Source organism: Hippoglossus stenolepis, chromosome 17 (assembly GCF_022539355.2).
Source record: "Hippoglossus stenolepis isolate QCI-W04-F060 chromosome 17, HSTE1.2, whole genome shotgun sequence".
NCBI classification, from domain to species: domain Eukaryota; kingdom Metazoa; phylum Chordata; class Actinopteri; order Pleuronectiformes; family Pleuronectidae; genus Hippoglossus; species Hippoglossus stenolepis.
In genome coordinates, this window is record NC_061499.1 from 21,597,271 (window position 1) to 21,664,126 (window position 66,856).

The window sequence follows — 66,856 nt, forward strand, 5'->3', positions numbered from 1 at the left end:
CATATACTTTGTTCACATCCCGATCATCATGAAAGTGTGTTCATATGTGAATTAATTATATTTCCCTGACCTCCTGTCTTTCCAGGCCAGAATTCAGTCTTTGAGCCTCTGTCAGGAGCTTTTGGGGAGGAGGGACCCCAGCCTCATTGTTAATGTGATGGCCAGTGCCCATCCACCAGGTTCTCCAGGCCAGTGGCCCAACCAACCTGATTGGCGCCTCTGCATGGAGTGCAGGGAAATGCAGAAAGTGTTGTGACCAGCCATGACAACAGTGCATTGCCCAGCTACATCATGTGACCTCTACATCCTCAGTAAGGTGTCCTTCGCCTGGCCAGGAGAATCTAGGATGATGTTTGTGGTGGGGAAGACCCTTCAGGGGAAGGCAACAGTTCTGCTATGCTGCTGACCAGTGTGTGGAAGTTTTAAGACTGTTACTCTGATCCCAAACGCCACATGGGCTTTATCCCACGTAGACTTTGACTACCCCCTACAAAAAGCACTTTTTAAAAAATAATTTGCATGCTGCACACAAAAGCATTGAAATAAAGGGTAATAAAAATGTGCTTTACAACTATACATGTGACACTTGTGGTCCTCCATATGGCCTTCCCTTCTTTTGAGATCCAAATAAAAAACAGTCATACATTTAGATAGTTTTTAATGTCACTCCCTACAGGAAGTTGAAACAAATGAGTCACCAAAGAAGATATCAGATTTAGAGCTCTTAAAACAGGGCATATGTATGGAATTTAAATATGAATATAGTCCTGTGCTTGTCCCAGCAGTATATAGCCTTCAAAAAATAATGGATGGATGGATGGATGGATGGACTTCCCAAACTGGGATATTCTTGTGTTAGAGCAAAAAGGTATCTGCCACATATCACACTAAACAAGAATAAAATTAAAACAAAGAAAATATGATTTATAAAAACATTAAAGAAAATACACAATACACTTATATAATATTTAAATAGATAACAATTATCTATAATTATGAATAATATCTATAATTACTATCGCTTCTTTTTAGAAAAGAATAAACACACAATACAATAATTATACATGCCCATGTGCAATAACATTCACACACACTCTAATCAGTTAAAGTTGTTTAAAAATACCTTTGAATGTATCTAGTTTTGTATTGTATTTGACTTTTTTACAGTAAGCTGTTTCTACCTTGCTATTATTTGAATGTAACTATTGCACGGCTGAGCTGACCGGCTTCTTCTTGTCCAGCATCATTGTACAGTTGACCCTGTGTTAATTTGCATATGACAAATAAAACTTGAACGTTAACGGTTGGGCCGTTAATAGTTGGGAGGAGCAACCTTCATAAAGAAAACTACAATCATGGCGTCTAGGAACAATGCCTGAGTATGATCCAAAGTAGGATTAAATTGAATCCACTTGAAATATGTGTATGTATGTGTGTATGTCTGTATGCATGTATCTTCGACCATTTAAGACCGTGCAAGGATATGTTTTGTCTAAATGGTCTTAACTGATCCTATTCACAGAAGGACTTCATTTCCCATCAGCGTCCGTGAGTGTTGCGTAGGCAACAGCGGAACCATGGAAACAGAGCAGTCAGTGCAGAGACAGCTCAGATCTCTCAGTCGTCCGTCGGACTGGATGAACAGTGTCCGCTCAGTCCTTCGCCACTGACATGCTTCACCAATGTATTTCTGCGTGTCGAAATACGTAGTTACGACAGGCAACTCGCTTCCTTCGTTGGATTTCTCTTTGGTCCTCATTATCCGGCTAATTTAGCTCGTTGAACTTTGCTAAGTAACGTTATCATTCTTCAAACAGCGCTGCTAAGGTTGAGCCTCACAGAGGATGCTGGAGTCAATAAAAGTAACAGGTAACGCTTGTTTGTTTGCTTCTCTTGTTCCCCTCTGACTGTAGCTGCTCTGCTTAACGGATTAACGACACATCAGGGGCATTCACGTTAACTACTGAATCATATCAGTGTGGTTAAACGTGTGACGTGAGAATAGACTGTCACATCAGCTACGAGCTGAGTGATCGGTTGCCCATCTGATGTGTTAGGTAACTATTTGGTTGGGTGGCTGAGCACATAGCAAAGAGTCCGAGTTGTACTCGCCCTCAGCTCTTCCACTCATGTCATCGCTGTGCTGCTGTGCTCATTAGTGGATTCTGCCTCAGTGCTCCTGTCCGATGTGAGGCTGCTCTCAGCCTGAGGATGTACCAGGTTTCCTCAGTAGAGCTCTCACGACTCTTGTACTGTCTCTGGAGATATGATGATAGGAATATTCTCTGTGACGGCAGTATACTGACTTGTGATACAGACTAAACACAAGTCCAGGATAAGTCAATTTAGGTCTGTTCGAATAAAATCACATCATTATGCTTGAAGCAAAATGGGGAGAGAGACTGTTTATCATACTCATTATAAGTTCTTGTATCCGTATCTTTATCACCTTGTTTTAGCTTGGCACTGGAATAAATCTAATTTTATCCTGGCTTGATTAGAGGATTAGTCTATCTAGCTATCCATAAAAGGTCTGCACGTGAAGGTGAATCTGAAGTAATCAGTAGACATACACACTGTCCTCACTTAATGGTTTCTCATGTTATTCATTTCAGAAAGACTTCACTGGCCAGAAGTAGAAATGTCCAAAAAGTACATTTTAAACTCTACTGACAAGGCACTGAGTCCAAGCCATGTATGCCTGGAGAAGATGCCATCCAGTGTCCTCAAAGACCTCTTCAGCACTGGCTCCAGCAGCTCATGCATACGGCTGCAGGCGGAGGAGGAAGAGTGGGAGAGCCCAAAACAGTCTCTGTACAAGAAGCCCAAAACATCAGTGAAATGTGCTGCCACACTTGGTAAAAGGAACCATCCAGGCATGGGTTTTAAAAAGGTGCGTGCTCAAGAAGGTTGTGGTAAACCTGCAAAGACAAGTTGTGTCATCTCAGGCACCAACTCTAGTTTTTCTAAACCAACACGGAGTATCGCAGTAGTGGGCAGCACTATGAGCCTCACCCCTCGCACAGTCCCAAAACTCAGGAAGATGTGGGTCCCCAATTCGCCTCGCACCAAACTTCGATCATTGCATAAAGCAGCTTTTGCAGGGGAAGTGGAAAATGCCAAGAAAATCTGCCTCCTTACAGCAATCAAGCCTTCTAATGTGGAGAAAGAGAAGGTCAAGTTTTTTAAGTCTGACTTCAACTACAATCCCCAGTTTGAGTACAGCAACCCCATCTCTCCACTTGTCCTGGCACGGCATAATAATTCCTCAGATTGCTTCCTGACACAGGTAAGGAGTTTCCACCAAATGTTTTTTGGAACAATTACATTTTTCAGTTTGGTTCACTTGTTTGCACACAGTTAAGAGCAAAACCATCTGCAACTAGAATAGCACTCAGCAAAGCTGAACCTCTGAATGTGGTCTGATCATTTGGATCTCCTGATCCAGATCTCCAGAGCTGTCTACCTGTGATTGGCTCACCTGCAACAGATATCAGGTCTGAACAAGGCCTTTGTTGCTTGATTGTACAATAACACGAAAGGGAAAAGTTGCCTGCTTGCATGCTGAAGAAAGGAGAGTACTCTGACCAGAAGCAGTGACAGGTCATTAACCTAATCTACAACAATGCCCATAGTGCATGAGGTTGGTGCTGAGCCAAGTCAAGCTGGGTACAGCCATCACAGAGACCTGCTGCTGGAGCTATTGAATGACAAATTAGAGTTGATGGAAAGTGGCTGGGATGAATTAGTTCAGGAAACAAATGTGAAAGCCTTTGTGTCTCAAATCAACATTTACAACATGACTTCATGTTCAGTGAACAATACTTAAGTTGTAGAAGAAACACAATACTCTCAAAACCATATTTTGTACTTTCAGAATTCAACATTGGGTTCACCCCACTAATGTATAGGTATATATATATTTTTTGTATTGGAAAACAGTCTGGTGGTGTTGAATTGCAGGCTCTCTCAACAATACCACTTTGTGAGCTGAACAGGAAATGTGTGAGTGAGCTGAATAGGAAATGCAGTAAGACAATCCTGTGGAGGATGATCGTGTTCTTCTGTCTGCCCTAGTTTGTGTTTTCTTCCTCTGTGCTGAATTCTGAAAGTGGACTGTCACTTTAATCCCATTTGTCTTATAGTATGATATATATTGTATGTGTAATGATAATAAAAATAATTGTAATGATTGTATTCAATGTGAAGCAAATATATATTTATAAAGAATCACAACTTCCAAAACATCAAAGATTTAATTTGTGTCTTAGACTTGTGAAATTCTAGGCAATCTGATAAACATAATTTGTTTGGCATGGCTTCATAATGGATAAATGTTCCAAATCCCTTTGCCAGGTTTCTATCACAAACAAAAAAGTATTTTTAGATGGAATAATGTCAGCTATGGAGAGAGCACTTACCGGCACCATCCTGAGAGCTGTAAAGACCTTGCTCTTTTCTGAAGGAAACAGGGAGAAGTCTGAGCAGTTTATGGAGAGGAAATTAAGGGCTGGAGACAGGAGAATATGACGTATCCAACCATAGAGGGTGGTCATTCCATGAATCAGCAGGAAAAGCCAAGGCAAGAGTCATTAGAAACGTTTGGGGGACATTTATCAGGCACTATTTTCTCAACAGTTCTCTGAGGCGTCATCTTCACCTGGATTCTAGCCTTTCCTCCTCTCTTCCTCTGGTGTCTGCTGGAACTTTGTTGGTGGAGACCACTGCAGAGAACACCATGGGCAGGCACATATGAAGGAAACAAAGACTGTATAATATCAACTAATGGAAATAGAGCACAATGATCATAGATGAGGTGATATACAGATGAGTCTGGTGATTGTACATGTGAGCAGCAAGTTCATCATTAACATACAATAAAGCAAAGCAACACAGGATACATCAGACAAACCAGAGGATGTCACACCTTTTTAAAGCCCTATGAGACAAATTGTGATTTGTGAATATGGGCTATACAAATAATATTTGATTGATTGATTGATTGAAGAAAGATAGCTTGTAAAGGTGGATTGATATGAGAGCTCCTTCAGCTGGAGAAAGTATTTATCCAACAAGGAGAGAAAGGTTTTAATTCAGACCGAGATACAGACTGATAAATTGGCCATGCTGATGAATTTACTGATATGATGTTAGTAAAGTCATTCTTGTATTGGGGTATTTGTTGGTCATGTTAGAAAAAAAAGTGCAGAAGATTAATGCCAAACAGTGGAAACAGTGTCTCCATTACATAGTTGGACCATCATAGAGCACTGATAATACAGACCAATGATGCAGACTCTCAAAGATATACTGTATATTAATATTAGACTCAAAGATCCAGTGTTGGTCAGGCTCAAATTATTATGCTCCAGGAGAAGGTTAATCAGGGAATCATCATTTTAAGAGTGATAAAAAAAAAACTTGAACTGTTAAGAAGTAGAAGCATAACAATAGAGACACGGATTGGACTGTGACCAACTGTAATACCTTGGGAAACTTCAATGGATGAGCCCTATGACACAGATTGTGATTTGTGAATATGGGCTATACAAATATAATTTGATTGATTGATAAGGATATACCAGTCAGGACCTATCTACATGTCCTAATTGGCCTGTAAAAAATATCACAGTTTAACAATCTGTTTTTTCTTCATAATAAGTTGTTAGACTAACTAGTGGTTTGTTTAATGTCTATGACTAATTATTTCTTCTCTGTTTAACTTTGTTTTAGTGATGTTTTTGCAGTTGTCTTTAATTACCACTTTGGAGCACCACAGTGGAAAATCCTGCATGTTCTAAGCATCAGCAACAGGACATTAGTCATTAGTCATGACAGCTTGTACATAATGAGTTTCTCATCTTTTACAGGCAGTCCACATCATGGAGCTTGCACTGCAGCGATATGGCAGCTATGAGAAGTTTGAGCAGGTCACTGGGGGTAATCTCCTCACCAAGAGTCGCATCTGGCACAATGTCAAGAAATACATGGAGAAGGAAGGCTGTGTGGGGGAGGTGAGAGAATACATGTTTTTGTGGCTTTGATTATTTTCCGTGTGATTAAAAATACAGTAAAAGGTAAAAGAGAAGATGATGTGAAGCCTGGTGTATTACTGTGGCCTCTGCAGTCTGTGTCATGGTGGATTTGTACATCATCATGACACGGCAGCAGACAAGAGGGCATCAAAATGAATGTGCTTCAGGGAAAAGTGAGACATGGCAAAAGCCGCCACACACTCAGGTCATCAAAACCAGTTTGCTTTTGTGTTTATGTAACTAACAACCAACGTTACATCACCCAGTTAATAGGGTTTTACTGGACATATCACATTATAGGTTCACACACGTCTGGGGATACTTGGCAAATTCCTTTTATGTTCAAACAGACCAGACAGCAGAAAGAAAATTCAAGTGAGTGAAAGGAATAAAAAACAAAAAACGTAGGTGTATGTGACAAAAACAGATATATTTCAATGCATTCAAATCAAAAAAATGTACAGAGTTATTTTGTATTTAAAACTTTTGGATTGTGGTCAACCAAGGACAGAGTCTTAGAGCATTAGATCAAGCTGGGTCCCATACAGGCTTCCTGTGATTGTTTTTTTTTGTCTCATCTTTCTCTCTTTCCTTTGCCCTTTCCTCTCAATGTGTCCTCTCTGCTCTCTCCTAATGTGCCCTCCCATGAGCTCTGTCGTCCATCCCTAGACCCTCCTTCCTCTTTGTCTGTGGAGATAAACAAACACACACTCAATGAGTTATTTTAACACTTACCGATTAGGGCTTACTGCTACGTCTAACTAAACACCCAATATCAAAAGTGACATTGTCAAAGCTCTTGCATAACAAATAATATCAACAATTCTTATGCCTCCGCGCCGGCGACATCCAGTGGTCATCAGTACATATGTACATCTGTCTGTCCCATTCTCGTGAATGCTAAATCTCAAGAACCCCTTGAGGGAACTTCTTCAAATTCAGTTGGACTCAAAGAAGAACTGATTAGATTTAGGTGGTCTAAGGTCAAGGTCACTGTGGCCTCACAAAGCATAGTTTTTCCTTGTGAAGGTATATATCTCCTTTCACATTTGGGACACATATTCACTTGGACTCAAGGATTAACTGATTAGATTTGAATGCCTGGAGTTTGATGGTCTAGGTCACAATGACCTCATGTTCCTGTGAATGTGATATATCAGGACTGCTTGTAGGGTATTTATCCTGGCACAATTCACTTTGACTCATGGATGACCTGATTAGAATTAGGTGGTCAAAGGTCAAGGGTCACTGTGACCTCTGAAACACCATGCCTTGCGAATGTAATATAATCAGGAACAGCTCAAGGAAATTCTTTCAAATTTGACATGCGTGCTCACTTGGACGCAATGATTAACTGATTCGATTTCAGTGGTCAGGTCATAGTGACCTTATATGAATCAGAAAGAAACTGCACTGATTGGAGGAGGCATACAACCACAGTGCAGAAATTGTAGTTGTTGCTAACACAAGTGGGTGTCAGTTTGATAGACATGATAGACATTGATCGACATTTATTTGTGTTTATAATCCATTAATTACAATATAAGTCAGTAATATAAGATTCTGTAACTCTGTTACCACTCACTCATGGAAACAGTTGTCATTTAACACTCATTTTGTGGAGCCTGGGTTCTAATTAATATAGTTCTCTAATGTGGATGTTCTATCTCTGTTGTGTTGATAGATAGTTGTCCAGGTGACAGAGGACCTCCTGTCCAGAGCCTCCATGACAGTCGTGAACAGCAGACCTACACTTACCATCAACATCTCCACTGCACGGGAGCACTGGCTGGAGGGCATGCTGAGGCATGAGATTGGTGGGTACAATAGTTTATGCAAGAATTTTATTTTGTGCTTTTTTTTTATCCATTTAGGTCACCAGCTAAATGGAAAATCATTTACATTTGAATTTATTGCAGTTTATCAAAGGATAACCTCCCTAATCACAGGTCTGATTTGCGCCATCCAGTCTTTGCTAAATGACTATGTTATTGATATATTGAGCCAATATATCAGCAGATCACGGCAAAGATCTAATAGATTTTTGAATTTGAACTTGAATATATTTGTGTAAATTGTCCTTATCCTGTTCCATCAGGCACACATTATTTCCGTGGAATCAACAACTGCCACCAGCCGTGGAGCAGCAGTGTGGGACAACCCAGTCTCATCAGAAAACGTACACCACCACGTTGGTCCACTTGGAAAAACGTAGTATTCTCACAATTTGGCCTCTCAGATTGTGAGATACCTACGTTTTGTCTGCCCATTGTTTTGCATTGGCCTGTGCCCACGCACGTGACTCTCAAGATCCCGTCGCAAAAACGAAAACATGGCGGACATTCCTTGTATTTTCAGATAAAATGTCATTTTATAATATAGTTTGGGCATTAAAATACATTCTGACACCATTTCTAGCAGAAATATGCTCTTTGCTTCCACAATCTTCAGCCAGTTCATGCTTACGATCTATATTTTATTAGTTATCACGAATATTTTTCAGATCTCGCCAGAAAAATCGTAGTAATGTCACGTTTTTATCGTTGCTATGGTGGTTGCTGTGAACGCTGCCATGCCGTAAACCACGTCGTAGCGTGCTGTTTGAATCATCGTCCGTGCGTTGCGTCGTTCAGTGAGCGTGAACGTTATTCACGTTATTTGATATTAATATTTGATGATAGATTACACCTCTAATTCGAAGGATCTAAGAAGTCCCCGCAACTACATTCATACCGAGGCGGGCCCGAGTGCGCAGCGTGAGCGGACCCGTCATCTTGACGGCTTAGTATAGCGAGTGCACATTTTACAGTATATATGCCTATTGTGTATTTGATAAATTTGATATGGACTGATGATGAACATTAAGATTATTTTTCGTATATCATTAATACATTTTTATCTTTACCTTTTCTTATAACTTTGTATTTGTATTTCTGCTATGTAAAGAGTTGTTTGTACATACTGTTAATCTTCATGTGCTCTGTAATAGCGATGAATAATAACAAATCTGCTGTCTACTTGAATTTTAATTTTTTATTTTGTATTACTGTATAGAGATGATAGACATACTGTATAAGGCAATATATCAATTATATAATTTATATATAAAATTCAGCAAACAATTCCAGCAGCAAATGGTTTTAGCAGTTCACACAAGGCGTTGGTTTGAAGGGTTTTTAATGTACCATACATACAAAACAAATTTGACAACATTCCTAAAATATAAATTAACAGTAAGCTAAAGAAACAGCAAGATAGTCTTTCAATTAAACAAATACAAATAATAGTAATATTACATTATTAATATATACTGTATATACAGTATATATTGTATATACAGTATATATACTGTATATATATTGACATGCTCTGTTGTAATACATCTATATATCTATCTATATATGTGTATATATATATACATATATATACATAGATATATATATATATATGTGTATATATATATATATATATAAGTAATATTAACAAAAACTTCTTGAAAATAAACACTTAACATTGAACCTTTATGTCACATTTTGTGTGTGTATGCTTTGTGTATATTCATGTTGTGTGTATGTATGTCAACTCCCGGTGTTCTCCTTGGCACACACTGCAAGCGCCACGTCTTCCCACTGTAATTAACCAAGAATTTTTTGACATTAGCATTGAATGGAATTCAAAACTTGACAAGGAAGAAGGGCAACGAGACACAGCGAGCTATAAATGCCATATGCATTTAACATGCACACAGTAAGCTGATTAGTGTAAATGACCTGATTATTGTAAGAGTCAATTGTCAAGACAATAGTTTATACTTGTCTTTTAAAAATATTTTCAAATAAATAAATAGCACCACATTAGCAGCAACAATTTACATAAAAGTAAAGAAATGCATAATGTTATATAAGAAAACTAACGATATATAATACTAATTTCTTAATTGTAATATTGCAGTAAACATTAAGTAATTTTAGGACAATCAAATCCAATTAAGAGACATTGTACATACCACATGGAACAGGGCTCCCGCCCACCAGTTCCATTACGTTCCCTGAAACACATTAAAACATGTTTACCATTAAAGCAAACCTATGGTCAGATGACTTTACAGTTTGAAGTTGTGGTGATTGTAAATCCAGTTAGTATCTCGTAGTACAACATTTTTTTGTATATTACAACTACATTTTTGACCTCAAATTACAACAAATAAAACCTTCAACCTTTGCTTTTCAGTACCTTCTTCACGGGTAATACTTCTCTCCTCCAGTGATTGAATGGTTGCTTCTGAAAGAGCAAAACAAGAGTACACTTACTCTCAATCTGACCTCATATATTTTAATATTAGCATTGTTGCACAATTTGATAATCAATTGTCAGTGAACATCCTAATACTCCTACCAGAGCTATGCATTTAGCACATGCATCATGGAGATCATGGGAACCTACTGGAAATGCTAAAAACTGGGTGTGTCAATCTAGGGCTGCAACAACTAATCGATTAACAGTCGACTTCCACTCCAACAAAAACAATAGTGTTTGGGTTCCACAGGGTTCCTTCCTGTGCACTTTAACTTGACATGATTCCCTGGCTTTATCATCAGCAAAAATAACATGATTACGTTGACCAGCAACATTTCATCTCATTATCCGCTGATGACTTCAAACCCATTAACTATTCAGCTGGTTGGAAAGAAATAACCACTAGATGGCAGCAAACCTTATTTGGCTTTAGAACAGAAAAAAACAGATCATGCTTATGGGTTTTAAATCATAGACACTAGGGCTGTACAAGATATCTAAAATTACGGTCATCGCAATATCAACATGGGCGATGTACATATCAAAAAGACTGCTTGACTGCGATAAATGGTGTTCAATGTGCCATGTATTCACGCTCTGCATGTCAATATATTTGGCCAATTAGATGGAGCCCTGCTGCCCTAGATAATAAATTAAAGATATTCAGTTCATTTGCCGGCTCTGTCAAATTTCGTACTGCCTCCTTAAAAATTGTTAGTAATCACGCTTGTCCCGGCCAAATTGATGTCTATAAATGGATGATTATATAAAGAATTGCACAGCTTCTTTAATATAGTCCCAGAATCTGAGGGAAAGGTAGCGCACAAACACAGACTCGCTGCTCACTTTTCTCACTTTAGTCGCCCTACGACATATGTTTGTGAGTCCAAACCACTAAAAATATGTGAAAAGATAAAAATCTAAAGAGTAAACATGAATGATGAGCTCAGTTTTAGGATCATATCCATTCACACACTCAGATATATATATATATGAATATAATACTCCAATGTATTACCACAATATCACAACTCTAGCAAAACAAAACAAATTTCCATTTACATAATGTAGTGTCATGACAATTGTAGAAACAAAGTTCACAAACATCAGTCATCTTTAGGAAGATTTCAAGGTTAGTTACTCTGACCTACATGTTGTATTATTTACTTGTGTAACACCTTAGTAAAAATACGTTATTGTGTTCGTTTTCTAAAATGTCACCACAACATACCCTGATTCAACATGGCACTGGGAGGCTGCATGGCAGGACTGGTGGAGGGTTGTTTGAGAGGACAAGCGGCCAGTTGGCTGATGGGTGGCTGGTTGGCAGGGATGATGGAGGGTTGGTGAGTGGAGGGATGCTGGTTACTCCAACCTCAATGGAACAAAACACATTAATATCAGAGTAATGTTTTGTGGTGCATACTAGCATATTCATTATTTTCAATACATATAAATAAAATACATCCATACAACTTAATTTGATCTATGCTTTAAATGTGGTGTTTATGACTTTGCAGTAGACTGAGCTATATGTTGAGATTTCACATTCAAGTTAGTATACACATACACACTACACTATACTATACATTCCTAGCATTTCACACCAAACTGAAACGTTAGGAACCAATATAAACTCTGCTCCATGGTAATTATTAACAAATGCCTAATACTTTTCAATACTGAAATATTAAAATTCATAATTGCTCGTCCCATACCTGTCCAGGAGCATCAGCTGTTGTGGAGCGTGTCAGGATTCCCGCGATGATGACAATGCCCCCCCTACTCTGGTTCTGATTGGCTAACCCTGACCCTAACTCTGACGGTCCTCATTCCTAAACACCAATACATAGCTCTGGCGCCAATCAGGATTACTAGCCAATCAGAGGGAGAGTAGGGCGGGTGATGACTCGTCATCCCACAGGCCCCCACCACCACCACCATCCCTAACTTGCAGCCACCTCCCCCACACACTGTGTACATACTCTCTGACTACTTATGTATTCTCTCACAACAATATTTATACTTGTGTCCATATATTATGTCCATATACTTACACCAATACTCTTCTGCATGATATATTTTGAATACTTGAACATTTTTATGTGTTCATACTGTATGTATCTTAGTGTATTCATTTTCTACTTTCACTACCAATGACATTGACTCTGTATAAATCTATGGTATCCATCTGACTTGATACATATATCTGCATTCAATTTGGGCAAGTGTAGACCTAATTTTCCTTGTGAAACACTTTTCATATCACAGTCTTCCTTTGATTTTTAACATTGCTACTCCCTTCCCTAGACCCCAATGCAGCATGGTCCCTGGTTTTCAGGATTACAGTATAGAGTACCTAGTGGGTGCATGTTTTAAGAGGACCCAAATATGAACTACTAAGACGTCACATTGTTTCTCTTGAGCTCATGGAAATGACCTTCACCTTCCACCTACTGTCACCTGAACCATACCGTACTGGGTGTGATTTGAGGTTTTGACTGTTCATACCTGGACTATATCTTCACTCCAAGTGGTGGGACAGCCTCACACTTGGATGTAAACCAATTTTAGAACATATTTGCTTATACTGAGATCTTTTAAAGTAATGTCCCAGAAATGATTTCTGATAGAAACCCTGCCTCATTACCGCTACCAGCTACTGATTGAAGTGAAACATCTATTGCTGTACTGCTGTGTTCATTTCTTTGATGTTAAGAATGTTTCTCATATGACCTTATCAGATTGCATTGTGAAACATCTGGGTCACTAATTTTAGTGTAAACAAGAGGGTGGACTCTGACTTATGACTGGATGTATTTAGCACTGATACACAAGCTTGATGTTACACATCTTAAACAATATGATATGGGCGCCACTTAGAACACCAGACCTGTGTGCTTTGCTGTGACTATAAATGACTGAAACCTCAGATAAAGAAAGTAATTTTCTGACTTCAGTAGCTGAGGTACTCTCACAGAATGTAATGTGCCCATTCTACTAAACCATTTGATCCTTTTGTGTTTATTTTGCTTAAAGCAGAGCATTCACTGCTTTAACTCAATCAGCATCTTATCTGCCAATAACATGGTGTAGAAGTGCAAGGAAATCCCAATATGTTATGATCAATGTCATTTATTATGCACAGAAATTACATTAAGGCAGTTGCTGGAAATGATATGATCAACAATTCTCTTAAAAAATACAAAAATAGTGTTTGGGAGAGGGGTTTCAGAGGGAGGGGGCAGCTATGGAGAAGGTTCTGTCACCCAGGTTTGCTGCTTGGTGTGATGGAGACAGGAGGTTAGCATCAGGAGCGGAGGCTGCAGGAGGGAGGAGCTGGAGCACAGTGGTACAGCTTCACTTGAGAAGAACTGAAGGACACAAACAAACCATAGTGTTAAATTCTGAAGATGGTTCCTCTGATGATTGCTATGCTAAAGCTAACAGCTACCCAACACAAAGCTAAGGCCTTCCTAAGGCTGCCAGGAGTAGCAACAGTAGCAGTGCAGCAACAGAGTTATTCACACATTTACCTAATCACAGCACTCGCAGTTCTTGAGCAGCGAAGAAGTAACTCTCCATGTTTTCCTCTTCAGAGGAGGAGTCATCCAAAACATTGTTGCCGTTCCAGAATATGTCGGACCCACTGCAGCCTGCTGAGCTTGAACTTTGTGCAATCTTCTCTTGAGCACGCAGAGTAGACCCTCATGTCCCGTCTCCGTAAATGCCTCAGTACTGCCTGAGAATATATGATAAAAAACAAAACGTTTTAATAGTGCGTTTGTGTGTATGTATATATACACACATACAAGGCTTTCTTTTCTACAGAAATCTTTTTCCTGAGTTGATGTCTCTGCTTATTGCCATCTAGAATGTGAAACCAAACACTAACATTTTAATGCCTCTGCAATAGCCAGTTGCCGGAGGCATAACTGTATGTTTTGGTTGTCCATCTGACTATTTGCCTTAAAGTCAAAGGTCAAGGCCACAATGACCTCATCTTACGGTTTCAGTTGTCGAGGTTACAGTGACATTTATATGAGAAAAAGTATGTAGAGATATGTACACAGAAACTGCACTGGTTAGCGGAGTCATACAACCGCAGTGCGGTAATTCTAGTTTTGTTTTTTTTATAAATGGGTTAGCTATTTTTACAATCTACAAATAGTAATCAATACATTTTGTCACAGTATGTTACACAAAGAAATTGGCATTAAAGTTGGCATCTTGTTGTCTCACCAGCCTGACGATACAGCTGAAATCTTTGCTGCTTAATGCTCAAATAGAGTCCTCAATGGCGTTCTGCAAGTCATTTTGATTGGTTGGTCCTTGTGAAGAGGAGAATAAAATGAATTAGTGCCAATATCAGTTTACAATCAAACCTTTTTGTGTAGACCTTGTGTAAACAGAGTCAAAGGACATTGTGCAACAATGACATACATTTTTTCCACAGTACCTGTCGTCCACTGCTGAACATCTGACACCCATTACTGGACTGTGTCTTCCTGTAGAGTGGTGATGTTCTCAAGGTCCTTTGCACAGTCTGTCAAAACAAAATCAGAGTTACAAAATGTTAATGCTGCACAACCCTTTGCAGATACGGCTAGTATTTGCACACCACATCGAGCAAAACAAAACTGCAGTCTGTGAAGCAAGCAGTTTTTGTAGATATAAGGAAGTGCAAATATTTCTGCACGGAACATATTCAGTCCCTTAACAAAAACAATGGCCGACAGCAACCTCAACGCCTCTTACTTACAGACTAGTGAGCTCGCGTTGCTGCCCACTGACCGATACAACATCGCTCTTTTCTAAAACTAATGAAGGCAAATTCACACATGTAGACAGAAATAAACAGTATAAATTAAAAGGTGTAAATATTGCTAACATGATGTTTGATGGGGTCATCATTATACATAACAGAGGAAATCTTTGCACATCTATTTCGTGAGACAGGCGACAGGTGCGTAGGAGAAGGATAAATTCAGAAGGTGGTGGGTTTTTGTTTTCTACTTTCCAAACATCATTATTCATAAATAAAATTGGTAGGGTACAAGAAACGTTGCGTCGTAAAATAAGGGACAATGTAATATAATACGTGTTTTGTCGTCTCATGGATGTAGTCAACCAAGGAAGACACCTCAGAATCCTTGGCCAGAACAACAAAAATCAATCAAGTCTCAAACATATAAAATATATACATATTTACAAATGTACTGTTTATGGCACTCTAAATTTTTACCCTGGTTGGCTCTTAAAGCCGTATAGTTTACGGATCCCATCCACTGCAAAGCCAACATGGAGGGTGTGCACGCAGGGCACTGAATGCTGCACCTGAGACAGCCTCTCAACTTCAAATTTGGCATAGGTCTATTCCAGTAATGCATTCTGCATGGTATCCCCACATATCTTAATCTGCTAGAAAAAGACAAAATCCAACACTATATTATAGTAAATATGGGAAACATATTGCAAGCAGTCGGTAATTAGTTCCATTTTATACTCACCGACCTAAGACTTTTTGCGTGTTCAGGCATGCTAACAAAGCTTGCCGTGACATTCCCAGAGCCGCAATCTTGAGATCCTCATATTTAGTGAACCAATCCACTGCATACAAGGTTTTAAAATTGACTGTTGCTGGCCAGTACCCACTTTCAACTAGATCAGCAATGTCCACTGAAAAGTCTTTGAGTGTATCGCCTGAAATTCAAAGACAAAAAGCAATTATTTCAATGCACAAGCAATCTTAAATGACATTACTGCATACATTTTTTCCCAAAAACATTTAGATTCCTTCCAATCAAATTTACTTGCCTTCCTGTGGAAAAGTTGTTTTCCAGTTGAACAATCACAGCAGGGAAGCATGCTTGGTCAAAATCAACCATTCTAGGAAGCAAGGGAAAATAATTTGATGTACTAAATTCCAGTAACATCAACGTTAGTCAGCGGAGGTATTCTTTCAGTGTGATATTAACTTATATTTCACCCAGCGTACTTTGGGGATTTAAAAAAATTATATTTAGTATATTATATAAAATGGTGTTTGTGGTATGTAACTTAAAAGTACCTCTTTAATGGTAGGAGAATTTCTCTCCCTCATCTTCGATGTATGTGGATGGTGGCAGTGGCTTAAACCCGGCTTCTGTTTCTCTCCAGGTCTCCTCTCTTTGGGAGAGGCTGCCCTTCCTGTTCCTCATCAAGCAAAACAAACTGTTCGGTCACAGTTTTTGACGTTGCTGAAACTCCTGTAGCTTCACTTGGATCCTCCTTGATTAAAAACAGAACATACCAATTGTTACTTAAAATGTATGCAACGCCCGAACATCTTGTTTTGAAAACATTATTGTCATATTGCATACTATAAATTAAACCAAATTGATCTGATATTGTGGAGTAATGGTAGACAAATACATCCCTTGTTAATCTAAAGCATTCATAAATCAAAGTTCAAATCATAAACCACCCTTAATTTGAAAGACGAAATCAAACTATCACACTCCAAAATAGGAAGCTCTCAAAACTTAGAATGACTGTATAGTGAAGGCCCCACAATGGGCCTTTCACCCTGCACCCTACACTGTATCATGTAGAACTATTTTATGGGCTGATTCGTGGTTTCTGTTAGTTTCCTTATACCATTACATTATCTGTTTATGTTTATATTTATATTGTAGCGTCCTCAATGATGAGCTAAGCGCTGAACTGGTCTCACCAACCATGTATTCACATCCCAGGTAACACAGGCTACAATGGGCCGTAGCCTGAGTACAAACAATAGAATATTAGCAAATGAATAGCATCCATTGTCTGTATCGACAGACTCCACATTCGCTGTGTCAGCACTCGGACTGTAAACCCAGATCGTTACAATATTTAAAAAACAAACAAAATAAACTACTTACCTGACAGAAGGATTATAACATCGTCGTCTTCCAAGCGCTCCATGTTTATGACGTAGCTTTGTGTTAAATGGACCGGAAAGTTAAAAAACTTTATTTACGACAGTCAACGACAGGTCCGCTCACGCATCGCACTCGGGCCCGCCTCGGTATGAATGTAGTTGCGGGACTTCTTAGATCCTTCGAATTAGAGGTGTAATCTATCATCAAATATTAATATCAAATAACGTGAATAACGTTCACGCTCACTGAACGACGCAACGCACGGACGATGATTCAAACAGCACGCTACGACGTGGTTTACGGCATGGCAGCGTTCACAGCAACCACCATAGCAACGATAAAACGTGACATTACTACGATTTTTCTGCGAGATCTGAAAAATATTCGTGATAACTAATAAAATATAGATCGTAAGCATGAACTGGCTGAAGATTGTGGAAGCAAAGAGCATATTTCTCGCTAGAAATGGTGTCAGAATGTATTTTAATGCCCAAACTATATTATAAAATGACATTTTATCTGAAAATACAAGGAATGTCCGCCATGTTTTCGTTTTCGCAGACGGGATCTTGAGAGTCACGTGACGTGGGCACAGGCCAATGCAAAACAATGGGCAGACAAAACGTAGGTATCTCACAATCTGAGAGGCCAAATTGTGAGAATACTACGTTTTCCAAGTGGACCAACGTAGGTGGTGTACGTTTTCTGATGAGACTGGGTTGTGTGGGAAGGAAAAAGCACAACCTGAAGCCCCTGAATCCGACAGAGGAGGGCCTGGCTAGCATCCACAGTGTGCTGTTCAGGAAAGACCCCACGCTGTGGCGTGCTGCCCTACTCTACTACACTGTCTACCAGGCCAGCCACATGTCCTTCTCTCAGCTCTTCCACAACCTGGGACGCTTTGTCCAGGACCCCAACACCCGTTGGGACTACTGTGTCAGGGCCAAGAGAGGCCAGACCGATACAGCACAGCCAGGTTAATCACTGAACAGTAACTGAGATTCATGCATCTAATGTTGGGCTTGATTACATTTCTAATTTAGATTCACACAACGTTCACACGTGATATATTCAAAATAACCTTTAAAATATGAATATTAACCTTTTAAAATGTATATTTGTCATCTTCACACTTCATTCATTTCTCACATTGCAGGGTGCTTCAGTAAAGACCAGGTCTACCTTGATGGCATCCTGAAGATCCTGAGATACAGAGACAAGATCAACTTCCCACTGCTGATGGCTCTAGGAAAGGTGAGGCATCTCAACTATCTCTGTTATTGATCGTGGGTGATCGGACTTACACCAGGTGGATGCTGCTCCTTGACAATTTTTCTTTTTTTCTTCAATCACAGTCACTGGATAAATTCATATGTCCACCCTCCAGATTTGTGGACCAAATCTTTGCAGACTTCTGTTACCCCTTTTCCTCCAAAGCCAACTGAGTTCTAGTGCTGGGCTGGTGCTGGTTCGGAGCTGGTTCAACTTGCAGCCAGTTATTTTTCCCATGGGCTAGAGCCACCTTAGAGCCACATCATGTGTTAACATGAACATCACTGTCTACGTCTTAACGCCTCAACTGTATAAATGAACCCACAAACTGGCACTTATGACATATTATGTTAAAAAACATGTATCCATTGATTCAGTCCAACCTCATTCCCCTCGCTCTCTTGCCTGCGCTGACACACACACGCACACACACACAGACTCAGCTGACGTCTCTGACCCGCTACAGTTTAAACATTGATTTGTTTGAAATTACTGTCACATTATCAACCCTGATCACTACATAATGATCGACACTTAATTCCTTTATTTGGTAATATTTTTTTCATAGCTGTGTGCATTCTATCTCTTATTCCCTACAAACAGCCTACGTCAGCGGCTTGTATTTACTTATAGACCAGCAATGAGTTGGTGCGAGCCTGGAACCAGTTTTTCTGGCCAAGAGCCAGTTCTTTGGCCATCGAAATACTGGTTCCGGATTCCGGACTGCCTCCAACCTGGTCCTGGAACTGCCTAGGCGGAAAGGGGGTATGTGACACATATTATATGTTCTAGAGGTCTATGAATCATCCACTTATCCATAAATGTGGTCAGGTCTGAAAAATGTGGGGCCACGTCCTTCAAAGGACAGCGTACAAAGGTGTGGCCTTCAGAAGATATACACAACTGGTGTGCTGAGCTGGTGCCTCCTCCCCAAATGAGAGAAGGTGGCCCAGATGTTTTCCCTGGGCATCCCACGTTTTCCCCAGACTAGTTGGGAGGATGTGATAATGTCATCCCTGTATTGTGTTCACTGACCGCCCTGTGGTCCTTTCAGCTGGACAAGTCTGGAATACTGACATGCTTTCCACTACTTGAACCATTTCAATGGTGCACTCAGTTTGAAGGAACATGTCATGTCAAGGCCCTGTAGGCATTCACAGCTCAAAGAGTGCCTAGACATTCTGCAAAGGAAAAGCATTCCACCCACTTTTATCCATGATCTCAGTTCATGATAATAAGTCCAAGTTAGAGTTTAGATTTGCTGGTACATCAGAAATCAGATTCATTTCCTTCTTCACCATGACGGTCTGCAACATTTGCATAACTGCTGACACGACACCAATCTGTTGATATCACGCTATCTGACCCTTTCTCCTGGGCAAGATCCATCAACTTTGAACACAACAACCTACAAAGTGGTACATAACAGTGCACTTGTTCCTGTGATACCTTCCACAGAAGTTCAGATGTAGAGTAAAATATAAAGAAAGCAGGGTTTATTGGAGCTTCCCTAACCTCTCTCAAGAGGAATCAGAACATTTCCTTCTGCTTCAGAAGAGTTGAATCCACTGATGATAATAAAACTATGTTATAGCTAGGGATGTTGAACACGAAGAACTGAACATGCTTGTTGTAACATCAGTCCAGTTTTACAACACCAGCGGTTTGAGCAGTTAAGACACAAAATAGTCCTCAACAAATAATTACAATATACAAAAACCTGGAGTCTGACATTGAAATGATTTTGTACATCCATTTAAAAGGTTTCTTAAACCGTTGCCATTGTTTTTCTGTGGGCTCAGGTGTCATTCGAAGATCTGGACCGCCTGAAAGCAGTGGCTCAGATGGAGAACGTCCGCATCCCTCACTTCATGCAGGACCAGGCGAGGTATGCAGAGCAACTGACCAAAATCATGATGGTCAACCAGCTGACTGACGAGGAGCTCAAGACCATCATCTGAGCCTGTTTCATTTTGCCTGCACAATCCTGATCCGGCCTGAATAAATGCTGTCAAACTGCTGTCAGCTGTCACCTGCATGTCCCTAAAACCACATACACATGTGCATGGTAGAAGTGTGTGACTTGTTCTGGATGCTATATTGTATGTAGTGCAGACTTGTGTTCGATTTTCTCATAATTAAACATAGGTTTTTACCCAATAATTCCTCCACTGGTGCAGTAGATCACCCAAGAATCATTACAGTGTGTTGTGTTTAGGGCTGAATGAAAATCAGGAATGTGAACATTTTATATATAACATTGCCAATACAATACCTGTATTACTTCATTCATACAAAAATGATACATTTTACTTTACTTTATCTTTCTATGAAATTACCAGCCAACTATGTTTCTTTCTTGACGGTTTCTGATGCTCCATTTGGTTTGTGTAGTAGTTTACAAATTAGTTTTTATATTATATAAAAAACCTAAATATGAGCCTAGCTGATGCTGGTTGTTTTGGCTGGTTAATGATTTTTCAGAACTAGTTTGTAAGACATGCTGTCTGATAACACCGGAAATCAAAGGCAGTGTGGTATTTCCTGAAAAGCCTGTTGTCATAAAGTTGGGGGACATAAGACCCAGTTGAGCAACAAATTAACAAAGAGGGTTAGAGAGAGGGAGGTTTATTCCCTGACTGCCTCCTCACCTGCTTTCCAAAAGCTATCCTACCATCCAGCAGTTTAAAATGAGTATTAAACCCAAATTCCACTTAAATTGATATTTGATATTCTCATACACACAACACACAACAAATATACATCACATGAACAGGGGAATCCCTCAGTTGTGACTTGCAAGTGCTTTGTGGTGGAATATGTATATTATGGAGAGATTGTTTGTTATTTAACATATTTTAGGATTTCCAATCTCAAGTTTCTTGGCCAAAATATACCAATACAGATACCAATAAAGGGCTGTCACTCTTCAGTTTTCCAAATGTAAACCACCCTTAAAACATGGTAAATAACACAACAGCCCATGTCTTGCTCTAGTTTGTTTGTTCTAGGGCCAACGGTTTCACAGGGAGTGACTCACATGCACTAACAGGCACAACACACATGCATATGAATGTGCTCCTGGAGCAGCCACTAAATCAGAGACGCTTACGAAAGAAGAAGTGTGACTTTTCTCTGCTCAGGTTACCATTACTCCATTGCATCTTTCAAGATAATCTAGTTATATGTTCTTTAAAATTGGGTAACCATAACACCATAGATGAAAATGCAGCTGCCTTTTTTGTTTGTTTCTGGTTTAAAAGTCAGTTGCATTTGAATTAATTTGAAGAAAACAGATGCTAATTGTTCAAATTCCAAGTTTAAAGAAGTAACAGCCCTATAATACAAATGTATCTGTCTATATCAATGATAAGCTAATAAGACTTGATGTGACAATGTATATCTGCTGTAATCTTAATACTGTCCCCAAGCTTTTTAACCTGACAGTGAAATTCCTAAATAGCTGAATGCTTAAATGTTTGTGGACTCTTGTGTGTGAATATGGTCAAATGTGACATATGAAACATCCATGAGTTTTCGCTTCACCTAACACTAAGATATGGATTATTTGTCTCGCCTGCAAGTGTACTTACCTACAGTAGTGTTCTGTATCTATCTCTGGGGTGAAGATGAACACTTTCTTGCACTTAGTTTTCTGTTGTGGTGTATGTAGTGTTGGGATTTAAAACTGACAGTTGTTGCTCGACAGAATGACGGTGAAAGCAGGGTGGTGCAGCACTGTAACATACAGGATTGCTTATTAAAGCAGAACCTGTCGAGCACCGTTCCGGTGAAACTGTTTGTGTAGTTTTGAATGTGTGTTCAGTGAAGCCCTAGTTGTCTAATTGCACTGACTTGAAGCCCTGTTAGACTATTTGCACTTTCTTACCTTGGATCTACTTTTTCAACCGCACTGATGTATGCAGCTACAGACTGATCTGTTTGATGCCTTGTGGATTTACTGTAACACCCGAAGTGTAATCATTTTATGTTGCTAATACCAAGGATGACCTGATGCAAGGATGAAGCTCTTAAAGACCTCTTAAATGGTACAGTTTAATAACATGGCATTTCTATGGGATGTTTTCTATTTGAAGGATTTTTTGTCATATGAGTAAATAGAATCTACAAATAAAATGGTTCCCCGGCATAACCCACTCCCCACCCTGTCCCTCGTGTATTTGTGTGCTTTGCCTCTCCCAAATTAATTGTGTGCTCCTTTTTCATTTGTACATCTGATAATTAAGAGTTACCAGATAGTTTGCTCATTGGAAGCCATTGTGAATCCATGCATGTTTGCATCAGGGAATTTGAAGTGTTATCATTAGAAAAAGGAGAAAATAACAATGAGCAACAATGTGCATCAGGTGAAAAAAATATACAACCCATTCCAAACTCTAATCAAAATACATGAGTAGTTTTCTGACAGAGAAAGACCGATGGAAAAGACAAAATTAAAGAAATTACAGAAGTAAAAACTTCACATGATAATCAATAGATAGCATTAAGTTGACCTGAGTCGATAAAGCAAAGTAAAGCACAGCAGAAAATGATCAGAATCCTAGATCAGGTGTTTACAGGCAACAGCAATAAAAGTACCAATACAAACATGTACAAATTACAAACAAGTAATTGTATTTCAAAGCCTGTTAAAGTGCTGAGGTAAAGATCACCAAAATATCTTTCAAGTTATCAAGAGTACTTGTCTTGAAGTAAAGTGGCTCCTGAGGCTGATGCACTGTTATAATGATATGACATTAAATGGATTGTTCATACATGCATCAACACCCTAACAGCATTACTGATACGGTTGTATCTGCTTGACGTGACTCACATCATATACAGTTTGATAGTATAGTCCTCCAAAGGGCCACGTGAATTTGCCACATGAATCGGTGGGGTAGTGAAATGATTGCTGCGAGCAGAAGAAGATAACACAAAGTTTTGCTAAACAAATCTGGTTCATCAATCTTTTTGTGAATTACTGGATATTTACCTCTGTGAGCAGTAACGGTATTTAAATGGAACCATGTGAAATTTTCATAAAGGAAATATCTCAGATGGTACCAACATCTCATAGACATCTGAAAAACGAACATGTATTGCATTGAAGTATAGCAGCTAAAATGAAAATACTCAAGTGAATACCTCAAAATTCCACTGAGGTAGTATTCCATCAAATCAATTTCAATCAGCAGTGAAACCAGGATGTGGTGTTTCATTAACACAATACTCCAAAACAAAAGATAAGTCCAGATTTCAGGTCCCTTCCAACATATAACACATAATAAATCTGAGGGGCCAATAGATGAATAACAGTAGATAAAAAAATGTTGAGCCCATGTATTTTGAGGGAAGCGTTATGTGCAAAGACTGCTTGCTGGATTTCAGGGATGATGAATGAAAGAAATTGGGAATCCTTGCCCATATGCAGCAAAGGAGGAATTTCCAGGTGCCTTTCAGTTCCTGGGTATAATTTTGTGTCCAGTAATTGTGGCCATCTGGGCATTTGACATGATGAGAGTTGATCCCATAAAAATCTGTTTTAATGGTTTGGTTATTTGGAAAATAAACATTTAAAAACCTAGTTCCAGTCCAATGTATTTTATCTATCTAGTGTTGGCACAGGCTTCAGTTGCTCAGGTTTACGTGAATAGAATACCAAATGGATTTTAAAAATGGATCTGCTTGCCAATATGGTTGAGGCCCATTTCATAATAAGCATAATGCTAAGGCTAAATTTGAGGAGCCCTTTTCGGTGTCAGAGATCAACCGCAGTAAACTATACTGTGTCACAACACGCTGCTGGCTTCCTCAAACCCTGTCCAGAGGTGTCACACTTCCCATTCACCAGGGTCTGGTTTCCCTGGGAAACTGGAAACCACGGAGTGTCAGAGTGGTGACTGATAACTACAAGCAGTGACATGCCAGACAAAGGGTATCGGTCTACACATCAGGCCTCACTCTCCCACCTCCTCACACTTGTACCTGGTATGATGAACACAATGTGCACAAAACATAATGCAATGCAGATCACTTGGCTGTTGTGAAATGGCGCCACACCTCCCTATTTGACATTTGTTACAATGAGAATAATGAGAGTGATAATGTTGTAATAATGTTATTTATTAATGATGATGATGATGATGATGATGATGATGATGATGATGATGATGATGATGATGATGATGATGATGATGATGATGATGATGATGATAAATAATAATAATATTGATAATAATAATTATTATTATAGCAGTCTAGACCTATAGCAGAATAACTAAGGGATGGTTCAGGACTCACCTGATCCAGCCTTAACAATAGGTTTTATCAAAAATGAACGTTTTAAGTTCAACCCTAAATGTTGAGATGGTGTCTTCCTCCCGAACCCAGAGTGGGAGCTGGTTCCACAGGAGAGGAGCCTGCTAGCTGAAGGCCCTACCTCCTGTTATGGAAGTCTTCTGGAAGCTGGTGAAAGGAGAACTCAGGCAGCAGCTGATGTCTTATGCAGAAGAGTTTAATTTAGACTTGATGCATCAAGGAGACCAGAAGGTGAAACAATATACAAACACTAACAGAGTAACATGAGCAATTGTCATGAAGATGTCTCCCACAGCATCTGCATATATCTCCCTCTACTTGCGTCACCCATTCTAACAGCACATCCATGAATGGCTAGAATTGCTGTCACTCTCTATGGTACATGTAGGTGTTTGCATCCTATTGGATAGTTAAGTCTAAAGTATGTAATCCTAAATCACATTGTGTCCTTATGTCTTGTTACTGATAAAATACGCAAAAGAGTTGAAGTTGGTGCCTCTCTGTCTGGTCCATCTGAGTTAGATATGAAAGTCCCTCAACGTAGACACTACAATGTACTGTTGGTTGGCCCTTTATCTATAACCTGACCTTGGGTACTGCTTAGAGAGAGATGGGAGTGTGTGTGTGTGGAATTAGACAGGCACTATTCTCCTTTACAGATATAATGTAATATACACTATATACATAATAATTAGTGGCATATAATATAATATGTGAGGATGGTCAAAAATTCCTCAACGCCTCCCATTCTACTCTTACAGACTCTAGGAACCACAAGTAAGCCTGTATGGAGGAAAGTGAACTATTGGGACAATACAGTGTTATGAGCTCTTTGATATATGAAGGGGCTGTTTCTAATAAATTAATTTTACCAATAAAAAAAAGTGGTGACATCACTGTCCTCATATATATCTGTCGTCAAATGTGTAGTTACAGGCATATTTCCTGCACTTATTTTCATGTGACAATCAGACGCCTCATGCCATATTCACACTATAACACATGGCTGACATAGATTCAATAAGTTATGTCAGTTAAGTTATTGTATTAGGAGGATATATCGTAACTGCAGGGAGGAGATAACAAAGCAGGTTTTCGTTCCACGTTATTTGTAGAGGAGTAAGTGAATCAAGTCAGAGGTGTATAACTGGGAGATGTACACCCACCATCATGCACTGCGGTCAATGTAATGTGGAGAGAGAGACGTGAAGGCACAGTACTTGGCTTCAGGGAGAACAGAGGGTTGGCAGGTTGTTTAGTCACAGGATCCAAAAGGGGGTGACCTACATTTATTTATCAGTGTTCTGATTGCACGCCATGACGCTACAGGCTCCCACACAGGAGATGGCGCTATAAGCCTTTGAAGTTGTTGCGAGATTTGCCAACAAAAAGAAGAAGAAGGTGACGTCACAGACCAGGAACAGCACTGTATCAGCGGCAGAAAGGAAAACAGTTCGCCTCTGTGTTCATCCGAAACAGACAATTCAGCAAGTATTACATTGTTTTTTTAATTAAGGTGTGCTGTCCATTGATTGTGTCTCTTAATAGATGATGATCGAGTGTGGCTGTTTCAGGAAAATCCGTTCATCACAAGCCACTGAAACAGAACAAGCTAACGTCAGTTAGCTACAAAGCTAACAGCTGTGCAGATCAGGTCTGCACTCCCTCCCGTGACTTTCTGTAGCTAAACCCAGTGGGATGACGGAAGATAATTCATGCGTGGACCAGACTTGTGTATACAAACCGTGTGAACAACACGTTCTCACGGGGTTTCAACAGATATCACTGGTCTGATGCGATCCTTGAGCTGAAATGATCCGACTTGTGTAGGCTAGCTTGTTAGCTAGCTAGCAGTTGTTACTCAGACTGAGTCACGGAAATGTATGTAGGTCGATCTCTAGGGTCAATAAAACAATGAAGTCATCATTATTGTGTAACCGTAAGCAGACTCTGTGATCCATAGCAAGAGTGAGTAAGCTAATCTGCTCCTATGTGAACAGCTAAGTGTGTTAACCCAACGTTAACTGAAAAACCCTGGGTCAGGATGTGAGTTTACACCAGGTGTTCTGATGCTCTTTGGTCACTTCTGGCCCCACACTGTCACTGCCATTGCTTTGCCTTTATAAAGTCCTCCAGCAGAGATGACAGTTGTAAAGTAACACATGTGAATGGTTTCTAATAACAATGTGTTTCTCCGTCTGCAGATAAAATTCAACTCCAAAGGCGAAGCTCATTTTAGCAGACATGTCTTACGGCAAAGCAGAGAGCTACCGCTCTGTCCCACAGGACTTCAACACCATCATACAGACATGCAGTTCCAACATCCAGAAGATCACACAGAACAGTAAGTGTCCCTTTGCTGAAGCGCTCACTCACTTACCAGCTCTGGTGATATGTTGGAGAAATCTGTGTCAGCCTGCTGTGCTGAACTTGTTAGTTTTTTAACCAATCATATTGGTTAATTGTGGTCAACTGTGTCTCTTATCTTCAAACAAGTGTTTAAAATAGGTGTTCATGAAGATCAGATTTGTTGATCATCAGTATCCATTTGATACCAGATAAGTCTGGGTAATAGAGGAAGTGTTCATCATACCTTTTTGTTAATTGTGTTAGATATTAGATTCAATACAGATGTTTTGTCAACACTTCAGTGATTTAAAATGCTTCCAAAGCCAATTTCTCAACCTTCAAATCTTTAAGAAGCCTCAAGTGCACTTTCTATAAGTATGGTACAGGCTTTACCAGACTTTGTGTGGAGGTTCACTCATTATTCATAAGAATATGGATGTGAACCAGACTGTACCTCAACCAGGTCACAAAGATGCCCATCACATTAATTAAAAAAAAAAGTCTGTTTGGTTTTAGAGTGGCACAGGAGTGCAGTATTTAGCACTGTGGCTTCACAGTGGTGGATCAAGAACCTTCCTGCGTAGTGGACTCTGCCTGCTCTCCTTTTGCCTGAGTGGGTTTCCCCTTGGTGTTTCAGCTTCTTCCTACAGTCCAAAGACATTGGGTTAATTGGTGACTCTAAATTGACTGTAAATGTGAGCAGATGTTAGTCTCCGTATGTCAGCTCTGTGATAGACTGGTGACCTGTCCAGGATATACAGGTCCCAGTCCTCCCCATTCCGCATGCCGAAGTGTCCTTGAGCAAGATACGGAACCCCAAATTGCCCTTTCACATAGATACAAGTACTACTCATAGATGCACTGTATGAATGTGTTTGTGTGAGTGGGTACTGTGAAGCGCTTTGAGTGGTCATCAAGACTGGAAAAGCGCTATATATTTATATAGCTGAGGTCTGTATTTACAGACCTCAGATCTTGATTGAGGTCTGTTTTTAACCAGACCACCGATTATTTAGATGTGAATAAAAAGGAACAGATCATCTTAATGAAAATAAAAATGTATATTTGGTTGAATAACCATTATTTGTAATTAGTGCATCAAAACTATCACTTATTGTTATCTTTATCATTTATGTAGTTTCTCTTTTACTGCTGCCTCGTTTACTTCATGTTTGTTTCAGGTGGTTTACTTCAATCTCCTCTTTAACAGGTGAAATGTTGGTCTGTGGGGAACAGGATCTGGTCATGGACTTGATCAGTCTTAAACCTTCCACTTCTCTCTGATGTGTCTTGTTGTGTTCAGGGTCAGGGTGCTACAGGATAAAATAAGGAAGATTCTTCTGTATACTGGGAGAGAAATTGTTTTGTTTCTGCAGATGTCGGAATTTATTCTGATGCTGCCAATAGACTTCAGTCATTAAAGATGATTGAACCTGTTCGAAAAGCAGCCATGACACCACCACAGAGCTTGTTCTTCTGGATTATGAGCAGATCCTTTTTACAGATGACTTTACAACAGGTCTTTTACACACGTTCACTAACTGACGATGGAGCATTAGGAGCAGTGAACACTGAACTCTACTTCAGGACATTCCAAATGGTTATAAAGTCTGTATACAGTGTTTCAGTCTCACAATGTCTCTGCTCTTCTCCCAGACATCTCTCTGTAAACTAAAACCAAGAGCACACACTCAGAGCTATTTCATGTTTGAACAAGGAATGTAAACGACTCAGTCAGTCACATGTTCCAATAGTTTTGGGTTCAAACAAAAGGTGCTTTGTCCTGAGTTGTTGACTAGCTGACATTCTAAACTCTTGTTTTCATATTCATCTTTTGATCTTACATCCAAAAGATCTACATACAGTCCCTTCAATAAGTATTGGAGCAGTGTGCTCTGTATTGAGAAAGGCCATAGGCCTCGAGGATTAATGGATTCAATTCTTGTGGTCAGAAGTTAAAGTGCAAGGCACTAATTCTTCAGTCTGACTATGTAGTTCACTATTACTGTCCCCTACGAATAAGCATGACCTGAGTGTGGCTCAGGACATAGAGTGGGTTGTCATTTAATCAGAAAGTCCTGGTTCTCTGGTTCTCTAGGAGTTGTACATGTATTCATAAGCAACTGGTCTTGCTTGAGTTTCTTGAAGACATGTCAAGAGGCTTCTTCGGTTTTTTTAATCAGTTGCCTTCATACAATTCCTGGATAACCACTATGACTTGGATTACTGAACATCTTCATAGACAGAGTCATAGGTTCAATCCCTGTCCACCAGTCCATATGTCAAAAGAGGTGCAACACACTGGACCCCAAATTGCCCCTGATGCTGTCAGTGTGTGACTTTTATTTATAAGGAAGCACGGTATGAAGAAGGAATGTGACATATGTTGTTAATACTAGAAAAGTGCTTTATTAATGAAGTCCATTTACTTGCAATCTTGGGACAGCGTGTACATTTGTTTTTTCATCACAAACACTGAGACTTATCACCAAGTTTTTTTCCCTTGACAGCTGCTCAGATCAAATCCATGGTGAACCAGGTGGGGACCAGACAGGACACCAGTGAACTCCAGGATCGTCTGTATGTATCAAATCATGGACTCCCTCTCTCTTTTTGACACACACACACACACACACACACACACACACACACACACACACACACACAGGGTCGCACACAGACATACTGTCCCCTTTGGATAGTCAATTTGTCCCAGTGGCCGTAAGATTACTGAGTCTCTGAGCGCACACGTCATTGTCATTACTATGCAGGCATTTCCCTGCTTCACACAACACGGGACGTAACGTGACGCGCACAGTCAGGACATCAGAGTTAAAGTGATGGAACGATACAGAGTCCTGATCCGACATCATCGATTAATAACTAAATACATGTGATTTTTAGTTAACGTGTGAGGAGGGACGGAGACGAGCACACACACACACACTCTCCTACCGACAGAAGTTTGACGACTGTCATAGACTTGTTGTTGTTGTTGAGGAATTTTGTACCATCCTCACACATTACTGTGTATAGCACTATATATTATGTATATTGTATATTACACATTATATCTACAAGAGAATAGTGCCTGTCTAATTCCACAGATACTCCCTTCTCTCTCTAAGCAGTACCCAAGGTCAGGTTATAGATAAAGGGCCAACCAACAGTACATTGTAGTGTCTACGTTGAGGGACTTTCATATCTAACTCAGATGGGCCAGACAGAGAGGCACCAACTTCAACTCTTTTACGTATTTTATCAGTAACAAGACGTAAGGACACAATGTGATTTAGGATTACATACTTTAGGCTTAACTATCCATTAGGATGCGAACACCTACATGTATCATAGAGAGTGACGGCAATTCTAGCCATTCATGGATGTGCTGTTAGAATGGGTGACGCAAGTAGAGGGAGATATATGCAGATGCTGTGGGAGACATCTTCATGACAATTGCTCATGTTACTCTGTTAGTGTTTGTATATTGTTCCACCTTCTGGTCTCCTTGATGCATCAAGTCTACATTAAACTCTTCTGCATAAGACATCAGCTGCTGCCTGGGTTCTCCTTCCACCAGCTTCCAGAAGACTTCCATAACAGTTATAGTCTGATTTATGAATTGAAAACCTTATTTAGTAAATTATGACACACTTGTAATGACAGTAACAGTCTATAATACTTTTTAAAGCACTTTCTAAATAAAAACGGAGTTCATGTTTGTCTGACTGATTTTATTAATTGATGAAAAAGCCGCCATGTGCAGTAATATAGAAAATTGTGGATGTGATACATTGAAATTGTGAATCGAATCGTTGACTGCTGAATCGTCATCGAATCGTGAGGCTAGTGAAGATGCACACCTCTATTGACTAGTAGGGTTTAAATCTAAAATGTATCTCCACAGGCAGCAGATACAACACTATACCAATCAATTGGCAAAAGAAACCAACAAGCACCTGAAAGACTTGGGATCAGTCCCTTTGCCCTTGTCACCCTCAGAGCAGGTAAGTGTCACTCTTCATTTGTCACTAGCATAAGGAGCAAAAAATATAAAGTGTTGGACTCAAGTTCTAAATTTTACTGTACAATCAGGCTTATATTAACAATAGATGAAAATCTTAACAAAACTGCAAATTCATAATTAAAATACAACCACACCAACCTCCACAACTCAGCCTTTGTAATGTAACAGCAGAGAAGTAGATGCCACTTAAACATGTGCTAAGAGCAAAGTCCCTGTGTGGTTCTGACTAACAGCCTGTAAACTGCAATCAAAGTCTGTCTTGACACATCAGCAGCCACACTTTAATACCTCAGCAATGTGCCTCTCGTTATGTTTTTTTCTAATACAGAGGCTTTCAAAAAACATTAAATACACATTGCACAATTTGTTTATTATAAAGAGATTAAATATACTAAGCTTCAAAAGGGAAGGAAGATGCACTCAGAGAAAAATCTACATGTAAAAGTGTAAACATAAATAAATTAAGTATATATTCCGTTTATGAGTAAGAGCCCAAGAACAGTTCGTCCTTTCTTTTTGTTGAATCGGTAGTTTTGATTCTGAAATGAATTGTGAGATTCCCACCTCTAACCTCTTGCATGTAATTCTGATGAATGCTCAGGTCCAACAACTGTCAAATGATGTAACCGTTGTGATTTAATTCTGTTATTCTGCCTGTCTCTTAAATCCCATTTACTGACAACCATCTTTTTTAATTTGTAGTTTGTTTTTTCGACAATTTTCAAAAACAAAATTTGTTTCATAGTTATATTTTTGTGAATCATGTACAAGTATTATTCCTGGTTTTACCTCTGGTGATCGTGTACCTAAAAAGTCTCTGTAAGAATTAGGGTTTGGTATCGTTTTGGTCTTTTCCGATAGTGGTGCTAAATTGCTACTTTTAAAATGGTTCCAATACTGAAACGGTACCAACATGTATTTATCATGGCTCCCCGCCGGCAACAGTCACTGGCTGAAGGCATTATGTTTTTGGGTTGTCCATTCATCCCATTCTTGTGAACGCAATATATCTCAAGAATGCCTCGAGGGAATTTCTTCAAATCAGGCACAATTATTCACTTGGACTCACGGATTAACTGATTACAATTTTGGTGGTAAAGATCCAAGGTCACGGTGGCCTCACAAAACTTTTTTTTGGTCTCTTAAACATAAGGGAATTTCTCCACATTTTGACCAGTTGTCACTTGGACGCAAAGATGACCTGAACGTTTTCAGTGGACAAAGGTCACAGTAATCTCATATGAATCTGAAATTTGGTTTATGTAGACTGAATAATACAAATAAAACTAAACCTCACTACAATATTTTAACACTAAATAACAGTTTCAGTGTGTAATACATTAATATACTCCAGCTCCAAACATGTCATCAATTGTCCTCCCCACTGCTAGAGTCAGGGCTGCCACATCCCATGTGCTGCCAGGTGTCTCATTAAGTTTGTTGTGGTTCACATTTCTTCTCTCGGTTTATTGGTGGATTGCAAACAACAAGGTGCACACCGCCACCAACCCTACAAGCTGTTGTCCGGGGGTTCAGTAATTACCGGCCGTGTAGGAAGCTGTGCCAAATTGGTACCAGATTTCAGTAGCCAGCCCTTTAGTGGTTACAAGAGACTAAGGTCTCTTTATCACTGGAAAAAATACAAATAGTTCAGCATTTTTTATTAATTCAGCTTCTCAAACATCTTTGAGATCGTCCATGTCTTTCCAACTGGTCTCATACTGTATGTGTCCCTCTACTCTGTGATGCCCAGAGGCAGCAAAAGATCCAGAGGGACCGGCTGATGAATGATTTCTCAGCTGCTCTCAACAACTTCCAAGCAATCCAGCGGCGTGCAGCAGAGAGGGAAAAGGAGTCGGTAGCCAGAGCGAGGGCTGGATCCCGTCTGTCAGTAAGTAGGAGTCAGTGGTGGTTTCATACCACAGGAGGGCAGATGAAGAATTCCCCTAACTGCATTCATGACAGGAGTGAAGAAACATCCGATTCTAGTGACCCATGTCTTGATCTGTGTTTTACTCAATGGACTTTGACATTAATGGCTTTTCTTTTCTCTCTCAGGCTGAGGACAGTTCTCGAGATGAAAAACTGGTATCTTTCGATAAGTAAGTAACTTGACATTCAGTCAGAGTTTCATTGTCAGGCAGTTTGGGGGATATGGAACTTTGCTAGGTGATTCACTGAAGCCCAAGTTGTTTAGATTGAACTAGAATAGCACCTAGAAGAGTCCTTACCTCCACCGTTTCATGGTAATCTTTCCAGTAGTTTACTGCTGACTAACAGACAAACAAACAAACGCTGATGAAAACAACCTCTTGGGTGGAGATAATATATTAAGAATTTCCATCTCCAAACAGAGAAACCTAGCATCTCTCAGTGTATCTAGACTGTGGTGACCGCCATTTTCTTATTTGTTCTGCCACAATTTCATATGGAACAAAACAAATCCACACTTCTCACAACAACAACGCTATTTGGCATTGCAGTTCTGTCTCTCACGTGAGAACATGTCCATCACTCTTTAGTCTGTGTTCCTGTCACTCTGAATCTGTTGTGGGTGACAGACCTTTGACCATAGATAACTGCCATAGATTAAATTAATTCTAATCTCTTCAGAAAAATGTATTGCATTACTTTGCAGTTAGTATTGGCTGGTGGCTGCTCCCTCCTGCTGGGCTAAACTGAAATACAATACAATTCTTGACTTAGTTTCTGTGATGTGGTTTATTGTAAATGTGGCATGGAAAATTCATGTCAAATAATAAATGAATCTGTTAATCAACTTGGCTATTAAAGACAAGAAATGAAATCATTGTGCTTAAAACAAATGTTTTTCACTGCAAACATGATTCATACTTGCGCAGAAGAAAACAAGACTGAAAACAATGTACAACAGTAAGAACGATCAGCTTTAGTTTTTGGACAAAATGTTTGTGTCTTTCCTGTTTGTAATAAGCCAAGAGGACTGGGGTCAGATGACTACCCAGGCAGAGGAGGCGGCGATCACAGAGGAGGATCTGGAGCTCATCAAGGAGAGAGAAACCAACATCAGACAGCTGGAGGTCTGTTTGCCTAGCATTTCTAATATTGATCAGGACACAGTGGAACACAATCATGTCTACAGGCTTATTTTAAAATCCACTGTCATGCCGTCGGACCACATACAACTGCCTCAACTGATTTGAGCTTTTTGTCTGTTTCAGTCTGACATCATGGATGTAAACCAGATCTTCAAGGACTTGGCAGTGATGATCCATGATCAGGGAGAAATGATAGGTGAGTAGCGCTGTGGTTGATGCTATCTGTGGATCGCGAAGTTCAAAATGTAATTTTATGCTACAGACTAAAATATCTAATTTAACGCAAGTATTCTAACCCTTGGTTATGACAATCGTAGTGGTGCGCTGATGCATTCTACTCCTTCAATCATTCTTGAGATGCTTCTACAACTTGACTGGAGTTTATCTGTTCTTTACTGAATTTCTTCCAGTTGATGGCGTATGTCTGAGTAAATTCCAAACCAGGACTTTCCATAGACCTCTGACACAGGATTTTGTCAGGACACAGGCCACCATACAATAACATCTGTAGCAATGAAATCTGTAACAGTGCCCAGGAGCAGGGCAGGGCTCCATTAGTTCTCTTCCTGCATCTGGTCATCATAACGTGCCATAACGTGTTATTGGGAACTAGATGCCCTGTGCAGACTAATAGCCAAGAACCCAGTTGTGCTGAAAGAGACCCCATGGTCAGATGCCTGTTAGAAAAATATGAAATAATTCTGAGTGGAAACATTCTCCTGAGTGCTCAGAATCCTGGCAGAAGGACTACATTTCAGACAGTGACATGAAGCATCCTGCCAAGAAGACACGGGAGTGGTTCCAGAAAATGTCTATAAAGTCCAGTGGTCCAGCCAGACTCTGGACCTGAACCCAGTAGAGCATCTCTGAAAATGTCTGTGCACATCCAACCTGAGCTTGAATTATTCTGCCAAGATGAATGGGAGGAACTTAACCGAGAAAACGTTATGCTCTCACTGCTGCTATAGGTGAAGGGTCTGAGTACTTGGCATATTTCAGTTTGTAACTTGTAAACCACTGAGGAGTATTGAATATAGATGAGACAAATATACTGGATCAATTTTCTAATGAGACTGAAACAAAATGGGGAAAAAAGAGTCAGAAATATTTCTGTATTAATTGTATACAACAATATGACCATATACAGAGAGTATAGTGTATGTGTGTGTGTGTGTAGTTAATTATACAGAACTTTCACAGTTTTGAGCATGCTCAGACCTCAGAGTTCAAATTGAATGTAGTTTCTCCTCTAGTCTAAGGAAACTAAAACAACATTTTATGGTCTTGATCGTTGTTCAAACAAACCAACAGTGACTGTTGGGAGGAGACAGGATGTGAAGAACGGACCACCCGTATAAAGTTTACATATAAAACTGCTTCACCATATTTTAGCCTTAGCTTTTTACAGATTTTCCGAACTTTACTGTAACTAGAGCCGTTGTGTCATGACCTGCGCAGGCACTCCGGAGAATAGGGTCCGGACTTTCTCCGCAGTTTGCTGTACACACATGCACGATGCAGCACGAGATTCTCCACTCACAACAGCAACAAATATTCTGCACGATTCAGATGAGGGTGGTGCAGCAGGCAGAATGTGATGTATTAAATCTGCTGCAGAGATCACTTATTTTATTTACCACTTTGACTATTGCATTGGCTCTTACCACCACAAACTCCCTTTACTTCTTTGTCTGTGTCTTCTGTGTGTATGCCACCATTTCCTTGTTTTTTTTTCCCCGTTGGAAACGTCATCAAAACCCTCCATTTGTGCTTGGTGAATGCTGTGGAGGATCTCCTGCTGTGTTCTCACATCAGCTCCGGCTGACTTTGTACCAGGGGGCCAGGCAGAGAAAGTCTGCAGAAACTCCAGAGGCTCTCATTCGGACATTTGCATTCTCGCATACCTCCTCAGGAGTTCAGTGCATGTCTGAAAGCAGCTTTAATTAGCTTTCAGCTCACCTTTCTCTATGTCCTGCCCTGCAGATAGCATCGAGGCAAACGTGGAAAATGCTGAAGTTCACGTAGAACGAGGAACAGAGCAGCTCCAGAGAGCCAGTTACTACCAGGTGAGTGTGCAGCAGCTGTCAGTCCTGAGTGCTGTCAGTCAGTGAGGTCCCTGCCACTAACCCTCCAGTCTGTGCTTCTTTATCACAGCAAAAGTCCCGGAAGAAGATGTGCATCCTTGCAATGGTTGGTTCCATCGTACTTGTCATACTTGGCATTATCATCTGGCAAACTGCGAAGTGAGTCGACCGCACAACTTGTGTGACACTTCTATATTTAACTGTGCCCCCTCTCACCTGCAAATACCTGCTTGGAATGATGAAAAGAGGCTGATCAGTATGTGAAGTTCAGTAGAGTAAATTTCTGCAGTGGGCTGGTCATTGAGGAAAAACATACTGTCGTCACCCGATCAAGCCTGTTTCTGTAACATAGCTGAACAAAATTGAAACCGAGAAGATGAGGTGGTGTAGGGGAGCGATTTAAGACCTGATATTCCTTCATTTGCGTCATTCATTTCTTATTTACTGCACTAACACTAGCTGTCACTGTATATCTGTATGTCACTGTATATAAAAATGTTATTTGGAATTTCAGACATCGGCATAATAACAATAAAAAATGCAGCTTGTCAAAGTAAAACCCATGGTTTTAAGGGTTGTAAATGATTATTTGTCACCTGTTGTTGTGCTACCTGCCGATGTAGAGTATGTGCAGGGTCACAGGCTCTGCTATGACTCTTGGCCTTCACACTAACATTACATGGGACTATTATGACACTGGTGGAGAAGGCATATGTGATTGTACTATACATGTTGTAAAATGAAAACTTAAACTGATAACCAATATAAATTAACCCCTGGTCTGTAAATATCACAGAGTGCTGCATTATATTCTGCTAAAAACCTTCTGGGTGATAATGACAGTGTTTAAAAAATGAAAGTCTTCAAACAAAACATATTTAAATGAATTTCTATGACTCCTGGTATTATGCATAATAAATGTTTTAAACTCTTTTAACACGTCTCTGGACCGCGTCATCAGTTTTTCCCCTCCAAGTGTTAAAATATTGGTTCAGTGCTTTTCCTCAGGGAAGTCGAGGCCTTTGCTTGGCCTGAAATCTTTGGAAGTTTGATCTTAATGATTCTGATAAAAGGTAAACCATAATTCATTTTGATGAGGATTTTATTTTTGTGATCTCTGCCATTATTTCTGTCAGTTATGATAATGTTTAACTCGCCAAAGAGAGATACACATCAGGGCTGTCACTTTTTATTTGAAATTTAAACACATATTCAAACTTGACAGGAATAGTTTGTATAGGACCTGTGTTTGAGTTCAAAATGCACAGCCTAGAAGCCCATCAGACCGCCTGGTATAGTTTGCCTTTTGATCCAGCAGAGAGGGACCACTGTTTGACACAGAGCTTGACCCATTGCCTGCCAGTTATGTTGTTTTCCAATGAAAATGGATGACGCTAGTAAGCAAAGCTGGCCTGAGCGGAACAATCATGACACCCGTGCTTTAAGAGGCGTCGTGTTAATGTATTTTGGGTTCTATACAACTTAAATAGCAAAGTAGCCATCAAAGCTGAGGCAGTTTGTCGTCTTTTGACTGCCTAAAACCACCTTATCTGTGGGCTCATGTCAAATTCGTTTGAACTTGACTTTTGGTAAAACTGAGAGACCTAACACACCTATTTTAATTGAGCGAAATTAATGACAAAAAAAGCAAACATGGCGGTCATCAACTCAAATATCTTTTGCAAATGGTGTGGCTTAGCAAATCTTGGCTATAACAGAAAGTTCTTTTAAATGCACTTTACATAGGAAGGTCGAGACCCTAAGAATAGAGTAACATAAAGTAAGAGAGAAACCCAACAATTTCCACAATGAGAAAACTGTGGAGAGAAAAACTTCTGGGACTGCCTCCACCGGTTGGGATGAGTGGAGAAAAATGGAAGAGAGAGAGAGAGAGAGAGAGATTCACCATCATCTTTAAACTCTGTCAGACTCGTTATAATAAGAAGAGTGTTTGTTGTTGTGTTGTGTCTTGCCGCTCAGTCAGAGACGACTGCAGAAATGAGAGAGGGAGAGAAAGCACAAACTATTGGAGATAAAAACACAGTAAGTGACATGTAGGTAAAGCAATCTGTGAAATGTTTTGAAAGATGAGCGCAGTATAGACATATCATGCCACAATTGTGAAAATAACTGAAAAATAATTAAGTAATAATGGACATTTTCCAAAAGGGGGCAGTGCATTTCCAGACTTTTCATCCCCATGTGCAGAAGCAGCACTCTCTCATCACACCAGCCTGACACGTGATGGATGTGGACTGTGTGTATCAGAAGTGCAACGTTTCATCTTTGCTCTTCATCTGAAGCCCATACCAGGAAGGGTGTATTTAAACCCCAATAAGGTGACATGTGAATAGATCCCATTGGTTACACACCAATATAATACAATACAGCTACAAGGTTCTGTTAGAAACCTAAAACTAAATATTGCCTGCATGCTTTACATGTTAAATTAATAATACTCAACTTAATACTTCTGCCCCACTTAAAGGGGACATAGCATGCCCATTTTACCACAAGTTGATATGGTTCCTTGGGGTCTTAATGAAATGTCTGTAACATACTTTGGTCAAAATACCACAAGGATCATTTAAAACAGCACCCTTTTTACCCTGTATAAAACAGCCCTCCACAGAGTGACCTGTTTTGAGTGCCTGTTCCTTTAAATGCTAATGAGCCAGCTCCCCCCTCCCCCCTCTCCCCCCATGATTTGCCTCGCAGCGGCGCTTCCACGTCCGGTGTAAACCCGGCGTAACGAGTGGGGGGGCTCTATGTGTTTGTGCCAGTGGTACAGTAGTGCTGAACACTGCGGAAGTCTTCCACACTGCTGGCTGTGTGGCGTTGACACAAATTCCAGCTCACGCATGGGAGAGCGAGCGGTCGCGCCCGAGCAGCTGCTGCAGCCTCCCAGTCCCAACGATCCAGACAAATGCCACATGTGAGTGAATCGCGGGCTGACCAGCGGAGAAATGCTCGTCCCGTGTGAACAGCCAGGCGGCTGCACGCTTGGGAACGGCGCTGCGCTGCCTCGCTGCCTCCGGTGTAAACCCGGCGTAACGAGTGTGGGGGGACGGGGACGGGGTGGGCCAAGACCATGTAGGGAGACTTCCAGTGCCTTGTTACGACACAAAACCCAGGAAGCTTAATCGAGTCGCTCAAGCATGACGTTTCTGACTTAGAGGAACCATAACAAAACGCGCGAGTGTTTTTTTCCCAGAGTTTTTGGGTTGGTAGACATGCCAGATACCCACATTAACCTGTAGAAGCACTAACAAAGTGGAATTTGCATGCTATGTCCCCTTTAAACTTCTGAGCACCCTGTCCATCTGTCCATCTTATCTTCTCAGGGCCTCTACCAGATGTATCTGCACAGCTCGGGCCTCATTTATAACCGTTGCGTACGCACAAAATGGGGCCTGAAACGTGCGTACACCACTTCTCACGCAAACGTTGGGATTTATAAAAACAAACTTGACGGGAAAATTTGCGCATTTCCACGCAAACTGACCCATACGTACGAACATTTTGGAGACGGGAAAGTGCCGATGCAGACTGGAGGTGGTGAACTGAAGCCAGATTAATGACCCACTTCATCATTAACGCTAAAACTAACAGCGTTATTTGTGCTCGTGCGACATGTTCCACATGATAATATATAAAACAACTTACACCAATTACGTTCAGATTCCATGAAACAGTGGAGTTGCAGAGTCGAGTCATTAATAGTTTTTAATAATTTCTTCTAACACTGTGCATGTATCATCAAATTGCTGCAGTGAACGTGACTGTGCCATCAGGTGCACAGAGCGCTTCTTGGGTCACCTTTTTCAGCCTCTCCAAGTTGCTCTGAACAGACGCTGTCCATATCCACTTTTGGATGGATTCTTCTTGACACTTTTCCTTCTTTTTGAGACAAGCATACAGTGGTTTAACTTACTTCTGATAATGAGGAACGTGGTGCCTGACATAGTTACAGAGTCCTAAAATCTTTTTGCAGGACATTCTGAGACGCAGGTGGAGTTATCTGCTCCAACTTCTCCCGGTATCCTTCTCAGAGTCCCAGATCTGTTGATACCTGGAACTTTACGAACTGACATTTCTTGAGGTTGAGCTTGAGCCCCACCTCTGTGATTCTGTCTACCACCTGTTGCAGTCGGTTCAAGTGCTCTTCTTCTGTATCATCAGTTAGGAACACGTCGACAATGTAGATAGTTACTTCAAAACCACTCAGAACTTCTATAAACCGCTGATTGAAACACGATAGGAGAGTTCTTATATCCTTGTGGCAGCCTCTGCCAAACGTATGCCTTGCCTCTATGGGTGAAAGCAGTCTTTCCTTGTGCCGATTTGGCCAATCTCCAGGAGAAAAATCCATTTGCCAGACCACTGGTATGAACCGCTGGTTGCAGTGTGGGTTGTTGGGCCGGCTGTGGTGTTACCTGTTGAGAGGTTTAACGGAGGTCTAAGGGATACCTTAGACCTCCGATTGACTTCTTTCGTCGCAGTCAGAACTCTCTTTGTGCTTGTATCCAGAACGATAGGCCTGTAGATGCTCCAACACCTCCCCATAATCATTCTGCCATTGAGCTGCTCTTGCTGTTTTCTTGCTCAACCGATGATTGGGAAGTCCAGCTTCTTTGGCTAGTGGTTTCACAATGGAGTCGTACTTTTCGGAAGGGCTTACGAGCCTGGCTATGGTTCCATGAGACCAGCCTTCCAGTACAACTACCGACCATTCTAGCCACAATTTGATATCACAAGACAAGATCACAGCCCTTGTCCGGCTGTTCCGAGTAGTGAAAACGTATATCCTGGATGCCTTCCTGCACCCACATCGCCTGCTCCTCGAGTTCTCCTTGAGTGGGGTTGTGGACCAGAAGATAATCCATGATTTCAGCATCCCAGCTGCGTACTCCGTCCCCCAGCATAATAATCACAGTAGCTCTGCTGTGTGTCACCAATGGTTGTTGATCCGGCATCACTGGTTGCCGGATCTTGTCATCTTGAGTCGTCTGTCCTCCAAAGCCTCTCATAGTACGTTGAGTCCGGGGTGAAATACAGCGGCTATTCAGCACCGCCTTGTAGAGATGGTCGGTCTCTGACGGGTGCTCCTTTGGCTCGCTGGCTGTCGTTGCCTCTGCGGGTTGGCAATCACTGCATTCCAAGGCTTCTTGCCTTTTCTCTGCGTCTGGGTCGTGGTCCTCTGTCGCTGTAGATCTCTATTGTCTCAGCGGCCACCTCCCAGTTGCATCTGGGTTGTCTTCACATGAATCAGCGGCTGGCAATCTGCTGGGGTTCCGTTTAGCACGATGATAATCCTTAATGTGTTATAATTCTTTATCTTCGTGCCCCACATTGGGTGCCACTTGTTAGACCCCAGTGTACCCCTGTACAGGAGTTTCTGTCTAGCTCTCTGTTTAAAGGGTCAGTGTCTCAGGCTCCTAAGAGATTTACTCAAAAAGAGATTCACTAAAGCTTGTTTAAGCTGGTGGTGAAGAGACACGTCTAGCTTCTAACTGCCTACATCCAAGCGTCTACCCTGCTTCCACTGAAATAGTCTAATTCTGAATAGCCTTATGAGAAAAATCGTATTTCAGTCCCGCCTTTTAGAGGCAGCTCTCCTCTCATAATCTGAGCACTTGTAAATTGCTAGGAATTGGTTTAGTGGCTTTGTTAAGCCCCAAGGATGTGTTCAATAATGATTGGCTAGAGTAACCTTTAAGAATCAGTAAAAAGATTTAAAAAAACTTCAGCATACTGTAATAAAATTGATAACATGATTAAATTTGGAGAGAGAGAGAGTGAGAGGCAGCTTGGCCGAAGCCACTTTCCTTATTCTTCCAAATGTCTGGATTCTGTTGAAAACTCCCGACTCAGTACAAAGTCCAATAGTCCTCTTTTGTAATCCAAGACTCGAATGGAAGAGCAGGCAAAAGTATCCACGGAATAATTTTGTAATCCACAGTTGGCTTGTCTATACGTTGAGATATTTGACTTCCCAGAATTGTTTAATCCAAACTGTAGATATAATCTGTGGATGCTTTCTCTCAAAGAGTGAAGACTGCATTCTCTATCTCTGGTCCGCGTCTAGGAAAGGCCTTTTCTCGCCAACTTGGCTGCAGAGAAAGAAGAACCTCTATTCTCCCCAGTTTACCCCTTAAATATCTTTCTCACTCTCTCCACCTTTCTTCTACAACTTTCCACAGACTTTGTTACAATAATTTGACAGTTTTAAGACGTTGTCATAGTGATAATAGACAGTTTATACAATATATACAGAGCATTGACCATTATTAACCCTGCCCCACCCGGCTGTCCACTGCACTTCCTCTATCTCACAGAACAGATTGTTCTGGAACAAACCGTCACAATAATCAGATGAATTAGTTCCTTTGATCTCACTGACTCATTCACAGGGTGACAGAAAAATAATGCACAACACTTTAAACTCTTATGGCCTTGATTCATTAGGCCTCATCTATTATATTTCAGCAATTACCATCATAAAGAATTTACTTCTGGTTACATCTCTTTCATTTTACCAGAGGGTTTGTACTTAAATCCTACATGATTCCTTTTTCATTAATTATAGTATCCAGTCAACACAACAGGTTATATGTATTAATCATTACTTTAAGTGTGTTTATAAACCAGTAGTTCTCATATTAATTAATTAACTTTGGTATGTTCTGCAGCTCTGCTTGCTTATGTATAAACGTCCTGGCACGGCACTGCCGGTAACATACAGATATAAGAATAGGACTTGAGAAGACCAAGCAGACTTCCTGAACTGGAAATTCCATCTGCACCAGACTGGAGACTCAAAATAGTACCTTCCAGTCTTATCGACCAATCAAGTCATATTCACCCATTCACACAGTGTTTCTATACACAATCCTTTTCCTAATACACATCATTCATACAGTAATACACTGTGAGCACATCCATCTGGGGCAATTTGGGATTCAGCATGACAGGAGGTGCCAGGGATTGAACCACCAATCTACTGATTAGTGGCTGACCCTCTCTACCTCCTGAGCCAAAGCCACCTGCTAGTGTTAATTTGTGTGCTATACCTGTGATGGACCGGTGACCTATGTTTCCCATCTCCTCACTCACTGCATGTTGCGTTAGATTGTTACTCTTGACCAATCCCCTTCTCCTAAAACCTGAACAGGGAACTTCAGCGACATAAAGATGATGAATGTAGATATCTGATTTATCGATGACAAATATGGCACTGACCAAATACATGTGAGTTTTATTATTTTTGTCAAGCACAAAAACTGTAGTTATGTAAGATGAAGAGTTCTAATGGGCTCTTGGACTGGTTTTCTAATTTTATCACATTAGTCTGACTTTAATGTTTTTGGCCTCCATGCAGAGCAGGTAATTGGCACCACTCCCTGCTGCCAGATTAAATCTTCCATCTGTCTTTAAGTAGCACAGAGGTGCGTGAGAAGAAAGAACACTGGTGTAGAAGGACTTTGACAACTTGGGAGAGCTCACATGTCTCGACTGTAACTGGCACAAGGTTTCTGGTGTCCTGTGTTTTTTCCTCGTTGGCTGTCTGGTTGAGTTACTGATATGGATATTTGACTCAGAGCAGAGGGGTGGCAGGACTCCCTCCAACCGACTCGACTAATGTCCAGTCTTTTATTAAATCCAGCTGCTTCAGCAGCTCAACAGCAAAGAACTGGAACTAAATTATAACATGCAGCCAAAAAAACATCAAATATAACACCGACCAACATTTTAACTTTTAGCTCATGTCTAGCGCGAGGATCTGACTGCATTATATTACAGTGATTTGAAACAATATTTTTGGCAGCAATTTTATCCAGCATATGGAACTTGTATTTCAGTTTTGGAGCATATGCCATTAAGTGAAGCAGGTTCAGCTCTGTAGTTGCACAACAGCCCAGTGAGACTAATCACTATAGGCTATTACAGGCTCTCACTGTTTTTCATTCTAGGTTAAACATCAGGCTTTGCTTGCTGGCACTACACCAGTGCTCCACCTGCTCTTTTGTCATATTAAGAAATACAGTATGGAGCTGTGCGAGCATGTGAAGCAGTGGTCTGGAATATGAACATAGTTAAATGCAGAGCTATTGAGCTATTTTGGAATAAATTGTGTCAGTCACATTCCTTTAGTGAAAGCTTGGTTTTGGATGATTTGGACATTCATATATCAATGGAAAAACCAGGAACATTTTACTGGGGTAAAAAAAAAAAACAGTATCACAAAAAGCAGCTGTCCTTCGGCTGAAGGGAGCTTTGCCCGTGTGTACTTGCACACATACAGCATCCCTGTTTCGACATCTTGTTTTCAGCTCATACAAAAGAGAGTCAAGCTGTTTAAAGCATTAGAACAACTCAAGACATGGAAAGCATCAATAAAATGCCTTTGAAAATAGTATGTTCTTAGATTTCAAATATTGCACATAGTCTGCTGACCCAATACCCAAAGGCAGGATGGTATATTTCAGTCCTGACTTGTCCAAAATTCTTAGATTGACACATACAATATGTAGTTCTACTTTTAGGTGAAAGAGTAAAAAGACAGAATGTAACCTTGGAGCTCCAGGGGTATCCTAACCTGCTAGAAGTTGCATGGAGATGGACAACTTACACATACACTAAAATGAAATGATAAAACCTCTGCTGCTAACATGTTTTAGTAACATATCCAACCCCTCTATATATCTTCAAAAAGCTGTTGCAAGCCAGTTACGGAATTATTTGCACACGGATGGTCTGTTTAAAGACTCTCAGTCAGTATTTATCTGTTAACCACAGTGGATTTTTCAGACATTTTAGAGCCAAAGTAATTTTATTGAAGACCTGTTTACAAAATGACTGTACAGTATATAGCCTAAGGAACAATCCTTGTCTTGTGGTTACTGGTGGTATTGCTATGCGAGGTGACCAGAAAAAAAATAATGTTTTGAAAATGTAATAATGCAATGAGACAATGTCTAGCTCAGTTGAGTTTACTTACCCATTAAACAGGTAACCTTAGCCATCATCGCAACAATTTCTCCCCCTGAGAAATTTGGCAGGAGCCAGTGGCCAACGCCACTGGTTCTAGAATCTGAGAGTGTAGAACAGGAGGTAGAGCCTTCAGCTACCAGGCTCCTCTCCTGTGGAACCAGCTCCCACTCTGGGTTCGAGAGGCAGACACCTCTTTTAAGGTTAAACTTAAAACGTTCCTTTTTGATAAAGCTTATAGTTCTGGATCAGGTGAGTCCTGAACCATCCCTTGGTTATGGTGTTATAGGTCTAGAACTCCCATCATGCACTGATAACTTTATTATTTGTTATTATTATTATTAGCAGTATTAATAATAATACTTATTATTAATTAATTATTATATTCATTGTTGCTGCTATCATAAATAACATCTTTACACGCTTATTGTTTTCATTATAACTAGTCAAAGCTGAAACCTGATGCTGTTCCAAGTCTCTCTCTCCTCTCTTCCCTGCTCACCAACCGGTCGAGGCAGATGTCTCCACATTGAGTCTGGTTCTAGAGGTTTCTTCCAGTTAATGAGGGAACTGTTGAGGGAACTGTAGGTTTCTCTCTAATTTTTAAGGTCTTGACCTTCTATGTAAAGTGCCTTGAGATAATGTATATTATGATTTATAAAATGGAATTGATTATAATATTTATTGTTGTTGTTGTTAATATATGAACTGTTGCTGCTCATTAATAACATCATCACATCTGTAAATATCACTCTTATCATTTACATTATAACAACCAGACAGAGCTTAATTGTGACAATAACTGTTCCTGGAACCAGGAATCAATATGCCTCCTGTCTTTTTGTGGTTAAATGTTTTCCTTTTACAACATGTATGTTCTTAGCATGTTTATATGTTAAAATGTGTTTTTATTTCCCTGCTTCAGAACTGATCAGTAACATGTGTCCTTCGGTCCAGCAGGTGTCGCTGTTAGCTCTGAACTCGGTCTCTCTGTTTACCTGCCGCTGGCTCTCTTTGTGCGCTCCCTGACTCAAAGTGCGCACAAAGGAGGACAATGTGCGCCGTGCTGCTGCTGCGGGTGTCGGTACATGAGCGGATCAGCGCTGCCGCCGAAGACTTTCTGCTGCAGGTGGAGAAGGGAGAAGAAACGGCTCATGTCCCGGCGCTGAGAGCGCTGCTCACCGAGCGGCTAACGGCAGCGGCGGAGGAGATCGTCGCTGTGTTTGAGGAAACCGTGGCGGAGTACAAAGACAGAGTGGAGCGGTCAGAGCGGGAGATCTGCCGCCAGAGGAGGCTGCTCGATGCCGTGATGAAGCCTGAAGTCAGGCTGCACAGAGCAGGTCAGCCCCTGATCCCTGGAGCCGGAAAGCTAGCTAAGCTGCTGTGTGCTAGCTAAGGGAGTGGAGCTAAGCTGCTGTGTGGTGGCTAAGGGAGTGGAGCTAAGCTGCTGTGTGCTAGCTAAGGGAGTGGAGCTAAGCTGCTGTGTGCTAGCTAAGGGAGTGGAGCTAAGCTGCTGTGTGCTAGCTAAGGGAGTGGAGCTAAGCTGCTGTGTGCTAGCTAAGGGAGTGGAGCTAAGCTGCTGTGTGCTAGCTAAGGGAGTGGAGCTAAGCTGCTGTGTGGTGGCTAAGCTAGTGGAGCTAACAAGCACTGTGTAGTAGCTAAGCTGCTGTGTGGTAGCCAAGCTAGAGGAGCTAAGCTGCTCTGTGCTAGCCAAGCTAGTGGAGTTTGCTTTTCTCTGACAGACACAAGATACATTTGTGAGTTGTGGCTCTTAAATCTATTTAATGTGAGCAGAGCAGCTCATCACTAACTGCATCAAGAAGATGATCAGAGCTTTACGACAAGGTGTAAATGACACAAATATATACAGATAGTCCATTTAAAAATCCTTATTCCAGCTCAGAGAATAGAAAATAAAAAGTAGAATGGGATCAAATAGGAGAATGAAAGTTACAGAGACATTGAATGAATATAAAAGCCTCAGATGTGACATAATAAAAGGCAGAGACAAGATTTAAAAGAAGTAAAAGTTGTAGCAGACATTAGATATTTTCTATTTATTCATGTGAGAAAATATAACTCTGTAATATCTGTATTCATGGACTGGTGTTGATGTTTTCACATCAACATTGAGATAATTGTCAGCGTGAAATGTCCGAACGTGGTTTCATTCAGCAGTTGTGCTCACTGTCATATTAGACAGATAAACATTGAAACTGTGCTGAAAGATTATTTTCTCTCTATATTCTGCAATGAACTGCGTGCAGAACATGACAAAAATCTTGAATCTCTAGAAGAGCAGCGTGGCTGAACCGCAGTCGGTGGTTCAGACTTTTAGGTGAAAGGGATCTATAGACATAAATTGAATATAAAATAATCCTGGGGATGTTTTCCCGAGTGTGTTTCATCTAAATTGTAGAAATTGTTGTTTTCTTTACTCTAGAATGGGACCTTTATATTTTAATACTTATATTACCACAAGAGCAGGTCCTCTCTACGGAGGCCGCCATGTTTTTAAACTTAGTCCAAACTTGGAGCTGGTGAAAGGAGAACTCAGGCAGCAGCTAATGTCTTATGCAGAAGATTTAAATGTAGACTTGATGCATCAAGGAGGAATAATATATATAATAATATATCCAGGATGTGGAATAATATACAAACGCTAACAGAGTAACATCAGTCTCCCACAGCATCTGCATATATCTTCCTCCACTTGTGTCACTTATTTTAACAACACATGCATGAATGGCTAGAATTGCTGTCACTCTCTGTTACATGTAGGTGTTCACATCCTATTGAATAGTTAAGCCTAAAGCACGCATTCCTAACTCACATTGTGTGGTTATGTATTGTAGGGCTGCACGCTATTAGGAAAACATGCGATATGTGATAACGTTGTTTAATTCGCGATGACGATATGACTTGCGATTAGGGTTGGGAACCGAAACTCGGTTCCAAATTAGAACCAAATCCATATGCCAAGTACTGCTTCTGCTTATTTGTTCCTAAATGTGATAACCGTTTATTATTGCAAACAAAGGCTATATGTCTGCAAGGACGCCGTAGCTGTCTGCAAGGACCTGTCTACATGACTTTGTCACGCACTACGCAACAGCCTGTCCCATCTGTTTAGATGCGACCTAGCATGCATGGCTAACATTACAACACTGTGAAAGATGGGCCACGATAAATGGTCAAAAGACAGGTTACACATCAAATCTCACCAAACATTTAAGGCAGCACAGTGTCGATCTGGAAGACTGTACAGCGTTTAATGTCTTGCGGTGTCCGAGCCCGAGTGTGTCATCTTCAGCTAGCGCTAGTAGCACCTCGCTAGCATCTCCAGTAGAGCTAAGGAGAGCGAGCCGCGACGGCAGCGACACACCATTCTTGCTGGCATTCGAGGGAAAGCTGATCGAAGATAAAGCTGAGGAGTGTCACAGAGTGGTTACGGCAATTGAAGTGAAAAGGCTACATGCCTAAACATTTAAGAAAAAAAAGACTGATTATTTGGTTGCAGACAGCTAGGTATTGTGCACTGAATGCACTTTAGTTCTAGCATTTTGCCCCTATTGCTGCTTGGATGAACTTCTATTTTCCAAGAACATGACTTCTATGATTTATATCAGTAGGTTTCCTATAAATAAGATGACCAACAAACAGCTCAAAACGTTATTATCCCCAAACAGCTACTGATTTCCACTGTGTTGTTGGAATATATGACAGACTAATATTCATCGCAGTTCTTAAAGTTGACAATGATTGATGTAACATTAGTTTACAGGGACAATTAGAACATTTTCTTCTACTAATTATCCACAAATAAGACTGTTGTTTGGTTAATTTAAACAGCAGTATTTTCAAGGCAAAAAGTTTCAACATTGCCTCTATCTCAGTTGGTACTAATTTACACAGTTGGGTTAAAGACATTGAGCATGTCTGATAAGGCTCCGAGATAAGTTGTCTGGGTTATTTTGTAATGTTGCCTGTCTACCACAAGGCGTTACTACTGCTGCCCCGGTGTAACATGAAGCACAGTTACTGTACATTGGTCCAGTCTAATAAAGATATTTTTGTTATCTAAACATTTGACCTCTTTTTTTTTGTACCATTTTGGAATCTAAATGGGGAATGGATAAGGAGAATCCAAATCGGAATCAGAATTGATAAAATTCAAACGATACCCAACCCTACTTGCGATAAATAAACATAAACGCTCCCTGGCTACTGACAGAGACCACGGACAGCTCCACAGCCAGGAGGAGGCGCACAGCCCGGCCACAGCGCCACCGGGTCTGGGGCAGACACCAGGGAGCCATGCACAGCTCCACTAAGCCCACCTACAGTGTTAATAGAGTCTTTTCATACATGTTTGGACTGAAAAGTTTTTAAAAAAAATAAAGTTTTTAGCGGATCTGTCAATGTACTGCTCCTCTCTGTGGCTCTATCATTCACGCTGTGCGCTGCGCCAACTGCGTCAAGACATACAGAGCGCCCCACCATCTCCTCCAGCTCTACATACATTTACTAAGTTTTAAATTCTGTTTTCACGTTTACACGTGTCCGATCACTGTGTGTGTGTGTGTGTGTGCGTGTGCGTGTGCGCGTGTGTGGGAGAGAGAGCAAGAGGGGAAAAGAGCGAGCCTAGCCGCTGATGAACACGGTGCTCTGAAGAAAGATTTATCTCATTAATAAAAGTATTGATCATTATGTGATGATCAGTGTTGATATTGTGGTGACAAACAAATCAACTTTTAAACTGTAGCGAGTCAGAGAGAGACACACACACAGAAAATATGAAACACCATTTGTTTGCCGTCTTTTGCGATACGTTTATCGCGCAAATTAATATCGTGATGACGATAGATTGTCAATATATCGTGCAGCCCTAATGTCTTGCCACTGGTGAAATACGCCATTGTGTTGAAGTTGGTGACTCTCTGTCTGAGCGCATCTTAGTTAGATATGAAAGTCCCTGAGCGTAAATACTACAATGCACTCTTGGTTGGTCCTTTTATCTATAACCTGACCTTTCGTACTGCTTGGTGAGAAGGGAGTGTGTCTGGAATTAGACAGACACTATTCTCCTGTACAGATATAGAGTAATATATATATATATATATATATATATAGTAGCATATACAGTAATGTGTGAGGATGGTATAAAAGATGGTATGCAGTACATGTAAGTACATCATACCATAAAATGAAGGCTACTTATCCATTGTCAAAAAAACACCTACATGCATGAAAGCAAACAAGAAAACACTACAATTTTTTCAGCATGAAATAATGAACATAAATTACATCGTAATTCTGCGTTTCAACCCAGGATTAACCTGCACACTACTGTAGCCTCACAAACTACATATCATACAATCAAACTACAGAAGTCTGGTGCCACTGGCTCAGAGCCACTCTCTTTCCTTTAAAGAAAAGTATTGTTATCAAACCAAAAATATTGGTATTGTGACACTATTTGAGACCAAAACATTTACCAAACCTCTCTACTCTCCCTGCAGCATTCCTGCAGCTGGTGGTGAGTGAAGAAGAGGTTCCCCCTGAGCAGCAGCAGTGGAGCCCCCTTGTGGACCAGGAGGACCCAGAGCCCCCCCACATTAAAGAGGAACAGATAGAACTGAGGATGAGTCAGGAGGAAGAAGCTGATATCAAGTTCACATTGACTCCTGTCGCTGTGAAGAGTGAAGAAGATGAAGAGAAACCTCAGTTGTCACAGTTTCATCAGAGTCAGACTGAGGAGAACAGAGCGGACTGTGGAGAATCAAAACCAGTCAGGAACTCAGGTCCTGATGGACTTTTACAACCAGGTCCTGTGGACACGACTGAAGACTCCCCTGAACCTGAGACTGAAGCCATTGAAGATGATTGGGAGGAGACATGGGAACCTCAGTCTGGTTTAAATACAATGAATAACAAACAGCCTGTAAGTGATATGAGATGTGAAACTGATAAGAAACCATTTAGTTGCTCTGAGTGTGGTAAAGGATTTACCCGAAAGTCCCATGTAAAGAGACATGTGAGAATTCATACAGGAGAGAAACCATTTTGTTGCTCTCAATGTGGGGATAGATTTAGAGAAACGGGCCATCTAAGTAAACACATGAGGAGTCATACAGGAGAGAAACCATTTAGTTGCTCTCAGTGTGGTTCTAGTTTTAGAGAAAAGGGCCATCTAAATGTACACATGAGGAGTCATACAGGAGAGAAACCATTTAGTTGCTCTCAGTGTGATTCTAGATTTAGAGAAAAGGGCCATCTAAATATACACATGAGGAGTCATACAGGAGAGAAACCATTTAGTTGCTCTGAGTGTGTTTATAGATGTAGCCGAAAGACCGATTTAAAGACGCATATGAAAATTCATACAAGAGAGAAACCATTTAGTTGCTCTGAGTGTGGTAAAAAATTTAGCCGAAAGTACCAGGTGAATATACATATGAGGATTCATACAGGAGAGAAACCATTCAGTTGTCCTGAGTGTGGTAAAAGAGTTAGCCGGAAGGACCAGCTGAATATACATATGAGGATTCATACAGGAGAGAAACCCTTTAGTTGCTCTGAGTGTGGTAAAAGAGTTAGACATAAAGTTCATCTAACTGAACATATGAGAAGTCATACAGGAGAGAAACCCTTTAGTTGCTCTCAGTGTGGTAAAACATTTAACCATAAGTCCACTTTAAATAGACACAAGAGGATTCATACAGGAGAGAAGTGATACAGTTGCATCGATTCCAACAAAAGATCTATTCGTATTTATCAGCAACTATTCATATAATACGTTGTACAAAACTGTATTATAATGATGCTCACAAGCCCCAGGTGCAGCTCGGTCAGATATCAATCATATCTGTGGAAACATTGGTATGGGTGCCTTTTAAGACTCTCATGAATAAGAGTATGTTGTATGTGTTTATGTATCTGTTTTCTTTTTTCTTTATGGTGTATGTCATGCTATTGGGTCTAGAGCCTGTAATAAAGTTTATCTATATATTCATAGTTCACTGTTTTAAATAGAGAATCAAGAATCCCTCCTCCTTATATGAACCTTGGAGTTATGTTTGACCGGGACATGGCTGAGAAACTCGTCCAGCATTTGTTACCTCTAGACTGGATTACTTTAGTTCTTTATTATCAGGATGTCCAAGTAAGTCTGTGAAAAGCCTCCAGCTGGTCCAAAATGCTGCAGCATGAGTGCTGACAGGAACTCGAAGGAGAGATCATATTGCATCTTCCAATCAGCTGCAGCGTCGAGCCCTGTTCAATAGAGTATGGGCGATTTCAGTCTGGTTGAAAATTGCCCACACATAGACTTTCACTTTAAAAACGCTTTTTTTCAAACTGCAGGCAATGCACTGCACTCTCCATGACTTCCAGGAGGGCTCGCACTAACGTGATTTCGCCTTTAGTAAGCTGTTGCGCTTGCACCTTGGTGGGCCAATCACACCCTACCTATGATCGCTAACGCCTTGTTTTGCTATCACTGCATTTTATTTCACCGCATGGACAACTACGGGTGTCACCGACATGCATCATCTCTTAGAAAAGGTGAAAAAGCATAAAACATTGAATATGACAGACAGACAGACTGTGAGGTTTATATCATTAAGTATTGTAATGGAAAATGTTGCCATTATACAACACTATATATTATCTCTGCTTATGCATACTATTTCTGCTTGTGTAACTGCCAAAATGACATCAGAGCCACAAATCTGAGACTGTGCTGGTCTCCCCCCACCAAGACCTCGAAGAAGCCTTCAGCCTGTGTCTGGGTCTTATCTCCTGGGATTTTACTATTCACTCAGTTCACACACATAGTTCACATACATACATACACACACATATAGTTCAAACACACACACACGTAGTTGAACTCTTCACACACACACATCTCTTCACTGCATCTGCATAAAAAGCACACGCCTGCAACTGTTTCTTTGTCATTCCCTCTGCAGAATGCTCTTCGCATGCTGTATGATTGTCTGACCTTCCTTGCAAGGAATACAATCCTCTTAAAAGACTATGATTCTCTAATCTCTTTATTTCAGAAGTCTCACCAGGTCAATTTTCCATCACAGTATCATATTGGATTAATAATTCTTATGCATTAATGTGTGAGCAGCATTTTTACTATTGTAACAGACTGGTTAACATGTTAATGTTAATGACAGTTATCATGTGTTTTATTGTTTAGAAATAGAGTTCAGCTGAGTGAGGGGGATTGTTTATTTTAGTAACTGAGTTTTCTAGAATGTCCGTGAACATGTCGGCGTTTAGACGGGTAACACTGTTGGACAGTTCCAGCTACCAATGACTGTGAGTTGTGGGAGATAGCGTACTTCTCGTTGGCTGAGAGACAGGGGTTGTCCTCAGGTTAGAGTGAGAACTAGGAAGAAGGTGGGAAGCTACACAGGAGTGTGTAAGAACCGGAGCGACAGAGTAACCTGTGTACTGTTCTAATAAACCGGCAGCTGAAGTCTCGTATCTTCCTCACTGCGGGACTTCTACACTATTATAGTTTGTCAAGGTTGAGCTCACTCATCTCTATACTGTTAGTAATTTATTCTATAACAATGCATCGATTTTAACTGATTTCTTATCAGTTTCTTTATAAAATCGGAATCTGAAAGTAACTACTAATTTAAGTAAGTTATCAAATGAAGTAAAAAGTAAAAAAATTCCTCTGAGATGAATTGCAGTAGAAGTATAAAGTAGAATGAAATGGAAATTTCATGTAAAGTACAAGTACGTAAAAATTGTACTGAAGTACAGTACTTGTAACTGTCCACAAATACTGTCAAATATGTAGCCTAAGGAACAATCCAGTCTTATGTTGCCATCTAGTGGATATGTTAATTAATGTCCTTGATTTGCTGCACCTTAAATAAAACGTTATTTGATGAACTGAATCTGATTATTGTGGACTCACTTATTTTATTAATGGCAAAACAGGTCTCTCTTCATATTCATACTGATGGATGAGTAGCATAGCACAGAAACAGGACAGCTGTATGTTACCAATGACTTTTTCATGGCCTCAGACAATAGCTTTGTCCTGCTGGATGTTAGTGCTGAGTTTGACTCCCATCAATCACAAAAGACTATGTCGAGGTAGGACATTCTTTTAAGCCACGTTTTAATTCACCTGATCCAGTATTTGCATGTTTTAAATTATTATTCTGTTTCGGTTTTATCAGTAGCTATATATATGTCTTGCATTTGGTTTTATTAGTTTTTTTATGTGTGTTCCCTGGTTTTAGTCGTTTTTATGTTTACTGTTTTTACAATCCATGTTTATTTAGACAAGGGATCAAAGTGATGAGAAACAGCTGTGACTAACTGGACTACACCTCACACGGCTCAGGATCGGTCGAAGGACTGGATTGAAACAGGTACGACAGGAAGTAAAAGGGACGACGGAAGGCACGGCGAGGACAGAAACGAGGAAGACACCAAGACCGGAGAGTTTGACACACCACGTGGTAGTTTGCGACGACAAACGGGACGGCAAAACGATTCAAACCGGAGACGAGGTAAAGGACGCGGACCAGTGAAGGAGTCAGACGTGACGCGGAGACTGGTTCAACGCCTGTAAAAACGCTAAGTGAAGGAAAGTGACCAAGGAAAAGTGACGTGTGTGTGTCTTTGACCATCCTCACACATTACTGTATATGCCACTATATATTATGTATATTGTATATTACACATATCTGTAAAGGAGAATAGTGCGTGTCTAAATTCCACAGACACTCCCTTCTCTCTCTAAGCAGTACCCAAGGTCAGGTTATAGATAAAGGGCCAACCAACAGTACATTGTAGTGTCTACACTTTCATATCTAACTCAGATGCCCCAGACAAAGAGGCACCAACTTCAACTCTCACCAACTTTAACTCTTTTGTGTATTTTATCAGAAGCAAGACATAAGGACACAACGTGATTTAGGAATGCATACTTGCTTAACTATCCAATAGGATGCAAACACCTACATGTAACATAGAGAGTGACAGCAATTCTAGCCATTCGTGGATGTGCTGTTAGAATGGGTGACGCAAGTAGAGGGAGATATATGCAGATGCTGTGGGAGACATCTTCATGACAATTGCTCATGTTGCTCTGTTAGTGTTTGTATATTGTTCCACCTTCTGGTCTCCTTGATGCATCAAGTCTAAATTAAAATCTTCTGCATAAGACATCAGCTGCTGCCTGAGTTCTCCTTTCACCAGCTTCCAGAAAACTTCCATAACACCCGTGACTCAGGGTGCTTCCTTCTTCCCCCCCATGGCCGCAGTGGTTTGAGCGAACGTAGGGAAGATGAGGCACGGAAGGTCCGGAACCGAGACAAAACAGCGCGATGGCAACACGGGACCCCCGCTGTTGCCACCTCCCGGGACATAAGTAGAACACTCCCCTTCCTGAACTATTTGATTACCCCACAGAGACATTGGATTTTACTACCGCCTCTGTAAGAACAATCATTTGCGTGTAGATAAAGTGAAGTTGGTTGTTATCTACTGGGGTATGTTTTAATAATTTTAGCCACTTTAATATCCTTTTGATTCATCCATTGAGTTTTTATTATTTTTAAGTGGCTGTCTTTTATTTGTTTTACCTTAACACCTTTTGTTTTTATCCTGGATATTTGATTGGTATTAAAAAGTTATAAAGGACCTCCTGTGGTGCAGTGGCATTCACTTTTGTTGCTGGTATCAGAGAAAAAAGAACTGCACACACTTGTGTGACAACTGTAACACGTTATTTGTATTAACGTAAATGGTAAATGGACTGTATTTATATAGCACTGTTCTCGTCTTATTGACCACTCAAAGCGCTTTAAACTACGAGGCAGATTTACTCACACATTCATACACATTCATACAGTGCTATACCGCCATGATAAGCTGGGCACTTTGGCAAGCACACTTGAGGAGCCATGGTTGTTCTTCCCTGGCCATTGCAGCCCAACTTAAAACATCACAGGGCTGGTTTAAGTCATACATCATCGACAGACTCTATATATATATATATATATATATGCTTCATATACTGTACTATCTTACCATGTGCGACGCAAATGATGCTCAGCTGTATTTATCTTCTTTTTTTTTTATTTTTATTTTTTTATTATTTATGAATCTGGAGAAAACAAATCAGGTTGTCAAACTTCAGGAAAGACTATCTGAGACACAAAGGTGTAGATGACCAATAACTTTTTACTTCTAAATTTAGACAAAACAGATGTCATTTAACTTGTCCCTGAACACATTGTCGGACCAAATAGTCACCTTGGATGGTGTTGGTTGGGCCCCTAGCTCCACTAGCTAACCCTAACCCCTAACCCTAGCAACTATTCATATAATACATTGTATATATTCATAGTTCACTGTTTTAAATAGAGAATCAAGAATCCCTCCTCCTTATATGAACCTTGGAGTTATGTTTGACCAGGACATGTCATTTGACCCACATATAAAACAAGTCTCTAGGGCAGCTTTATTCCTCCATATCATGAAAATAAGAAACATCCTGCCTCAGAAGGATGCTGAGAAACTATTCCATGTATTTGTAACCTCTAGACGGGATTATAGTTTTTTTTATTATCAGGATTTCCCAGTAAGCCTGAAAAGCCTCTGGTTGGTCCAAAATGCTGCAGCACGAGTGCTGACAGGAACTAGAAAAGATCATATTACTCCTGTCTTAACCTCTCTGCATTGGCTCCCTGGAAAATTTAGAATAAACTTATAAATCCTGCTCCTCGCACACAAATCCTTAATCCAGTCCTGATGTAAATAAAGAGCTCATAACACTGTACTGTCCCAGAAGATGAATTTGTTCCCTAAACACAGGCTCACTTATGGATCCTAGAAAAGGGTTAGGGTTAGGGTTGTTGAAGTTGGGGTGGGTCTCATGGACTCTGTGAAAATTGGTCCAACCAACTCATCCACCTTTTCCCTTCTTTAATTATTTCCAGACGGGCAAATGTTAACGCTGGAAGGTCTTCAAGGGCCTCTCCTGTCTGGGTGTGTATGAATGAACTCAGGAAACAGAGAATGGGGTAAGCAGGAGGGCAATGTGATATGCCACCCCAGACTCCATAAAGAACCTTTGGGATTGCTCTCAGAAATCCCCTCTCTTGTCCTTGAGGGTTGTCAGCTTACAGCAACACATAGCAACGTGTTGTTGGCCACCGCCTTCTCCTTGATCTGCTTTCAGCCTGCAGCAGTGCTGAAGTGTTTTATCCAGACTGTCAGAGGTGAGGTATGTCTGCTCCTACTCTGTGCCAGTGGTATTTCCTCTCAGACCTGCTCCACTTGAAATCCAAGGGGACATGAGTAACTCTGCCAGCTCCTCGCAGTCAAAACAGCACAGCTCCAGCCAGTGTGGACAAGGAACCTTTCTACTGGCACCTTCATGCAACCATGACTTCGGCATTCACTTATCCCAATGCACTTTGAAAGTAATATGGTATCGGTGTATGAAAATTACTTTAAAATTTAGATTTAGATGAGAATGCTGTATCAATATCAATCACATATCTGTGTGTTAAGCACAGAGCTGCATGGAGTCAGCATGTGGTTACAGAAAGAGTAACGCCCATAAAAACCTTTTTAGAGAAAGGTAAAAATGTCTTTTTGTCCAGCTTCCAGGAGGCTTGTCATCACAATAAGGTTGTCAAGATAGGCGCCTAGAATGTTTGCTCTCTGCAGCAACCCATCCTGTAGACACTGCATAGAAGTTCTGGGAAGATAAATAAACTGTTGTCACCCAAATGTGTTGTGTTCCCAACAGCTGTCAAGTGAGGTCAGTATGAAGTTGTGCACCACTACATTCTTCCTCCCAACAGTGGATCCCATTTTTTTGCGTTTATCAGCACAGATCTAAAGTTGCTAAATGGTTTGCAGTCCTGACTTCTTATGACTTCTTGAAAAATTAAATGAATATTATCAGACAGCATCTCAAACAGGAGTGGACAGCTGGAAAAGGAGGACACACATCTCACCCTAGACCATATTTGAACAGGGGGAGGAACTATGCATTCACATCCACATGTTATCATGTTACCCCATGCTTTTGTCATGTGATAATAGCTGAGCCATCTCAATGAGAACTGAACAATCTCCATCCACTAATCAGGGCCACGAGATGTGACTACAAGCTCGATTAAGTGAACCTCATACTTGTAATGTTTGAACAACTACTGCTTCCAAGGTCATGAATGAACCCTCAACATTGAATAGTAATTGAGACATTTCACTCTGATCAACTAAACAAACATTCAGGATCACCATAGCATTTAGGATTCATCTGTTCATCCAATTTGTGAAAATAAATAAGAAAACATTCATGACACTTTATGTCAATCTGTGTTCCACAAACTTGGACCAATACTTTGGTAATGTTGGTCTTATTATTGTTAGAAGACTAAATTAATCCACACACATAACAAAACTTATCCTGAAGTTCTAAATTGATCATATATTTATAGTGTGGAATGACTACATACTGCGTGTAGTTCCAATTGCTTCCACTTGACAATCTTTGGGAAGTGACTGTGCACTGCACTTCATTGGAGGTGGGGCAAGTAACTGATCTACATTTTCCAAACCAACCACTCAAGACATCCAAACTTTCCAAGACACTAGAAATCAGTCTGTTGGTCGGCTTTAGGAATCCAAAATGCTTTTTTTTAAGTCTTGGGATCTTACCTGCCTGCCGAATTTCATATAACTAGATGAAACATAGCTACTTTGTGGACATTTTCTAGGGGGCAGTATTGACCCATTTTACCACACCTATGCTCAAGACCCGTTACACATGTCGCTTTTATGATGACATTTTTAAGCACCCGTAGCCCCTCAAAAATGTGCCTTGATGCAATTTCAACCTTATTATTTTCATGATACCAGTTTTACAGAGCTTTAATGTTATTTCATGATATATTTCTCTCATCTTTTTATTACCTACATCTATACCTTTTTTCAAAAATCTGCTGTCTGAATGGAAGTTTTCCCAAAACCTTACGTCTGCTGTTTCATGCTTTATGTAGTTTTTAATTCAATGTCACTTTTCACAATTTAATAATCATTTTTGAATTATCCATCTAGCTGGTGTAAATAAACATAGTACTCCCACACAGTAATAAGGTAAATAATTGAGGCGCACATGTTACCTAGCTATGAAGACTCTGAAGAGCAGAAACTCTGACTTTCTGTTTAGTTGCTCAAGCCAACAGGAAGTAGCTAACAAAGCTAACACGGGCACTTTACTTTAATGCTGAGTAACCCTAATCTCGAGCTGGACATAAACTGTGCACTGCATGATATGAATGTATTGTTTTCCCAGCATGTCCACAGACGAAAAGGACACAAAGTCATTTTTCTCTGACTTATAGACACTCCCCTCCAGGTCTTTCTCACTTGTGGAAAACCATGACTGCTGTAGTTATTTGCATTCCTGTGGGTTGACTGGCACTTCCTGTCATGAACGAGAATCGTGGCTGCAGTAAAGAACATTCCTTCAGCTCTTGATTTTTTAAAGTTTCTTTTCTACCTCGTGTTTTCAACTAGAGAATTTAATGACTGATGTGATGGAAATTTGCACATGGGTAACAGCTTTCATGCCATATTGTGTAAATAAAGAATTACAGTTCTCTGAGTGTAATAAATGTAAATTTAAAAATGTTAAAAAGATGGAATGAAGTGGTACCTGTCTCTCATATCTTCCAGTGATGCTGAGGGAATGCAGTCATGTGTTTACCCTTTCCAAAATGTCCAGGTAAATAATCAGTTTCCATGTGCTTTCAGCCTTTACTATAGGTTAAACATGTATTCACCTGATTTATTTTGAGATGCACAAATCCAACTGGTAGATCAGCTGTCATCTTGTCTGCTTGTGGGTAAGCCCTCAAATAGGTCCCAATGAACAGGTATTGTACAATATTGACAAAACAGCACCTAATCTGCACCTTGAGGTCCATTCAGGGGCTGATCATATCACACTATCCTTATCAACAGACAGATTTGCCCAGTTGTCAAGTCCTCTGGGCTTGTTTAATGCTCGGTGCTGGTGATAACCAATCATTTTCGGGCTCAAGACACGCAACATAATTGGCATTTGAAGGCTTGGTTTCTCCAGTTTGTGTTCTGCTAGGTAAATAATATCTGATAACAGAGAACATGGTGATTCCCCACTGCAATAATCATCTCTCCTCCTTTTTGTTGTTTGATATAAGGGGCTGTTTTGGCACACTCTTGATTTCAGTGGCTGGTGCCTGTGCTGCTGCTCGAGAAGTTGAGCTTTTCTCAATTTCTGAAGTAAAGCAATTGAACAACAATTCAGTTCAGCATCACATTTTGCCTCCCCATTCAAAGTGTATAACCAACAATTCTGTTGAAGCATCCAACACGGACATGTGAGTTCTCCGTTATTGATTAATTGCCCTGCTGCTGCTGGAGACAAAGTTGACGAGAGTGAACCAAAACGGGAAAGAAGTGGTTTTCAAAAACCAAAAATGTCTATGTGTATTTCAGATGGAACAATATTTGCTCCAACTTTACACAATTTTTTAGCCATTATTCATTGTTTTGTATTTTGATTTTATTTTTCAACCTAAAAGATTTGAAAAGAGACTTCCACAATTGTCTGAGGGATAGGACGACGCAAACCTACTGATATGTGCTAACTTATGGAGCTGCTACTTCCAGAGATATCTGAACTGAACACTGTCCTTTACTCCTGTAGTTTTTATACCTGGCATTTCGTTATAGTATGTACATATACATATATATATATTGACTTCTTAATGCAACCACATAATACAATGAAAGGTCAAGGTCACGTGACCTTATGTTGTTGTGAATGCGATAAATCAGGAATGCCTAAAGCAATTTTAATAAATCAGGCACAGACTTTCACTTGGACTCAAGGATGACCCGATTAGAGTTTGGTGGTCAAAGGTCAAGGTCAAGGTGACACCACAAAGCCCATATTTGCCTTGTTCACAAGTGATAAGATTTCCATTGTGACAGTTGGCAGAGACATACAACCACAGTTCTGTAATTCTAGTTTTAGAAGTGCAATCTAAGTTGTAAAATGTATTCAAAAACACCATTAAATCAACATAGGCAAACAGCTAGTACCAACACCTGGTCAATATTTATTTTCCCCAAAAATTATAAAAATCATCTTGTATCAATATTTCTTTACATGTGTCACTTTCTGGAGACTAGAGCAGGATGTTGCTGTTTTTTTTTTATCAAGATAGTGATTGTCAGAAATTGAAAAAATATATATCAAACACCATTGTCTTTAGTCTTACCTCCACCAATGAGTTTATATTTTCAGTGGCATTTGAGTTTTTTTGTTTGTCAATTAGTTAGCACCACACAGACCCAGATCAGGGGCTGATCCAGGAACTTTTTTACTTTCTTTAACATATCGAAATTTAATTAATTTCTTACAGAATCTTGTTTGAGAGTGTGTACATTTTGGTGCAAATCCAAATGAAGTTTGTAGTATTTTTTTTTTAGAGATTTGCAACTAACACCAATGTATAGCTGAGCAAATGTCAATGCAGAAAGGTACATCACCTTCTAGCAGACTGATATTTATGAGCGTCTGTAATATGCTGCAGATCCAAATAGAAATCTGGATCTAGTGAATTTAAATGGGGTTTCATCAGGAGACTGTAGGTCCTTGGCAGAGGTACACTTCAATGCAATTCCAGTTGTTTTATTAAAATGAGCCTACAAAGCTCAATATGAGACAAATGACTAAGACATTTCCTGCAATTTTTTCCATTCGTTATTTATTATTGCAGAAAGCAGGGCTGTGTTGATCGCTTTTAAAAAATCTCTCTCTTTCATTCACAAAATACTCGATGATAAAATTGTAAAGATGGAGGAGTGACTGTTTCCAGAAAATCGTACTCTGGTCTCTGATTAATATCCATACTCCCTGCATGCATTATTCTTGCCCCATGCAGGTCAGGCTGTTACAACATCCAACCCACCAGCAACTTCTGTCAACATCATGACCTCAATATGCATACAGTACATAACTTTTCATATTTCATTTTCCATCTGGACTAGCACAGCTGGGATGTTACGGCCTGCTGTGGTGTGTGTGAGTGCGCATGGAAAAATGAAGAGAATCCTTTGGAATGAGGATGTTTTTAGCTGGCACTCATTTTATAGGGAGCTGAGATAAAGTTTTAAAATAAGTTTTGGGTCAGTTATTAAGATGATCAAATTTGTATTATATAATAGTTTTCTAAGAAAGGGTCGCCCATATACTCTCTTCTCAAAATATGTTTTGCGTGATTGCAGTCGATAGAGCCAGACCATGAATGTACAGGTTAAAATGCACCCCAGGCCAAACCATGTCTGGAGGTGGTCACAAATTAATAATGACCTCACTGAACATAAGTGTCTAACAATTTTGTTGTCAATCTACATGGAAGGAAATGATAAACACACAACTGTTTCTAACTAGTGATGTTACAGCAGCTAAGCAGCATTTGGTAAACTTAAAGCAGACTTTCGCTCAAAGTGGCCTCTGTCTAACAACTATACCATTGATGGAAGCTGCTGAGAAGGTTTTCCGTCCTGCAGGTTCTTCCATCTCTCCAGAGAACATATGAAGGCTGACTCCTTAGTTCTGGTTCACATCCTTGACCTAGGTCCGTTCTTGCCTGGTTACTCAGTTTCAACAGATGGCCAATTCTGTAGGAGGAGTCCTTGTGTTTCCAAACTTCTTCAACCTCCCTATCATTGAGACCACTGGGCTCACTGGAACACTCAAAGCTTTAGAAATGGTTTTATACCTGTGTCCTGAACTGTGTTTCTTGACAATCTTATATCTCAAAAGCAATACCAATATTGACTCTGGTCAATATTGACTCTGGTCAATATTGGTATTGACCAGAGAAATTGACCGGTGGTTTCTTTTGGGCAGCTGTGGCTGAGGGGTAGAGTGGTAGAGTGGTTGTCCGCAGTTCGATCCCCAGTCTTCCCCATCTGCATGCCGAAGTGTCCTTGGGCAAGATGCTGAACCCTGAATTGCCCCTCATAGAACAACAAAAGTGCTGCTAATAGATGCACTGTATGTATGTGTGTGTGAATGGGTGAATGTAAAACTGTACTGTAAAGAGCTTTGAGTGGTCATCAAGACTAGAAAAGCGCTATATAAATACAAAACCATTTACCATTCTGTGGAGGAAATTCTGGAGGGTCACTTTCACCTGAACACTTTGTAGTGGACTCTGCCCTCTGGCTTTATAAATGTGACTGTTGGTAAGAAACAGGAAATTAACAGTTGACTGCCTAGTTTGAAGTCATAAGCCTTCTCCTATCATACAACAAAGTTTAGTGGGTCTATAAATATGTGTCACAAATCACCAGGTGTGGGTCCTTATCATGTAAAACATTATGTGGCTTGGTGGCAGCTATTTGAAAAACTGAAATTTGTACTGTAAGAGGTTTTTCCTAATATTTAATCCCCATCTTGTGCCACGATAAAGATTCTCAGTATAACCCAATACAATTCAATAGGATCACAAACTACATAATTCACAGCACCTTTAAAGTTGAATCAACACCCATCGAAAAACAAAACAAACTTCACGAAGGCAAAACAATTGGATCAGACTTTTGGATTAGTATCTGAGTGAACATACGCGTGTGACAGTTATATTTCAAAACATTAGCAGACGATGCTTCAGAGCTTCATCTGGCCACAGCTGGTACAAAGTGTTCTAAGACCACAAGAAGGTGGATGGAATAAAACAGAGGGAAGGAGGCAAATATGCAGGCTGGCTAAGTGTGTAAGGAATGTACCAGACTTAAACAACATCCTGAGTGTGCAGAGAGGGAAGGTTCAGTCCAGGAGTCCAGGAGCTATTTTTAGCCCTCTCCCTCACCTCATTAAAGACGAGGTGTTTTTGTAACCCCAGCAGGTGTCCCAGAGGCCAGACTTTTATGCGGACTAACCTGAACTGTAAGAGAACTGAAAATCATCTCCAGTTCCTTATGGTTTAAATCTTTGCAGACACAAATTACACAATGGAAGCATTGGCAAACTATCTTAGGAAAAGGTGAACTTTTTTCTGTTGGCTTCCTTCTCAGTGCTGAACTTACTTACTTACGTACTTGGTGTTGTGCAATAATAATCTGTCAAGTAATAAAAGCATAATTTCCAACATGTTCCTGAGGATGACTGGGTACATATACTGGTTCCAGAGAATTAGCATCAAAGTCAACCTAATATAATTCTATCAAAACCAGATTCCACTCCCTGCTATCTTACCCAAGCAACAAAACTGAAAATCTCCCTTTCAAACCTCTGTAACCCATCCACCTTTCTTGTATGTGTAAATTTGAGGCAGCACATTATAAAACTAAGGTGGGAGAACGTACACATTGCTGAAAAGAGATATATTTGTCCAACTGAGAAACAGATCTAGGAGGAAACGAAAAAAGAGCTAAAAATGGGTGTCCTTTCCAACTTTTAGTGGATAATTCTTGTCTGTAGGTTATGGAGCAAAGTAAATGATGAGATGTGGGAAAAGTATGATTCATAAGTGTAACTTGAGGAAATTGTGATGTTGAAATGATATCATGATTCTGAAAATCTACTGTATAGATCGCAATGTTATAATAAGGTCTTTCTTGCTGGGTGAAGAAGATAAGTCATTTGGAACTTTTATTTCACAGAAGCAAATGTCTGTGACGATAGTATTATTATTGTTTTTGAGGCACAGATCTTTTTAGGTTGAAGGCAGGAAAATGGTCTGGTCTGAGCACTTTTCTAGTCATGATGACCACTCAAAGTGCTTTACCTACAGGTTATTGCCACACACTTTTTTCTGAGTGGCAATTAGGGGTTCAGTATCTCCGCCATGCAGACGGGATAGACTGGGATTGAGCCCCCGACCTTCTGGTTAGAGGACCACCTCTCTACCCCCTCAGCCACAGTTGCGCAATGAGAAACAAAAGTACACCGTCCTGGCTCTATATTTGGAAAATATGAAAGCTGGACGATCCGAATAGCACAACCCTTTTCCAGCCAATCACAAAACAAGGGCATTCAGGCGTGTGCACATGAGGTGTGAAGGGGCAGTGGGAGTGAGACAGAGGTCTCTGAACCAAAAACAGTGATTTCCATTCAAACTGTTATAAACTGTATATGTTAACGGTACGCTAATCTTCTTTGTTAGTGCGATCTATAGTAAAAACGTGGAAATATCACCTATCATCTCAACAAGATAATGCAATCATTCTTTCTGGTTGCTGAGCGAGCAGCTTGTGTAAATACAGTGTATTTTGTCTACAGTCAATGCCAATGTTTGTGGTGGCTAATTCCAACGTTGAGATCAGTGGTGCATCTTGGCAACGTGCATGAATGAATCCAGCTTTAAGTGACTGAGGCATGAGAACAAGAAACCACATTTTGCACACACACGGATTACTAATAATTTCAGAACAAAAGATGAGATGATGAGGATCTTGGATTTTAAATTGCCGACCACCAGCAGATATTAGTGACCACCTGCAAAGGTTAGGGAGATATGATCAGTTGTGCACCTTAGTGTCATCAGGTGTTTCAGCCTTTTAATAACAAGACACACTCTGCTAAGGCAGGCCCACCACAGGCTGATGAGACCAGGCTGTGTCCTTAACATTTTGGGGCCCAGTTGGGGTCTTTCCTCCTGATCCAGAGCCATATGGCTGCAGCGTTGTGCAGTCCCTGATGTTTCTTTATGTTCTGGTGCAGGGCTTGTCCATGGATTACTAGCTCTTTGAGCAACTTGATGGGGGTTGATGAAGCACCAACCTCTCCACTGGGCAGACTAGTGCTTTCCAGCCATGTTCTTCTGCCTCAGATGCTATCTCCATGCATGCACCACAGCCTCTTCCTCTCATTTGCTTCATCCTCCCACAGTACAGTCAATACTAGGGAGACGATACGCAGGGTGTTGGACCTGACTACCAGGTCTGGTCTTAGGGTGGTGGTGACAATTTGTAATAAGAGTATACCATACTACAGTGGCAAACACTAAACATACAACTAACACAAAACAAAGACCAAAAAGGAAAAGAGGAATAGAAATACAAGGCTATGGTGAGAGATTAAATGAGTAGTGGTTTCTTTTCCTCTCCCTCCCTCCCATTTTAGAGTCTTATTGGAAACACCTGGACTCTGATTTAGTGATTTACTTTACTTACTTACCAATCATTACAATTCCTTTAGATTTGATTTTTTTAAACTTAATTTCAATTGTTGTTGTGACACACCTGTTCCATTTATTTCGAGCAATATCATAGCGGTAATTCTCAGTGAATAAAATGTTGAAGGTGGGGATAATGGTGATGGCGATTCCAGTTTGTACCACCAAGGTATAAAACCTCAGCATCACTAGCAGAAACATTCCCAGCACAGAGGATCAGCTCACTGGGGACACACCTTTGGGAGTCCTGTTTT

At 40.4% G+C, this 66,856-nt stretch overlaps 3 protein-coding genes and 1 long non-coding RNA gene across 5 annotated transcripts; 3 read left to right on the top strand and 1 right to left on the bottom strand.

Moving 5' to 3' along the window:
* The first annotated feature begins 1,559 nt into the window (after window positions 1–1,559).
* Window positions 1,560–22,668, top strand: kiaa0895 (KIAA0895 ortholog). Its single transcript, XM_035183728.2, has 8 exons — window positions 1,560–1,869; window positions 2,616–3,289; window positions 5,871–6,014; window positions 7,720–7,852; window positions 8,134–8,184; window positions 17,958–18,212; window positions 18,393–18,490; window positions 20,311–22,668. The coding sequence occupies exons 1-8, from the start codon at window positions 1,845–1,847 to the stop codon at window positions 20,467–20,469; spliced, it is 1,539 nt and encodes a 512-aa protein (XP_035039619.1). The 5' UTR covers window positions 1,560–1,844; the 3' UTR covers window positions 20,470–22,668.
* Window positions 13,949–15,626, bottom strand: LOC124855048. The gene is made up of 5 exons (XR_007034972.1): window positions 15,577–15,626; window positions 15,433–15,483; window positions 14,791–14,877; window positions 14,574–14,662; window positions 13,949–14,073 (listed from the first exon to the last, which is right to left on the bottom strand). It is a non-coding gene; the product is annotated as an uncharacterized LOC124855048 (long non-coding RNA).
* A 3,520-nt stretch (window positions 22,669–26,188) lies between the features above and the next one.
* Window positions 26,189–37,303, top strand: stx12 (syntaxin 12). Of its 2 annotated transcripts, none has more exons than XM_035183419.2 (10): window positions 26,189–26,320; window positions 27,034–27,173; window positions 29,689–29,758; window positions 31,086–31,185; window positions 32,959–33,096; window positions 33,264–33,307; window positions 34,159–34,264; window positions 34,406–34,478; window positions 36,266–36,348; window positions 36,437–37,303. In XM_035183419.2, the coding sequence occupies exons 2-10, from the start codon at window positions 27,074–27,076 to the stop codon at window positions 36,527–36,529; spliced, it is 807 nt and encodes a 268-aa protein (XP_035039310.1). In that variant the 5' UTR covers window positions 26,189–26,320; window positions 27,034–27,073; the 3' UTR covers window positions 36,530–37,303. The 2 variants fall into 2 exon arrangements, with proteins under 2 accessions (XP_035039310.1, XP_035039311.1); XM_035183420.2 differs by having other exon boundaries at window positions 26,201–26,316.
* A 9,013-nt stretch (window positions 37,304–46,316) lies between these two features.
* On the top strand, window positions 46,317–52,368 carry LOC118125078 (gastrula zinc finger protein XlCGF57.1). The gene is made up of 2 exons (XM_035183449.2): window positions 46,317–46,697; window positions 50,880–52,368. Exons 1-2 carry the CDS (start codon window positions 46,412–46,414, stop codon window positions 52,091–52,093), a joined length of 1,500 nt encoding a protein of 499 aa, XP_035039340.1. The 5' UTR covers window positions 46,317–46,411; the 3' UTR covers window positions 52,094–52,368.
* Window positions 52,369–66,856: the final 14,488 nt, after the last annotated feature.

Bases quoted from the DNA above. Each gene is read 5' to 3' on its own strand.
- LOC118125078 (XM_035183449.2), top strand. From the start codon at position 46,412: ATGTGCGCCGTGCTGCTGCTGCGGGTGTCGGTACATGAGCGGATCAGC. The intron at 46,698-50,879 runs GTCAGCCCCTGA...CTCTCCCTGCAG, and splicing joins AGTCAGGCTGCACAGAGCAG to CATTCCTGCAGCTGGTGGTG.
- stx12 (XM_035183419.2), top strand. From the start codon at position 27,074: ATGTCTTACGGCAAAGCAGAGAGCTACCGCTCTGTCCCACAGGACTTC. The intron at 29,759-31,085 runs GTATGTATCAAA...GTATCTCCACAG, and splicing joins AGTGAACTCCAGGATCGTCT to GCAGCAGATACAACACTATA. The intron at 31,186-32,958 runs GTAAGTGTCACT...TGTGATGCCCAG, and splicing joins CCTTGTCACCCTCAGAGCAG to AGGCAGCAAAAGATCCAGAG.
- kiaa0895 (XM_035183728.2), top strand. From the start codon at position 1,845: ATGCTGGAGTCAATAAAAGTAACAG. The intron at 1,870-2,615 runs GTAACGCTTGTT...TATTCATTTCAG, and splicing joins GGAGTCAATAAAAGTAACAG to AAAGACTTCACTGGCCAGAA. The intron at 6,015-7,719 runs GTGAGAGAATAC...TTGTGTTGATAG, and splicing joins AGGAAGGCTGTGTGGGGGAG to ATAGTTGTCCAGGTGACAGA.